Source organism: Diplotaxodon limnothrissa, linkage group LG22 (genome assembly GCF_057381915.1).
Source record: "Diplotaxodon limnothrissa isolate DT_005_m linkage group LG22, D_limnothrissa_male_GT1.1, whole genome shotgun sequence".
In the NCBI taxonomy this organism is placed as follows: Eukaryota; Metazoa; Chordata; class Actinopteri; order Cichliformes; family Cichlidae; genus Diplotaxodon; species Diplotaxodon limnothrissa.
The window spans coordinates 19574625-19646713 of NC_140616.1; the positions used below are offsets into that span (position 1 = coordinate 19574625).

The following is a 72089-nucleotide window of genomic DNA, read 5'->3' on the forward strand; positions in this document are numbered from 1 at the left end:
AGCCTCTCCACTGACCAAATTCTCTCTACGTGGCATAACCTCCCTCAGAGCTGCTTTCTGTGACTGCACCTCATCTGGGAGATTCATTGTGCTACTCAAAGACGAAGCGAGAGACAGGGAGAGAGAGAGAGAGAAGTCAACACGGAACAAAATGTTTCAGGGAAGCTGATTTATCCTCGTTTATTGGTCCAAGCGTCTAGAAAAAAAGAAATTTGCCACAGAAAGCAAGTGAGAAGAGTCAAGTATGACGAGAGAAAACTTGGATCTATGCTCTCAATAAGCAACTAAAACGCTCTCATGGCTGCATTATCTGTTACTCTTTGATGGAGCTGTAATTTCTCACAAACACATACAGTCCCCTGTGTACGAGCTATTCAGAAAGCCTAAGTCTCAAATCTAAATGGAAATCTTGCCTGCTTATTCCCTGTAGGTCTACTGTAATTGTCTCTGTCAGGGTCATTAGGAAGAGGGAATGTGTGTAGTTTAGAAGAAGAGAAGCAGCAGACTTCCTCAACTGCAGCTTAAAGAGTAATGCTTGTTTTAAGTAGCTACTGTTGGTCTGCATGCAAATCTGCTCCTAGAGAAGTCAATTTGAAGACTTCTTGATGGTAGCTGAGTACAGAGAGCAGGGATTCCTGTCCAGTGTGTACTAAAACTATTCAGTTTAAGTATCGTCAGACCGCTAGCAGGACAAGATCAAAAGAAAAATGTTGCTTGGCTATAAAGGTCACCCCATTACTGTGCTGTGTAATTTTTAATGGACAGCCTCTCTGTGAAGTTTCTAAAAAAACAAAACAAAACAAAAAAACATCAAGTCAAAGGCAACATGAGCTATAGAGTCAAAAACTATTATCTCACATGAAGGCCAGACAGTGTCGGAACAATCACATCCCTGAATCGCCCACCTGGAAACACTCATCCGGTTTCGGGAAGGAGTGACGCCCGGCGACAGCGCCCATGACACATGACAATAACTTTGTGAATTCCCTGAAATGATCCCTTTCTCACAGACTTTGTCACTATAGAGCTGGAATGTTTCTAGAGAACCTATTATGCTCATTTCCTGTTGCACATTTTTATGCATAGACACCACCAGATTTTCTTTGCATTGAAGTTTAAAAACATTCATTATTTACACCATACTTGGTGCAAACTCTCAGTTCATTCGCTGCCTGAAATGAGCCTTTTCCTCTCTCCTCCTTGCTTCGTTTAAGGCTTTTGATTTGATGTCTTTCAGGTAGTTTGAACAGTAGGTGGGTGGAGCTTCTGCACTCAGCTACAGCTGTGGTCTCCGACAGGGTCATATTAAAGACATCCCCTCTCACAGAAATCATCAAAAAACAAAACAAAAAAACCCAAACAACAACAACAACAACAACCCTGTCCACAGAGCAGGGGCAGAGGGAATCTCCCCTTTTTGTCAGTGTAAAGAAGTTGGACTACACATTTAATCCCTCAGATATCTTAATAGAAGAAAAGGGAAGTACAATTTCAAATGAAAGATCTGTCATCAAGGTCCTGAGTTTAATTCCACCATCAGGCCGGGGTCTTTCTGTGTGGAGTTTACATGTTCTCCCCGTGCTTGCGTGGGTTCCCTCCAGGTATTCCGGCTTCCTCCCACCGTTCAAAGACATGCAACTTGTGGGGATAGGTTAATTGGATAATCCAAATTGCCACTAGATGTGAATGTGAGTGTCTGTCCCTGTGTGTTGGCCCTGCGACAGACTGGCGACCTGTCCAGGGTGTACCCCGCCTCTCGCCCTATGACAGCTGGGATAGGCTCCAGCGCCCCCCCGCGACCCTGAAAAGGATAAGCGAAGGGCTGGATGGAGATCTGTCATCACGATTCTTTGGACTCGGAATTGTAAAAAATAAATGTCTAAGACTAGAGAAAAAGTTCTGATACTTCATTGTTTCATAATCAGTTTTTAATTCACAGAAAGTTTTCTGTTATGGTTTTATTCATCTTACTGTGGACTCATTGTAATATATAAATTTAAAAAAAAAAAGAAAAAAAAGGGAATTTCTATTGGAATTGGTGAAAAAATGGGAACTTTTCTGTCATTTAGTTGTTTATTTTTGACATAATTACTTTGGTGTTGTATGAATGCTCATGAGGAAGGATTTTAGCAGTAGGAAATGCAGTAAAATGTATTAAAATACAGTGAAATTTAAGCCCTCCTTTACATTTTCCAAAGCCATCCAGTGGGCCGGATGGGAGTTCTTGCCAGGCCGATTCTGGCCCATGGGCCTCACATTTGAAACCCGATCTAGAGCATTGCAAAGCCTGATGGTTATACTTAAAGATGCCTTGAAAACTTTAGTACTGCAGTGCATGTCTCTGTATACGGCTATACAGAGATCTCAAAAGATTCTTTCCACATTTCTGTGGCTTCCTCAGAGCACATAAGCATATTCCAACCTCAAATCTTTCCAAATGTTTATGTACAGTCACAAGCATTCAAACATTTTGGCTCGTGTGGAAAAACATTCTAACAGCACCCCAACGTTTACATTTTTTCCACCCATTTTCATTTAATGCACTCTACAAAGTTTTTAATAAGAATGCAATGCCAGAGAAAAATACAATCTCTGAATATGACCTTACCAGAATCGATGTAAGAACATTCTCTTAAACCAGAAGGCTCATTCCATACTCGCTGAAGAGTCACTGCCCATGCAGCAAATCCTTTTTGACAAACATATGTACCAAGGCACACATTCATACTTAAGCTGCTGTTCCATCGGACTCTGTGCTGTGTGAGCCGACAGAGAGGACGTAAAGGAGAGTTGTCGCCCTGGGGGGGAAAGAAATGTGAGGGAGAAGTCATCATGCTTGGTGCATAAACAGCTTTTAACCTGAGGGGGAAAAGCTTATGGGGGCGTCTTCAGGGTGCAGGTCTCGCTGTGCTGCATTTCAGTCTCTTTCCTTTTTTATGTGCAAAACACGTAATACTCAAGTTCGCGTATCAGCATGCCCTCAGTCTGAATCGGAGGAGTCATTAGTTTTGGACTTGTGCTTTCGCTTCCTCTTGCTCTTCTTTTTGTCTTTCTTCTTTTTGTCCTTCTTCTTTTTCCTCTTCTTTCTGGGATGGTGATCAGAGGAGGAGGATGAAGAAGAGGAGGAGCTGTCTGAGTCGGAGGCGGAAGAGGAAGTGGTGTCCTGGAGCAGTTGCTGCAGCTGCTGGATCCTACAGACAAGGAGGGAAGGCAGGAGAGAAGAGGATGTGGTATTTAAGTCAAGTGCAGGGAGGAAGGTACAGCCGAGGCATACTGATGCCCAGGTTGGCAAGCATCTCAAATGTCACTGAGCAGCACACTGTCTTTGTCCCAGTACCAGCATTTCCAGAAGGCAGAGTGAGCCACGTGCCCGCTTGTGGTTGCGTATTTCTAGTAATGTTAGCAACCCTGTCCAAGTAACAATTAAAACTTCAGGTCTTGGGCACATATTTAGTTTTCAATTAATCTTTTTTAAAAGGTGTCCATTATTGCTTAAATCCAAAATGGAGGAGACAATAATGACTTCATCGTCAATTTTGTTTTGGTCATGCACTTTCAGGCATTTTTAAATGGTTTCTTCTAAGTTTTTTGGGAAGTCTCACAGATATCTTTATCTTTACCAAACAAGTAAAACTCATTTTAATTTAAATGTTCACTTTTGTTGGAGTGCTCAGTTTTGTAAGAAAATATTCTGCACACACGTATGATTTGGGGTTTAGTTTAATAAGAACACAACAAATCTTAGACTACTATGGAAACATTCAAAAAGACTTACATATTATTATATCTTTAGCACCTGCATGCTTCGATGTATTCTCTTTTACATGAAACACACTGAGAAGACAAGTGCATCACAAATGAAGGCTCAGACTCACAGAACTGAGACTACTGGTGTCTCTAGCTGCTTTCTTAAACTGGGCTAGGCAGCCAATCAGACAACACAGACTGAAGGGCAGGACTCAAAGAAAAAAAAGTGTATTGGAGGGCCCTTCAGTGATGCAGGACTCCCTTAGAAAAAATACACAAGCTCTAAAGGACTCTAAAGCAGAGTGGATGAGAAGAATTAGAATAATCTTCAGAAAAATTACAATGTCTTTGTCTAAACAGTCTAAAATGATCAAAAAATAATCATCAGAAAGAAGCCAAAACAGCCATGTTTTAGTCTACATGTCTACATGACCTTTAAACTGAGGTGCTAAAACAGCTTTTTAGTTATAATTCCTTTACTTGATTGTGCTCACACTAAAACCTGCAGTACACAGAAAGCTAGGAAAAAACAAAAACAAAAAAAACAACAAAAACAAACAGGATTTAAACGAGACCATGCAGCTCTCCCCTCTCTCCTCTAAGCCAATCACACCGAACAAGGCCAAAGACTCCTGTCACAGAGTCGGTCTTCTAAAGCCTGAACCATCCAGGTGGTGATGGTGGTGCTGGTGCAGGAGGTAAGGTCCTTCTAAAACAAGCTCCACTGCAAGATTTTAAAAGGTGATTTTGGGCTACTTGTCCAGTAACACCAAAGACTTCCTGCACATCCTGGCTATAATTTGGAACAGAATTTGTACTTTACAGATTTAACAGTGTATCTTTAATATTTTGTGACTTTGGGTTACAAAACATTAGATGATGGGTACACTGTGGTCATAAAGAGATGGAAATGCCAACAATACTCAGGCAAACTGGATTTCAATGACGCTCATCTGGTACTCAGGGACCCAAAGAAAATATTCCCCCACACCATTACATCTCCACCAGCAGCCTGATACACAGCAGGATGGACAGGTGTACCTAATAAAGTGCAGCGGTTTGTCTTGTCCTCAAACAGACTCAATTTCTTGCTGCCTTGTACCAGATACAGAGTAGAGTTTGTGTGTACTGACGATGTTATTGGAGGAAGAAAGAGCTAGCAAACGTTGTCCACAGATTTCCACTGAGAAATTGCTTCAACTGGGCATCAACACTATGTCTGCAAAAGCCCATTTCTTAGAAAACAATTGCATCAGCTTGAGACACACTGCGAGAATAAGGCTGAAGGACACTGCTGTGCTACGATCAGTTGTGCGTACAGCAGCTGACAATTCAAGTGCAAAAAAAGACAAATGGCATGTGTGAATTATCACCAGAGTAAATTTAATAAATAACATGAAGCTAAGCAGGATATTTGTGCTAAAGAAGCTGCAGCACGATTAGATTTTGTTATCGAAGCACGTGTCAGAGTACGCTATTCAATGTCTGGCATAAATATTAGTGTTCATACTGCATTTCTGAGTCACGCTGTAACACGTGAGCAGCAAGGTGACAACAAAACTTACACGGCTCCAGTAGAATCCTTCTGCTGCAGCGTGGTACGGCACTTCTTTCCAGGGAAATTTGTCCTAAATGGACTGTAACTCTGAAAATACCACCCCTCTTTAGCTTAGTAAGACTGTTACTGCTTCACGTCAGGCTCAGCCAAACTCTGGAGTGAATTTCTGAACAGGATGGCGGCTTCAGATTTTGTCCCCTATTTCTTGAACTGAAGCGGTGCTCTGAGAGAAAAACGTCATCATATTCAACGCAAAAATGTGGCCCCCCCAAAAAACTATTTGGGCGACATATATGATAAAATTAAAAGTCATACACTCAAATAATAAGCCAAAAAGTAATTCTAACAAAAAAACAAAACTCTCATTTCCTAACTTCTTCATCGTTACCCAATTGTGACACAAGGCTACCGCATCAAGCACAATTTAATAGACAGCACCTTACATGAAATTAGAAAGCAGGCTGGCAGAGGTTGGACTGTTTCACTCCCCTTTCAAAGAAGATGCCAAAATGAATGTGGCACAGACACGCAAGTAAGACTTCAAAGCGCCACTGGCCTTTAAATAACCTTTTTGATATGCATGCAAAAATACACAAGCATGTGTGCGCGCACAATCGCGCACGCTCTTCTTCCTGAACTAGCCTCAAATTCAAACATCCCGGTGTCAAACAGTATTTGCTAGAAACTGGAACAAGCAGCCAGCAACCATGAGAGACTTTCCAGGTCATCTGAGATTGTCCCACTCCAGCGAGAGGACACAGTGGAAAACTGAGTTTTCAAGTATATGATCTGAGTATCACGAGTGGGTCCTTTAATAGCGGTGGAAAATTATGAGTCTTTCTCTGGGAAATTAACATGCACACAGCAGGAAAATGACTGTACATACCTGGTTTCCTTCTCATTCCTTTTGTTTTCCCGAATCAGGTCGTACATTGGGTCTTCGTGTGCCTAATAAAGTACACAATGTCACACAAAAGGAAGGTAAGGTGCTACAATTCACACTATATCCAGGAACTATACATTCCAAACTGTGTTGTGTCAGCACTTTTAGGAATATCGAGACAATAGAAGGAAGGAAAATATGACACAGTTGCATTTATGGTAATCATTGCAGGGGCTGAGCGTTCCTGCAGCGAGCACTGTTTCATTAAAAGTACACTGGAACGAGCTGTGTGCAGAGATCTGCTGCCCACATGTGTAAACTAAATCTGACCTTACTTAACTTTAGTCTCAGACACAAACTGTCTCTGTCATAGCTCCACGACATAAACGCGACTACTAACTTTTTTCTACTGCATTCACGCATTTTTCTACTGCAAGGAACCGTGGGTGGGCCAACCATTCTACAGCAGTAAACAAACTCACCACTCTGAAGTGCTCCAGTTTCTGGTTGCCTGTGATGAAGAAAGGACACTCCCGATCACCTGTCCTGTGGCCGTAGCGCTTGCACCTCCAGCCTTTACAAAAGGAAACAAAAATCATTGTTTGTCTAACGAATCAGACATTTCACGTACATGGCAGCAGAGTTGCTATTAAACAGACGTCCCACGTAAAACTGATTTTCCTCATCTCAAGAACTTTAGTTTGCCAAAATAACCCGAACTCATGGTGCTTTCAACAGTAGTTCGATAGAATATGCTCAGTGTCATGGTTATCGCGAGTTGCCATAAATGACTACGCAGATGCACCAACTGGTCACCAATCATGTGGCAGCCATCATGTGCATTCAGACATGCAGAAATGATCAAGACAAGCAGCTGAAGTTCTTAATGTGTTTGAACGTGGCATGATTGTTGGTGCCAGATGGGCTCGTCTGAGTATTTCAGAAATTGTTGATCTACTGGGTTTTTCCCCAGACAACCAGTGTTGGGTCTGAAAAAAAGGGAAATATCAAGGGATTAGCAGTTGTCCTTGGTAAAGTGCTTTGTTAATGTCAGAGGAGAATGGACAGACTGCTTGAAGCTGATAAGAAGCCAACACTAACTCAATAACCACTTGTTACAACCAAGGTAAAGTTTACAAACGCTGGTGAAAAATGAACAGAAGAAGATTGGAAAAATGTTTCCTGGTCTGAGGAGTCCTTCTGCTGCAACACTTGGTCGGGTTCAGAATTTAGTGCAAACAACACAAAAGCAGGAATCCACCCTGCACTGTTTCAACAGTTTAGGTTGTTGTTGGTGTAATGATGTGTTTTATGTCTTCTTATGCACACTCTGTGCCTCTTAGTACCAACTGAGCATCATTTAAACGCCACAGCCAAGCCGATTATTGTTGCTGACCATGTCCATCCCTTCATAATTACAGTGCCCATGACAATAATCTCAAACATGCCAATCAAGTCATTTACTCCATGTAAATTTCACAACATCCCAAAGGTAGACCTTTGGGATGTTGTGAAATTTACATGGAGGATGATCAGCCGCAACTGTGACATTACCACGTCAACATGGTTCTCTGAGGAATGTTTCCAGCGCCTTGTTGAATCTATGGCTACGTTCATGTATACTAACAAGGATTTTTCCGCATTCATTCTGAAAAAACATTTCGGTCCACATGAAAACACCAAAAACAACTTCAAGTGGTGTCAAGTGCTTTCCAAGCGAACATGTGGTGTTATAACCCCAACTGTACAGAAATACTGGCCAATCAAAAACCTTACAAACAATAACATGGCCACAGTCTGACGTCAAAAAGTCGCACACCTTTGATGTTGCAAGACAAAAATCCCCATTTTTGTTGTCCATATGTAACCGCAGAGTTACTGGAAAGCCTCACCCTGAAAGGAGCTTTTCAAAAGCTCAGTTTAGGCATCTAAAACTGACCGAACATCTAAAACTGACCAAAACTTACTGAAAAACCTACGTATGCAAAAATCCCTGTGTACATGTAGACAGGCCTACAGCATGATGAATCAAAACAGTTCTGAAGTCAAAAGGGGTTCCAAGCTGGTATTAGCAAAGCGTACCTAATAAATTGACTGGTGGATATGTATGTAAGCCCAGTCTAGACCACTCATCATCTAGCTAATAAAGCAAATCAAGGACAACTCAAACTGCATTAAAAGACACAAACTGTAAAAAAAAATCCTGAAAGAAATATTATTTTATTAAATTGGATTTTGTTGAACAGCAGTCGGCGAGGGACGCAACAACCCCACGCAACAGCAACTCAAGAGTCGCACACGAAAAAACACGCTGCTCATGATGAGGCGCCTGATTATCAGTGACAGATCATCTCAAATTCATTATCACTTTTTCTGCCCTGAAAACAAATCAGCAATTTCTATCCAAGTTTCACACCGATTAACTGCTCAAGTGGCAGCGTAGCATCTGTGAACGACTTGAGTGTTTTTAATGCGAGTCTGCAGGAATTCTGTTCACCACGTAAAAGAAGTAATTTCTCGCCGTTCCTTTAAGCAGGACGACAAATGTACAAGTTTTTCACAAAGGATTGAGGGGGAAAAAAAAAAAAAAAGACACAAACACCACTTTTTTGTTTGCGTGTGCATGTTTGTGTCTGAGCTCTTGCTGTTCGCAGCATGAAAATGTGTGGGACGAAAGAATGAATGGACACTGAACATAATGACATTCATTGTTTTGGGAAAAACAGACAGAAGATAATCTCTGCAACACCAATTATTAGTCTTCAGTCCATCACTCTTGTCATAAAAACAATAGACACAGTGATAAATGTCAAGATCTCGCAGTTAACATTTATCACCTATCATAACTGCTGCCTACTCACAGTGGAGATTTACTCCCACCTACAGTTCCAGACCTATAAGTGCTGCTGGTACCTCACTAATAAACCGTACTCAAAACATTTCCCAGCATCCATGTGAGCTTGTTTAACAGATTTTTAATTTTTCAAATAATTCATTTTAAGTAAAGAAGCATGAGAAATAAATACTATCAATAAGATTACAATTTCTGTTACAGATAAAAATATTAATAAGGAGTGGAATGGCTGTACTTGAAATCATTTAGGTTCTCAGCAAACCACATTTCAAACATTTATAGGACTTGCAGACACCCTGTAGTGTATGCACTGTAAATTAAAAACATAAACTAAAGGACTGAAACTTGCCAGGCCAAAAACACTGCACAGCTCTAGGAGATTAATAATGAAAATATGTTAGAGTCAGCACTGAAGACAAGCATAAAATTTTAAAATAAACACGCTGAAGTAAGCAGCTGAGTAATCACTACTGTCATGTGTCTTATGCCCCCTGTTCTAAAGGCAAGAGGCTGCCTCCTGGGATAGATTTCCTTCTGTTTGCCTAATTAGCAATGAGTGTCACCTCTGATATCAACACCTAACTCCTGTAGCTGTGAAAAGATTCCCGAGGGATGTGAAAAACTCAGTTAAAGACTGCATTTGCATGAGCAGAACTGTAAACAGCATGTTTATTCCCGTCAGTGCAAACTCGGGCACACAATACTCACACTGCATCACCTTCACCTCCCTCCCTAGAGGCATCCACAGCCCTTTCGTGGGAGCGTGGGCCAGGAAGCTTCTGGCTTCTTCATTTCCTGGTTCTGCAGGGATACAGTCCTCTGGTTTTTCTTCATGCTCCTGCAACACAAACCGATCACTGTCACCAATTCTCACGATTTGTCTTTACCTGAAAAAAGCCACATGTAATTTACTTCTTACTCTTAGCTGTCTATTACTGCGAACACGTTACCTTAATAAATCCCGGTGGAGGTTTCTCATAGCTGCATGAGAGAGAGATTAAAAATGGTTAGTATGCTGCCAAAAACATTAAAACAAAAAATAACAACATGAAGTTGCTGCCCCTCGCTTATTGCGGATAAGCTTGATCAACTTGAAAATGGGTGTCAATTAAGACGCATTTATAATTCATGCACAAGTTTGCGGGATTAAAGAGGAAAAGCCAGAGTGAAACTGGAGTTACTCACAATGTCTCGATGTGTTTCAGTTTCTGGACTTCTTGGCTGACTTTTTTCGTGTGCTTCTTCAGTTTCTCCAAATCATCTTTTGGTATCTTGTCCCTCTTGTGGTGTCGTCTGTCCTCCTTCTCTCTTGCTCGCTTTCTGTCCGACATCTTGCTTTGAACAAAATGATCACCCGACAAAAAATACCGTTGTTATTAAAAGTGCATGCGGAGCTTTTACGTTATTAATTCCATGAAGATGAATCGTGCTAACATGCAGCTAACTAGCAAACGCCGCTCCAGCGCTTCTGCACTTCCTGTGCAGTCAGATTCGATTGTTAAAGTCCGGCGCCACCTGCAGGACACCGGCGGTAACACAGGAAGTGCGCCTGGATTCTCTTTCTCTCTCTTTTTATTTTTAAACACAAACGACAGTTTCTCTCAGCCGTAAACACTGATAAAAATGTTTATTCTTCCCTTATTGAATCCGTTTCCCAACCCATTTTCTATGATTTTCTAGTTTGGCAGTTTTAATCTTAATAACAGGATACTGGAAACCAGAGGCGGAGCCAGACATTTGAAACACCCGGGGCTTAGCCCAAAGAGTAGTATGCATGTGGGATTTTTTTTTTTTTTGGGGGGGGGGTAGAAATGACTGAAAGATTAATAGGCTCTGTTCAAAAAAGAATGACTTCATATAGGGAAAAATATATATCACATGTGCAGGACACCTTAAACTAGTTTTTTAATTAAGCGGCAAGGCAGAACAAGGTCAGGGCTGCATCAAGACACGAGGACTAAACCCCAATTCAACCAGACCCAGAACTGATCCAGAATTAAAACAGGACTACAACAGTTCAAAATCAGGACTACTGAGGACTTAACCAAGACAGAACCAGAATCAGAACTAGATGATAGCACTAAAAATCATCATAGACCTGCACTACACTTATTTTTTTAATTCTACCAAAGTCCACTATTTAGATTGAGAAAAGTTTATATAATTATTTAGCCTTGTTGTGCAAACAAGCCTGCAGAACTTAATAAATACAGAATTTGAAAAATAACAAACCTAAAAAGAAACACTAGGTACGAGATACATGAGGACCTGTCTGTCCTCGTTCTCCTCTCTCTCCCTCTTTGTGCTGACAATCATCAAATATACAGTTGAAACCAGATATTTACTCTTCAGATAAAAACACTTTTTTAATTGTAACATCAAATCAGACTAAATGTTTATTTCTTTAGATTGATAAATATAAAAACATATTTGTTAACTTTAAGAGTAAAGAGAGAAACTATCTGTATTTCTTAATTGCAAATGGCACCAAATTGTATTCAAACTTGAGCCACACTTATGGAGCTCCACAGTTCTTTTCCTGGTGTTTTGGTTGATATCTCTTGATTTTCCCATGTCAAAGAAACAGGCTCTGTGTTTTGCCTTATATGCATCCACAGCTGTGCCACTAGTTTATTCACATGGACTCTACTAACCTATCAGAAGCTTCTTCAGCTCAGAATGGAATCGTCTGGAGTTTTCTTATTAATTAACAATAAATTTAGTGTACATGTACTCCTAAATTTAATGAAAGTGATAAAAATAGCTCTGTCTCTCTTTATTCTGAAATTTAACTAATTCAAAATATATTTCAATATTTATCTAAAACAAAAATTTACTCTAAATTGATGTTGTACAGTAAAAATGTTTTATGTTTTCTCCCTAAAGTGTATGTAAATATCTGGTTACAAATGTGAATATCCTGCTGTGTACTGAAATCCCTCTTGTTTTGCATAGAAATATACTGAACAACATACAAAGCATAATATATAAAATAACATTTACCTGAGTTTTTTCTTTGAAAGAACCCTCGAATGTCCATTCTTATGTTTCAGTACATAACTGAAACCGATTTAGTCGGGAGGGTAAGAACTGAAAATATGAAATAAACACACGTAAGCTAAGACTCTAAAAAAAATAGCATTTGTTCGGCTTTTCATTTTGCCATTTGTTGATTCACTTGAAGAGCAAGTAACGTAATATTGGTCAAGTGATCAGTTTCATATCAATCTTTCGTGATGCACCGTCATATTTACATTATTTGTACGGTACGAATGATTTGCTTTGGTACCTGGTCAAACTTAAGCTCTCCTTAGTATGGCTGGCTCCGTCTCTCCAACAGCGCACTCACGGGCAGCAGCTGCCCCGCCCCCTCGCTCAGTCGCTTAGTGCCTGAGCTTGGATCATACCAATATCAGGGGGGGATTCACGCACAGTCGTAAATTCCCACAGTGTGCACTATGTGCTTCGAATATTGTGTGTACTTTTTGTTTTATACAGTTGTCAGCCAGGCATCTAACTATGAAAAAATTACACTCCAAAATACCCCGGGCTTCTGACAAAACAACCCGGGCTTAAGCCCCGTAAGCCACCCCCCGCTCCGCCCCTGCTGGAAACAAAATGTCACTGTATGTTTTAGATCATCTGTGCCTCGTTTAAGTGACCTTTAACATCAACGGAACAAACCATCAGCGTGCGCCTTTAGCATCTTTTCATGCATGTTGCGTTTCAAATGCTTCCATTTGAAGGTAAAGGTTTGGCTTTCCTAAAAATTAGTAATAGATTCAGATGGCTCCAATCTGCTTATTGCGTTATTAAATAAATTTTGAATAATTTGAGTCATGGTAACATCGGAGTTCATTTGGATCTAAGTTTTAAATATATATATTACGTCGGACTAGTGTCTGCAAAGCCTTTTCCCCCATGAGGGCATTAAAGATCTCTATAAATACATTCTTTTAAAACTGCATTTAGGCATATAGACATGTTCAAGAGGACATGATGGCATATGTCAGAAGCTTCCGATCCACTCGTATTTTCCCACAGAAGAGTTTACTGACAATAACCTGAAAAGGAGAAAATATCCAAAGAGTATCCAACCTGGCACTAGCAAGGTGTACCTAATAAAGTGGCTGATGAGTGTATTTATTTCGTTTTTTTAAGCTAATTTTTCTAAAGTTATTGATCACACTTTTCTTGCAGCCACATCTTAGTGTCTTAAACATTGCTCAGTTTCTAGATTGTAGGCAAGAACTGATATTGCATACTGAATACCAAATATATAGTCATATAATATGTGCATTTATCAGCAGACAGCACATAAAAGCAGCAGTAAACAGAGCAACAAAGTAAAGAGCCTGCTTTCACAGACTGAAAATCACAGTTTTATTTCAGGTATTTCACAGTGAAATATAAATGTGAGGTATTTCAGGATTTAAACAAATGTGTGTTCACTGAACAGCTAATCTACAACCGTAAGTAATCAGACATTACAAAAAACACACAAGTCATATTTAATAGAGCAATGGTGCAAAAGCATGTAGCCAAAGAAAGTATCAAAAGAAAATGTAAAGTTTAGATGACACTAATTGTAAGTCTACAGATGTTTGGCAGATGTGCCTTTTCATTGTAAACAGTGACTGGTGAGTCCCATTCTGAATGATAATCAAATATTTTCATTGGTGATTGATTTGTATGCATTTACAAATATGTAACAATGAGATATTTACATTTATCACTTCTATATTTCAACTTTGTAATAAAAAAACAAACAAACAGAAAAATGTTCCCACTGGAGAGAACTGAAAGCTGAAATAAGTAAATAAATCAAATACAAAAGTTTGAACATCAAATAGCATGAATTGTAGTTAAAGGTATATATTTTCTATATAAATCTATTTTTGTAACATTAGAAAATGGAGAAAATATATATGTAAACCAGCTCGTCATGCCACAAATGCCACCACAGAGAAAAGCCGGATTTCCTGTGATGCTTCAGCAATTTGATAAATAAATACTTTATAATCCTTCAACATCCACAGTTCGGGAGTTTACAAACGGGGGATGTGTTAAATTAGATGAAAAGAAGTCCGCCCATCTTTCTGACTGTGCAGAAGATGCAGAAACTGACTGACAGCTGAAATAGCGACCTCGGTGCCCCCGGTTACAATTCAGGATTCTAGGAGCGCCGCTCCAATCCGCCCAGCAACTGTCGCGCTGTTGGACAAACTGTGTGCCTTTTCACTGGCTTGGAAACTCAACTAGTTTCTCAAGTTCTGATGCTCTGGATTACACAGATTACGACACGGGCCTCCTCCCATTTCTTTGTTTTTTAAGAGTATTCACAAAGATAAAGCGCATATAATCTTAAGATGCTCAAAGTGAGGAGAGAAAATCTTTCAAGCCCCCCTTCTTGGTGCCCTGGTTGTCCTCTCGCTGGAGAATCTTGCTTAGATGTCGGACAAACCAGTTTCTAATTTTAGGAGGCTTGGAGGAAGCTGAGCCTGAGCCTGATCCTGAAGTGGTAGTAGTGGAGGTGGAGGTGGAGGAGGAGGAGGAGAATCTAGAGAGAAGGAAGAGTTCAGTTAAGAGTTACAGTAACTTAAGATTTTGTTGGTTAGCAGGAAATGTTAAAAGCAAGCTATCACCAGCGACACGATCCGAAAAACGTGGAACCAACACGTGCCGCCCGCACATCTTGTTCCCTTAATGCTGACTTAATAGAAACTCAATCACTCAAATCCCAACATGCCTGACACATCACTGTCTCATATGTCTGCAGAACCAACTAAGTTTAATCAAGCAAGGCTGTAACTAAACTTTTGGCTCTGCGCATATTAGTAACAGCAAACCAAAATAAACTTACCTCGGTGTATGAGCAGGCGCCCTGTCCTTGCCAGGAGTCTTGTGGGCATTCATGCTGGATCTGCTGGTTGACTGTGGGGTTTTGTGCTTGCCAGCACTCCCTGGTGTGTTGTGGGTCTTAGCGAAGGTAGCTATAAAATCCCTGTTCACCCCCTTGTACCTGGATGTCTTATTGCAGGCATGGCAGGTGGCCATCTGGGATAAGGAGAAGGAAAGGAACATATCCATTAATAATGCATGCTCTGCGTCTACACTGTGCTCATACACAATGAGGTTTTGAGGTGAAGGCATACATGGCATCCCCAGAGGAGTACTTGGAAGGAAATCCGTTGAAACTTCTTGTGTATAATTTCAACAAATTATGTAAATCCTAGAGAGGAAGGTGAAGCTTTTTGTCATTCTAGCTATTATTTTTCATCAAAACTCACCATTTCCACAGTTTAATGGCTTTCTCTGGGACGCACAACAGTTTGGTGTGGACTTGGGCCTGACTAGCTGTAATAAAAATGGTGCACATGCCACAGGTGACGCAGGCCAACCCGCAAGCCTCACAGATGTCAGGGACACGTACTGACATCTCAAAGCTGAGGAAAAGTTTACAATGAGGTAGAGGAAGCTTACTAATGACAGGAGATTCACTTAACAGCTGAGGCTCTTCCCACTGGCTGTGCCAAAGATAATTTTACCAATGAACATTGCAGATATGAAAATAGTTGGACTGCTTGAAGCAGGATGGGAAAACAATGTGTTTAGCCTATGAGACGGCAAGGTGGGGCTGTTGCCATGCAATTTCGCCTATTCAGGGTACACTGCAATGTGGAAAGGTTACAACGGGTAACAGATCAAAGACTCGCAGAACTTTGTGCTCAAGAAAAACAAAACTGTACTAATCAATAAATTAGATGTACCATGCTCACATTCAGCTTCATATTCTTATTCTGTGATTTAAAGGTGTAGCTGTGCATGATTCGCAGATGCTATCAGAGCTGTTGGCTAGTTCTTTCTAGTTTAACTCTATAACATTTTTTCCCCTACAACTTCTCTGATGCTTGAGCTGAGCCTACTGTTTTATGTAATTCAAAATAAGACACACTGCATTCAAATAAAATATAAACTCCATGTAAGGCAAAACAAGTAGCAGGAAAGTTGCAAGGTAGAACTACAGGTCAGGAGATCCTTGCAATTTAAGACAACATGCATAATAACTCTTGGCCTATGACTGTGTGTCCAAGTGAAATGGTGCATGAAACAGCAGTACATGTCATGGTGTGCACACAGGCTGTTAATAAACCATCAATGATTAATCAAATAAGTTATGGAATCATAATGTGACTCGGACAAACAGATAAAAAACAAAACAACTGACTGCTATTGTAAGCCACAATTACTTTATATATACTCTTCAGTATTAGGCAGGACTTCTTATCAATTGCAGCCCATTATAAGACACCACAGAATGAACTGAGTGATGGTAACAATATAGAAAATCATCCCAGCATCATGACCCTGCTATAATTATAAGATATGCCATTTTTTTCTGCTGTTTTAACAAATGTCAAATAACTTCAGCTAACTCCAGCACAGGAAAAATAAAAATCTTGAACAGAAGAGCCATTTACACTTTTTTTCCTCTTAAGTAAAACTTTATTTAAAGTAGCAAATGCAGTGCACAGTGTTCAATAAAACCTCAATATCCCTCCAAAATCTAAGCATAAAAAAATCCCAGTAGTGACAGAAGCTATCCAGAGTTGCCACAACATTAGAACTGGTTTGAACAGACCACCGCTGCAGAGGTCAGCAAATCTGAGCCAAACTGTTGACAGTCCTGAATGCTGAGGAGATGGAAAACTCACCGACACAAATGTAGCCATTTCAGATTCTGACAGGTGTCTACTGCCGAGTGTTGGAGAGTTGGGTTTCAGTGAACCAGCACTTAGTTCTGGGTTCCTCTTCGTTTTTACCGCACCGTTAGAGAAGTGTTTACTAAAGGAGCCTGCCAGTCCCGCTTTATAGTGACAAAGCCAAGCAACTGACCCACCCATCTGTGCATAGGGGTGTGGCTCAATGAGGACTGACCAATGCTCTGTGAAGCAGATGGACTAAATAACCCCAGACTTTCTCTAGAGGATGGATCGCAGTGTTACTAGTGCATGCAAGATCTTTTGATTAAGTCTATTTGTTAACAAAAGATCCAAACTCAGAACACTTGCATTTAGTAAATACTGCTGAATAACTGATAATTTAAATGCTGTTTATTATTTACTTGTACTCTAGATGTAACGTGAAACAGATTCAAACCACAAAGAATTTTGTGTTCAAGCAAAAATAAAAAATAATATAAATAAAAAACCTGTACTGAACAGGAGTAGCTTTGCATAAACACACCTAACATGCAGCAATTAATAAAGCACAATAATAGTGCACTATAATCATTATTTCTGTTTAAATAAATGTGCTTGGTGTGGCCCATCACGTCATCTGATTGACATGACGGGCTGGATCTGATTGAAATAAGACATTTTAGGTAGTTTCCTCTGGCCTTTAAGCCACCTTTCTTCTGACTGGCTGCCTCTTGCAAACTGAAGGTTTAAATCTGACGTCAACTGTGCTTAGATATAACTCTGTACCCCGAGATGAGGCAAAGCACATGCGTTGTGCGTGTGCTCACTAATTGAAACATTAATCCATGTTTAGTATGAGCACTCACCATTGTAGCAGTACATGTAGGACACAAAAATAAGGAAAGGCATAACTGGCTGCCTTTTAAGAAGTTATCTTGGGTCAGTATTTTAGAAATGTGGAATTTCTAATCTATGCATTGTATGTGGTTTGAATATGAAGATTTTATTATTGATGGTTTTTGAGTAGCCCTGTGATGCACTGGTGACCTCTTCTGAGTGTACGCCACCTCCTGCTGTATGACAGCTCAGACAGGCTCCAGCCCCCGATGGATAGATGGATGGATATCTCCTAAACTGCAGTTATCTTATAAGGAGTCTAAAATAAATGTAGAAAGGCACATTCAGCTGAGAGAGGACATTCAACAGTGAAAAAAAAAACCTTTCCTCAAACAAAGTATTCCAAACTTGGAATAACTGGTGCTGTTCAGTAAAGTAGGCACACAAAGTCTGGAGTATCTATAAGCAAAGTAATGCACTAATATTAAAAAGGTGCAGGTGTATAAAGATGTTATACTGGAACTAGTTTCTGGTCACATAGAGACATTTTAGACAAATGGATAAAATAGTTATATTAGTTTTGCAGGAAGAATCCATCCTGCTTTTTCCCCTCAGGCCAAACAGATTAGATCTGATTAGTTATGAATTTCGTTTTCACAGTTAAAATATTTGCATGGCACAAACCACTGAAAACAATATTTGGTTGGAGTTGGAGTAACTGACTTTTTAAATAACATAGTTTTTTTGCAGCAATGTAAAATAGTTCATAAACACTCTTTGCATGCAGTTGCATCATTACTGTGATGCACTTGAATAGAGGGTTGTAAGTTTTGGCAGATTCCTGGCAGTGACCTCCAATCGTGTTTGAGTTACGGGATGTGAAACCGCCAAATTCAATGTGGATAGTTCCAGTTTTAACCTCCTCCTATCCACTTACATAAATGTTGTGATGCGTACCGTTTGCTTTATTGCACTTTCATATAATCTTTCCATCACCACTTCCTGTTTCTGCAATGATCAAACAATTTCTTCCCATACATCATTAAATTTTTATCTAACCAAATCATAACAGGGGGTATGGGGGTATATCATTAAACAGAAAACTAATTGCTGTTCTGTTATAGATGATATAGCTTCAATTGTAACACATGCTGTAAGTAATAAGAGCTGGAGACATTTAGGTGACAACGCAGATTTTCGTGTTTCAACTTTTGACGACTATGATTTCTTCAAATGATTACTCCAGGGGAGGGAGGGGTGCACATAGTTAATGGTGGGCTAGATCAAACACAGAGAGACAGCTGGTTGCAGATGGATGTTTACAACTAGGATGACCTCATGCTGTTTATCCTCTCCTGGCCTCGCTGTCATTAGCCAGCTTGAATGAAGCGCTGATATGACAGGATCTAAAAATCTTTCCCTAATAAAAAAGTGTGTGCATGTAAGTGCACAGCGGAGATGCTAATCAGCAACTACAAAGTGCCTAGGAAATGACGCTGTCCACTCTCAGACGACAGTGACGGTAAGGTTGCTGCATAGTGATAAGAAATCATGACAACCTAAAACGCAATCCTAGTCACGTGTACCTGTTTAATTTACGCTAATCCTTCGACATGCGGCGTATGCACTTGCAGAGCCACACGTGAATCGGTGGCAGAGAGAGATCTGATTTCCTCATCTTGGCATTCTGGCAGCAGACAAACCAGCGCATTGGCCAACCAAGCATAAGGCTAATGCGGATAAACAACCACCTATATACACCCCAAGGGATATTAAGCATTTTATTTATTTATTTTTTTGCAGAAAGTAAGGTTCCCGTTCAATTTCATGCCATGATTTTAATACTTGCCAGGAGTGTGTAATTGCCTCTAAACTGTGCAGTCTTGCAGCGGCTCTTTCTGCATATAAAAATAATAAAGCTCAAGTCATAGATTAATGCACGACTTCCTGAACGAAAGAACGCAGGTCTAAGTTACGAACGGTGTAATGGTTTGAACTTTAAATGAGCAAATAGACTGTTAGATAGTTCACAAAGGTGAAAACTTTCAATTTAAATAACCTGAGATCAATGAGATCCTGCAGCTGTAATTCTTGTAGTTCAATCTCTGGCAAGCTGACTGTTGTGTGTAACCCAATACTGTGACAAATGAGAACAGAGTTTAACATTCTCTGAGTCTAAAACAAAAAATCGAATCAAATAATCGGCCAGAACTTTTATTTTCTCTTCCAGAGCATACTGTTCTTCTCTCCCAGCATACGACAAACATTCCTGCACTTTGCAATTGCTCATTTTCATGATTATAAGTAGTCAACATTGTTTGCAGTCAACATTGTTTGCAGTCAACATTGTTTGCAACACACACACACACACACACACACACACACACACACACACACACACACACACACACATCAATTCTGCAGATGGACCTTTCCTGCTAATAATAGCCTCTGCTCCATAAATACCTCCCTTCCTAGCTTTCTCTCTGCTGTCAGAGGTCAGCTTTGGTTGATTAATCTGACCTCAGCAGTGCAATACTGCCCAAGAGGAGGAAGATGAGTAGAGTAGCAGAGTGAGTCACAGAATGAAGCGTCTGTTAGGACTCCTAAAGTAGAAATATAAGTCATATAATTGTTTATCAGTGCTAAATGTCTATCGTGTGATGAGATGGTTCTGTTTTTGTGAACATCAAAGTATGATTATCCACATACGCTGTGTGTGAAAGTCATTCGAGACCGCATCAATACAACGCAATAAAGCTGAAAGCAGAAGAGCAGTTGGGGATCAATACGAGGCAAGAAGTATAAACTTTCCTCTCGCCATGGCCTTGCTCTGTGATTGGGTGCATGCAGCCACTTAGTCACACTGTCTGGAGGCAGGCAGGCTGGTAAATACACAGACACCTGATCTGAATGCAGATCTCCTGCATGCTGCCATAAAAACATATCTGTTTCTCTCTTTCTTTCTCGCTCTCTTGTCAGTGATAAAGGTCACATTTTGTCCTGCGTCGCACAAGCCGGTCAGCCTCAAGAGCCAAAAACAGCAAACGCCGGGAAACAGCTTCAAAGACGTGAAATGATGGTTTACCCGCAGTCCTCAACAAACTTATTTCCAGTCAGCCAGATTAGATAAAGAAAAAAAAAAACATTCTAATTCTTCATAATAACTCCCATGTGAGTTTTTATCAACATCTGCTGCCTATGCTAATCTGATTTCTAATACTCCAGAGTGAAAAGTGTTTGCAGGTTCTTTTAGATATGGAGAGGAAAAAAAACTACAGTAATGTATAAAGTCTTGAGGCATGCCTGATTTATTTATATTTTGCTTCCAAGGTGCCAGACTTTCTTGTAACTTTTAAAGTGGTCTTAAACAATAGTTCTGCAGGCTTTCGAGCGTCTTTCAAAGCTTTTCTTTAGACATTTGTTGTTTTTCTAAGAGGACTGTTTTCTTATTCATGAAGCCACTTAACACTGACCTGTGAATCTTTAACACAAGCAGCTAACTCAAGGGACAGCCCAATGTTGCATCTACACATAACACACAGCAGAGAACCCAAATTGTAGTTTTAGGCACTATCATCCCGTCACAAAAACACATGGCAAAAATGAAAATCTGGGCACGGTGTGCAGTGTGTGCTGACAGAAAAAATCCAGCAAACGTGTCACAGGACCTGAGAGATCCATCTGGACATTCACTTAAATCTATCTACTACCTCAACCCGGATTGGAAATGGTCTCAGTGGAAGAGTGGCTGTCAAGAAGCCATTCTGGAGAAAGGGGAACAAGGAGAGAAGGCTGAGGTATGACAAATGACACAAGAACTGGACTGAAAATCAGTGGCAACAGATCTGATGGAGTGATGAATCCTAACTTGAAATTTTTGAATTGTAGTCAGTAAATGAATGGGATTATTTTGCAGCGATTATGTTTCTTTGGGAAATATCATACAAATGTTTATATTTCTCGTTTTTGCTTCTCTTCATTTCCCTTTTTCCTTCTTTTTTCCTTTTATTTCACAGCCTTAAAGGTACGGGCTAATTACCCTGAATGTACAGATCATCTGTAATCCTTTTCTTTTTGTTTATATGTATAAAAGAAAAGCTCTTGTAGGGAGGTGGTTATGAGCAGTGATGGGAATAACGGCGTTACAAGTAATGGCGTTACTAACGGCGTTACTTTTTTCAGTAATGAGTAATCTAACTAATTACTATACCTATCTTTACAAGGCCGCTACCGTTACTAACAAGACAATGCGGTGCGGTCGCGTTACTATTTTTCAACAAACAGACGGTTGAAGCTGACAAAGTAAATAGTTTTTAAAGGTGAAATGTAGAGGGAAAATCAAAAGTAGTCAAAAATGGCCAATTATACCCTCATTTTTCAAGTAAAGCAATAGTTACTTTTCAAGTAATTAATTACTTGTATCTTGTAACTCAGGTTTTTCTTTTGAAGAAGTAACTAGTAACTATAATTAATGACTTTTTCAAAGTAACTTGCCCAACACTGGTTATGAGAGACGTACAACAGTGAGTGTCTACAGCCATCTATAAACACATGGTGGAGGCTCTGTCATGGCTTGGGGCTGCGTTTGAGCCAGTGGTGTTGGACATCTTGTCAAAACAAGAATTATGAAAACAGAAAAGTACCGTCAGAGTTTGCTAGACCATGAAAAACCACCTGGAAAGGATCTAATTGGCAACGACTCCCATTTTCCAACAATACATGATCCCTTTAAATCCAGGTATCCCAAACATACTGCTAATGCAATAAAAGCATAGCTGGATATAAAAACACATAATGGAACACCATCAGTCATGGGCAGGCCTACCAACAGCCCAGAACACAATATTATTAAAGCAGCATGAGAGACAGAGAACAGAAGAAAAGGCAGCCAACATTCAAAAAGAGCTCTGAATAAATAATAATAATAAAAAAAAGTGACAGAAATACTTGTCAAAGTCCCTCAGACATTATCTGTTGAAGTTTATGCAAACCAGGCACTACATACTTTTAATATATTTATAAAATCATGCAGTTCTGAGTAGTTTGAGAATACAATAGCAACATTTGATGACCTAGAGCTGTCTGCATTTGTAAGTTTAAAACAAACAAACAAACAAACACAACCACAGAGTACAGTCTGCATTTAAATTTACAAAAATCTTTACCTTGGAGATATATCTCCACCCATCAGGCTGTTCAAAACACAGGTGAAGTTTTGAGGCTGAGGAATAAAGAAAAGAGCCCAGAGACAGATCTGGATTTAGAACTCTGCCCTGATTATTATAGAGATGACGAATGGCCCGTACTTGGCTTTACAGAAGACATGCAGCGAATGCCATTAATGCACACACGTGCTGACAGATTCAATTTCAGAAAGCGTATGATTCAAATGCTGGTGAGTGAGGATGCGAAAGCCGAACAGAGGGAACGCCAAGTTCCAAAGCAGACTTTTTAATAGTTGCATCAAGACGTTAATTGAGAGATGACATGCTGCAGTGGTACCACTTTAAGTTCTCTATATGGGGTTTATCCCGCATGTCTACTCAACTACAGACATGATGACAGTGGAGAGAAGAAAGTGTGGATGCTTAAAATAATTAAACTGTATGTTACATTATGCATATTTTGGTTTTCGTTTGCTCTTCAAGGATGTCAGTTCAGCTGGCATCAGTTTCCCGTGACTCCTGCCATTGCTACGTACAGTATGTAGATGTTAACATATTTCAAATGCTTTACTTAAATACCCACACACGTGGCACAAGAGTGAGTGTTTCCACCTCCCACTGTGACTCCTCTGTTTGTATCGAAAAAATGCTTTCATCTCTAATCATCTGTCTTTCCCAATATTTTTTCCCCTCTTGTAATCCTGCTCCCCCTCAGCGGAACCTTTTCTGCTCCCTGACAGCAAACAGGCAAAACACCAGCTAGACATCGCTGCCTCCTGTTTCCTGTCATGGCCTCAAGCGGCACATTTTCCACTAAAGATAAATGAAAGCGAAATGTGGTGAAGACATGGCCAAGAAAGGAAGGAGAAATGGAGAAAGCATAATGTGAGAGGTCAGATTGTGGTCGGGTAGATGAGCTGAGATAGAACTTAAGAGAGAAGTAACAAGAGAGACTGGAGTGTGTAAAGGTACTAGAATGAGAGCTGGTCAGTGAGGTCAAGAAGAAGTGGTGACTTAAAAAATAAATCACAGATTTGAGTCGCATCAGAAAGATGGCTCCGTGTGTAATGTGCCAAAAACAGAACGACCTATGGTCTGTCACTTTGCTCCTTCATATCTGGTTCATCTTGTATTCTGAAAACGAACTGAATGAGAATGAATAAAAGGACCAACAGAAATATTTTTCCTAATGCAGACATGCACTAATCACCTGAAAAAACATGAAAGCACAGAATACATTTTCCTTGTGACAAGCAACTCTGATAGAAAGTCTAAAACTAAACTCAAGGAGGAAGAAGAGAAGAATGCAGGAGGACAATAGGCTATTCTTCGCTCCATTTAGGGTCTCTGCCTCTTTTGTGGCGCTGCATCCAACCTATTCCCAGATCCACTGCTGGATAACCCGCTCAGCACGCATAAACAAAGTGATTTATCGCACCATAAGGGCAGCACACACACACACACACACACACACACACACACACACACACACACACACACACACACACACACACACACACACACACACACACACACACACACACACCAAACGGCAATAGCAATACAGTGTGAAATCAAGGGGATTTACACCCTGGAGTATAAACGCTGCAAATCGCTTGTGTGCATGACTATAAATTTGTATTTACTGGTCCAGTGGTCCCTTCTGATGTTTGCATGCTTACATTTTAGCTAGAAAAGCTGCTCTTTTAAATTTACTGCAAAAATACACTGTTTTAAGGCATGTGCATTGAAAATGGCACCTATTACAGCAGGGTGCAGCATCCATATAGGGTGAAGCATGCACATAGGGTGGAGCATGCACATAGGGTGGAGCATGCACATAGGGTGCAGCATGCATATAGGGTGCAGCATGCATATAGGGTGCAGCATGCATATAGGGTGCAGCATGCATATAGGGTGGAGCATGCATATAGCGTGCATGTTCAAGATTATTCACACTGCTTCAATGTTAAAGAGTTTAACTGATAATTCGTGCAAAGACTTTCTAAATGCAGGTAAGTGAGAGAAATGCAAATATGAAACTATAAAAGATCGATAAAAATATTGACATTATTGACAACAAATCTCATCCACAAAAAGGCCCCGTAACTGTTCTGATGCTTCTGAAAACAAATGAGCGCACAAGAGAAATGAGTCTTTGCATCTACAAATAGTCATACGTTGTTTAAAATAAACACCTGTCTCCTGCTCAAGATAAAAAAAACACACAAAGGTAAATTTACACAACAGACTTACGTGGCTGACCGTAAGAGGAGACTAATATACTGTGTACACAGCCATAACACTTGACTCTGGCCCACTGAAATGAAGCAATTAAAAAATGAAACAACAACAACAACAGGTGCCAAATTCAATGGTCACTGTGACACATTTCATTTCTCATTCTGTGGATTATTTTTCATGCATTTGGAAAATAATAAAATAATGATTCCCCTTTTATGCTCTAACTATGAAACCAAGTGGATGCCAATCTTTTTATCCAAGCTCGTGCTGAGCCCTTCTTCCTGTCAGAGCTGCTTTGCTCTTTTCATCAGCGTCGTGTCAAGGAGGAAAAGCAAAGGAAGCTTTTCACATTCCACCTCTTATCGTCACGACTCTATCAATGTGCATTTTAAGCATATCAGCTTGCTATCGCCCTTTTACTGAGCACAAGTCTATCATGACCCGCATGTGTGGCTTGACTTGCTGTCTTTTGAACATTGGGCAGGCTAGTGACCATGAAAACAGAGGTTAAAAATACCTTGGAGGACATTCTTGGCGCCATATTGGTTTACGAGGAAGTCATGTGATGGACAAACATCCACACTGTTCATCGTGATGATTGTTGACAAATGAGTCGGCGGAAACGTGAATAATCACGGCTCAATGTCTTTAAGAGTGGCCTTCAGTATAAAACACACAGCATAGTTCTGTTTAGCTACGAGTTTAATAACAGGGGAGCCACACACGCTTAAGGACAGGATGTCTGGGACTGATTGGACCACATGTGTGACAGCAGATCCATGATCCCACGACCCATGCGCTGGCTTTGGAGGCCATTAAAATACAGTGAACTAATTGTCATGTTAAAGAAACCAGTTTGAGCATGACTTGAGTTTGATTTGAGCTTTTTAACATGGCGTGATAGTTCTTTTCAAGCTCCTAAGACTACCACAGACACTACCGCAGAAACCTACACAGACATTGTGCCCAGCCCTTTATTTCTTTGTTGTTATTTTATCTAACAAGTATAGCAAGTATAGCTTGTTCACCTTACGATCATGTTGTGTATCCTTCCTTGATCCAGGATCTGATAAATCTCTTTATCAGACCCCCAATCTCACCTTCACAACAGCCCTTAAAAGTAGAAGTGCTGCATTAGAAATTATAACACAAGGTCCCAGCTCTTTTTGCAGTCCATGATTTGACTCCTTTCACCTCATCTACCTGCCTTTCTCCCTCTTGCCCCTTTTAATATTTCGAACTTCATTCTGCATTTATTCCTCTCACTATCTTTCTTTTTTTTAAATCCTGCTACCGCTCTCATTCTCTATCTACCTCTTAGCCCTCAGAGTCAACAGATACAAAGTGGAGAGTGGGTTCAAAGTGCTTTGTGTCGTGAATACCTGCATACTAAATGAACCAGACCAGATTTTAATGATGCAGCAGCATTTCCACTAAAGCTGCTCTTCATTAGGCTGATGTCAGATCGCTAGAGGGGCTCTTCAGTGCTATCACCGGTGCTGGGGAAAATGACCCTATAGCTGCATGCTCCATCACTAGCTTCCTCATCTAAATGGGTTTATCAGTAGAGTGGATGTGTGCTGGCCAAAATCTGTTTTTACATTTTATTCTTGCTTGGTGCCATCCATTAAGACGACAGACAAAGGGGACCACTATAACAATTTGGGAGAGGACTGTGGGGTGAACAGAGTGAATGTTGACAAAGCACTCTCTAGCAACATTAGCTCTTACAGTTAAGCCTAATGGGACAACTGTAAGGCTGGAGCAGTAAGTGGAGCGCCATAATGATACCAGACACTTTCTGTGGAATGAATACTAATGACTTCATCGATTTAAATGGCAAAAATGGCTCAAAAAATAGATTATGAGACAATGCAGGACTAGTTAAGTTATAATAAACTGATCATTCTTTTTCTTCTTTTTCTTTTGCATCCAGGCTTCTGCTTTTCTTGTGGAGTTTTCCTGTACTTCATGTGTCTGTGAGGTTTCTCTTCAGATACTCTGGCTTCCTCCCGCAATCTTAAGACATGCATGTTAGGAAACCCGGTGATGCTAAATTGGCTGTAGGTGTGAATGAGAGGATGAACGGTTGTCTGTCCCTCTGTGTTAGCCCTGTGACAGACGGATGACTTGTCCAGGGTGTACCCTGCCTCTCGCTCTACAAAAGCGAGAGGCAGGGCAGTGTAGATCTCCCCTGGCTCATTTATGCTCTGAGGTCAATAATAGCTACAGAATAAGCAGTCAAGTCCACACTAAAGTCCAAGTGATATTTAAGAGAATACAATCATTAGAATATGGCGGGTTATCAGAAGCAGCCGTATTACCAACAATTAAAAAAATACAGATTTCACAAATAAATCACATATCAGCAGCTATCCCACATATCACAAAATAACTACTGACCTTTAGTTTAACATCACTACAGCTGAGGAAACTGTTCAGCCTTAAAGCTGGGATTACTTGGTTAAACCGAGTAAAGACTCAACACGGAGAAGCATGCATCATATAACCAGAACAAACTCCCAGACATAACCAGAGGTGTGCTCTGCTCTTTTAAATCCATGTTTGCCATGCGTTGCTTCCTTTTTTGGAGAGATTTCTTTATATCTCGCACTGCACTGGACTCGTCCGTGATGTTTACTCTTGTGTTTGGTGCTATCTTATTTTTTATTCTTTGTAAATACATGTGTGCCTTTCTTTTATGTTCCTTTGGCCCTGCATGTTTTATGTAAAGCACCTTGTGTTGCCTTGGTTTTGAATTGTCACTTCCATTGTACTCCTGAACAATATGCTGCAGTGCAGTAAAACACATAATCAGGTGCTTAGATTTGTAGTTTGTTTGCCTTCTCACCAGTACCGACGAGGACTTCTGGAAGCGGCACAGCAGATTTTTCTGCACCAGGCTGAGCCGTTTGCCTCTGGCCTTCCTGAGCAGGACACTTTGCACCCGTGCTGATGGACGCTGCTTGGGCCTCAGCCGCACATGGTGATTGTCAGGGTGGAGCCACTGGCAACAGTACGGACACACCCCAGTGTTGTGCAGCATACTGGAGAACTTTTGTTTCAGAGGTCCTGAAAGCAAATGAAAGACAGACAATCTAAAACGTATCTTTTGAACAAAATAACAATCAAACAACCAAAAATTGCTGAAATGGACAGTACTGCACAAAAGTCTTTTGATCATTTGATTGTTGGGTTTTTCTCTGTATGTATTATTGTAGGGTCCACACTACAATATAAAGCGCCTTGAGGCGACTGTTGTTGTGATTTGGCGCTATATAAATATTGAATTGAATAAATTGAATTGAAAGTCTTGAGCCACCCTCCTTTTTGTCTTACATTATCTTCCAAGTAACTAGATTTTCTTGGAATTTTGAAAGTGCTCTTGAGCAATAGTTCTCCAGGCTTGCTTAAGGTCTTTCAAGGTTTTTCTTTGGCCAATAACTAGTTGTTTTTTTGGTTTTTATTCCTGAAGACTACTTAAAAAAAATGAAAGCTATCTCAGAGAGTTCAGGTTGTGTTAAAGAATAAAGGAGATCACACCAGATATTGACTTTCAGACTCGTTAGAATTGTACAAACATTTCCAAATATAAAAAAGCGAGGGGTAGCTCAAGGTTTTTGCACAATACTATATGCAAGCGTGAGACTGGCCCCTTACAATTTAAACAACGAGGAAATGAGATTTATAACAGAAAGGTGATAGTTTGATCTTGGAATTATCATTTAATAGTCGATATTTCTATTTCCATAGAAAAATGTGATCATTTTAATAGAACTCCAAACAAACACCACGTTACTTAGTTTGGGACGAGTCTTTGTGCTATTTAAGGAGAAAAGTCTGAGGAGTCTTACTAAATGGCACCACTCCCGTTTTATGTGGTTTCGGCTGGCATGGGTCTGAGAGTTTGTGTGTCTGTGAGTGTCTACGTGTGGGTGTTTGATTCCACTGGGCAGTCTGTTTGAGACAGCTGGCTGCCTCTGAGTATTTGGCGGAGGTTTTAGTGAGTTTTATCAACCTTGACAAGCCAGTGACAAGGTCCTACTTACTACTGCATTCTGTGCGTGCTTATTACACTCTGGGGCAGAACTGATGAAAACATGCAAAAGTGAAACAGGAAGAAGAAATTTTAATGAAACGGGAGTTCGTTCAAGGACTCACGTCTCCGTGAACTTACCGTTAGCCTTCAAAGACCCCTGCCTGGGAATGAGAAAGAGGAGACGAGTTTGAGACTTCAATTATAACCGAGTTTATGTCAAAACACAACAACACGATCATGAGGCATCATTTTAATAATGTACATCTTGTATATGTGCATTTTTAAAATACTTTATTTGTCATTTAACGTGCATGTATCCTGAAATGCTCCTCTCAATTTACATCACAACAACTCCTGTAACGCTGGACCAGTGAAAGAAACAAGGTAAGAGACAGTGTGATGGAAAATATTGAAATAAATATGTTTATTGCTTGCATGTTTGCAAACACACAAATTACAAGATGGAAACAATTTTTGGGGACGGGAAAAAAAAAAAAAAAAGACTATCTATTCCCATTATGTGGAGTGGAAAACATGCAACCGGAAAAACTGGTCTCTCCCAAACAATACGGGGCAGCTTTCCAAACCAATTCAGTGGCTTCACCGCCCATGCGGCTGCCCCCGCTTTGGGAACACTCGCAATGAGATATTTTAACTGAGTCACAACTAAGCCACACTAAAATTAGCTCAGGGCTTAAATCGATAAAGGGACATTTATTGTCCGGCTGCATGTGTGTCAGGGACAGACAGAAATAGGGCTGTCTGCTTATGGAAAGGGAGGAGGGCGCGCGGGGTCGGCTTTAATCTGGAGTTAACCTACGGGCCTTTGCCGCGGCGTCTGGTGGCAGACGTTTGTTTATACGCTCCGCCGGCATTCTCAACCGCGCCATATGTGAAACGGTGCATCGTACTGATGGATGATTTCAGATACAGCTGAGCACGCTGTGGGCTTTGCAACATATCTGTCATCAGTCACTGCACAGTCTGAATCACTGTCTCTAGATACTACCCCCAATTTAATAATCAGTGACTGGATTAAGCTGTCAGATTATATAGACGACCTGTCAGCAGATAATACAGGAAATGAAGAGAAACTGTATGAGGCCGATGTGGTGGATTGTCACTCTGTTGTGAAGTGATAATGACTCATGGACCTTGAACAATTCCAGAAATGCAGTTAGTTGTTCGGAAAGCTATTTAATCATTCTCTGCTGACATTTAAAAAAAAAAAAAAAATCCTTTTCAGGAAGTTAGTTGATTTACATTTCCCATGGTAGTTCACATCACCACTATACAGTATACATATTGATAACAAAAGCAAGAGCTTTTTGTTGGCATGAGATGAAAGACAATCCTCCAACAACCAGCCTGCTAAAAACAACTGAATGACTCAAGTTCGGAGACGAGGAATGTTTTTAGGGGATCTTTTTCTCCCTTACCACAGCTTCCTGAATGAGCCAGCTCTCCGAAAGGCTGCACCGCAAAGACTGCTTCCAGTGTGCAAATCTTATTAACATACTTGTCATGCATCTCCTTTTAAGTGCATGCTCGGTTGTGGCGATAAACGCTGAAGATACGCGTCCTACGGATGAACTGCTGACAGCTGGGAGATCAACGAAGCGCTAGAGGATGCAGTAGGGCAGTGAGGGGAAATTATGTGTCGGCTACAAGGTAATAATGTGATTATAGACAGAAGTGCTGTCTGCAGCATGAAATGAAAAGCATTATGAATATTTTATTGCTACCATCAGGGAAAACAACAGGGCCGCTGGCATGTCTTGAAAAACCTTCACCGGAGATTGTAACTCATTCAGATATTTAGACACAAAGGCCTAGCACAGGTAGCAGCTTCACAATCAGTCCTTGAAATAGTCTAGAAAGTGTGCCCCTCTACAGCACCGATTCACATGGTTTCATTCATCACCTGGACCTTACAGCGAAAGAGGCCAGCAGGTCCTTCTCAGTCTGAGGATCATTTGCTCCTGCTGAGAGAAGATGTAACAGGAGTGATACAGTACGAGAGGAAATGAGGGCAAGTGTTGGATAAAGGGAACGGAAGAGGGAAAAAGGCCTTTAAAAGGTGGTGACAAACAGCAGGAAAAAAATGCAGTGACAAATTTAACAAGACAGCGATGCCATGCTTAGTGATGCTGCCCTACAGGAGGAAGACTGGGTTCAAATCTCCTGGAAGGTTGAATTTGAACTTCATGCCGCAATCCAAAGACATGCATGTTAGGATAACTGGTGATTCTAGAATCGGTTCTGGATGTGAGCTTCATAAAGTGTTTTGAATAAATGTAGCTTTTTGACTTAAGCACTCGAGTGGTCAGTGAGGACAGTCAGCAATAGCTCGGCTTGGCTTGACGCAACTCTGTTTTTATGGTTTCCCATTAGGTGGTAATACCTAGGACCAAATATTTTTTTTGTAGCCACTTGCCCGGAGTTCCATGGGCGTCCATCAGCATTGGCTAGTCAGTGGAGTTACTCGAGGACTCATAAGAGTGACAAAAATCAAAACTGGTACTGTTGAAACGCAGCGATGAGGGAAATGGCTACATAAAAAACAACACCGTGGTAACCGAGTCTGGAAAAAAAGCAATAAATATAGCCTGTGTCGTATACAAATGATGTCAGAGGACTTTCGACCTCCTTGCTGTAATGGCCCTACGCATATTGGAGTCAAGTTGAGTAGGTACTAATGAAAAAGAGGCTTAAGAGAATGCAATCCAAGCATATCTGGATTAACCTTTAATTCTTTGCCCTTTGGATAATTCTTTTTTTTAATGAGAGGTTTGTCATATTTCAGGCCTGCTTCTAGAACGAAATGACTGGGTGGGCATCAAAGATCGGTGAGGATGATCTCTGCCTACACAGCTTACTGGGGCTGAGGCTCTGAAGAGGCTGAAGAGGTCCACACTGAAGACGTTTTCTCCCGCTAAAAACAGTGTCCAGATGACCAGAATCGACTTACCTTTCCTTACCTTGATGATAGAGCATACATCAAGAAATGGCAGATATGAGTTGAAATAAAAATAACAAAAATGCTTTGTTGGCAGGTCAACTGGTGAACAAAAAACAAAAAAAGGCAACAAAATCATTGCTTCAAGCTAGCAAACAAGAGGGTTAGATTTCTCTGTTTACTTTGCAAATGTGGCATATAAGTTGATCCCAGGGTGAGCTGACAACACGTGGCTGATATCCTTCTACAAATCTACGTGTAAATCTGATATAGGGCATTCTATCAAAAGATACCTCAGCCTACACTCAGTTGCCTTATGCACTCCACATATTCACATGGAGAGGCAGGGAGGTCCCAAAACAGAGCCACGCCACCAAATATAAACTACTGCAGATGGAAATATTAACCTTCTTTTGACTACATTGGTCCTGAATTAGGTTTGTTAGGCCGACTAAGTAGGTGATTTCTTTTGGGAATGTGGTATGTCACAGCCAAAATGAAGAAAACAATCAGAAGTTATTAAGGAACAATCATGCCTTGAAGCCCTCTTGCTTTTGCTATATATTTCTCCCACACTAATTACTCAAGAGTTCCAATAATATTAACCAACACACAGCAATTGCAGCTGTACTTCTAGACTGAAAACCATGTGAGGCCTGTGTGAGGACAATAAAAGACAAAACAAGAAACCAAAACAAGTTTCCAAATTGTTTGTCCAGCAGACGACATGCATATTTGTTTTGGTAATCAGAACAGCCAGTCAAGGTCTAGTTACCAGACACGCAACTATGATTACGAACTTACTGGAAAAAGCTTCACTGATTCAACAACGTGAGCCACAATAAGCACACCAAGTACTTGTACATCGAATTCGACAATAGGTGTAATGCCCCATGCAAACATACATACTAACTCATTCAGTCATTGGCCTGGCAGAAGGTGAAGACTGTGCCAGAAGGCAGTAACACCATCTCCTACAAATATGCGGAGTATGAGCGTATGAGTAATTGCGCACCCACAGAACAAACACTCCAGTGACGCATTGGCCTGCAGAAAGTGGAGACAGTGGAAACCCCCAAAGGAACACATGGACATGGTCGTAATTCCTCAGGATTCAGAACATCAATGCACTCTGATCACGTACACCAATGTATGCCGACTCAAATATTTTCAGTTCCTCTCCTGTCGCGGGTGCACGGTTTGATCAGTTGTGCATTCAAAGCATGCGTCTGAGGCTTTCATTCGTAGCATGAGTTCCTTCCTGTATGCTGCCTCTCATATTATCACTCGGATCACTTAATTAGCTCATGGCGCTAAGTGTACATTTTGGCAGTGGCTGTTCATTGTGTCTTCTCTGCCAGGCACTTTGGCATAAAACCAGTGAGGTCTCTGAGTTACAAAGCCAAACATTTAGATTTGTGTCCTGCCTGCTGGACAGCTGGTCAGAGTTAAACGTGTTCAAAATGTTCTCAAATACCACAGCTAATCATAGCCGGGGAATCTGGGGAACAGATCAATGTTATTAAAGCAGCAGTGGGTTCACACACATCCGGAAAACGACCCGGACTGGGGTTTTCACCATTAAAACCTCTGTTTTTCTTTCCATTCATGGTTCTGCCCACAAATTTCCTGGCTCAGGTAAGAGAGAAGACAAGCCAAAGGACACAGGGACATGGCTGAAACCCAACTAATGCACGAATCGCAGGAGTCCACACATATATGCACAGTCTAAGGATTGTGGAAAGAGCCTACACAGACATATGCACATTTTAAAACATTTTAGATGCATTAATGCTCAATTTAAACCCTAATAAAGAAGAAAAGTCTGTATACCAGCAAGTGGGCACAGCCTGAGCGCATGCATGAGCGCGCGCGCACACACACACACACACACACACACACACACATACATACACACACACACACACACACATACATACAGACAAAGGCTTAAGAGGATTTCTCTTGAAATTACTTCCAGCTTTCACCACAACACGGCAATCACCAATGTCTGGAACGGCTATCAGACACCAAAATTTTGAAGTTCAAGAAGTGAACTGTAAATGATGAATAAAATCATAAAGTGGCTATAATAACTAATGTGTTTAATTCTGAGTAAAAATTCAAAGACTTAATTACAGGAATCTAAAAAGAATAAGACACCTTGGGAATGCTGGATCAGGGCTCTGTTTGGGTTTGTTTACCAACCATACAAGGATGAGGCTGAGGCTTACATACTGCCTGGCTCTCTTACCCGATGATTAGAGGGACTGTCTGCACCACCACCACCACTTTGTTTACTTCCTTGTGCTTTGATTTCAGAGCTTGTTAGGAAGGTGTCTCGTTCTCACCAATTGAAACCATTTCACCAAACTGTAATTCATTTAAATTGAAACTATCACTGAGGCATTGCAAACTTGCCCACAAACACGAGCAGCCACGGCTGGGACTCTCACATGGGCTCATGTCCAGCTACAGTAAGTCACTGTTGTAGAAGAACTACAGCAGGCTAAACTTCAGTGGAAAAGTACAACAATTCATGCTCCAAAACTTCAACACTATTGACACCTGAGGCACCACTAAAGACCAACGTAAGCAGCAGCCACATCTTATTTTTAGACTTCACTGTATTATGTGTTTCTGCAGTTTCACTGTAGCCACCAGTGATCCGATTATCCTCGAGGTGACTGTAACACAAAAAGTTATAAAAAAGCAATGAAAGCACGAGCACATAACCCATTCTTATTTAAATTAACGTGTGAAAAAAGAATGAGAATTAAACAGTGGCTTAATATGTTAGACGTCAGAGCTCAACCAATCCCAAAATGATTGACAGGACATCAGTTACAAAGCTATAGTTCCTTATAACTGCGAAACTATAGCCTGAGTAATAAGGAACTATAATGGGGGCTACAATCATAATTTTCCCTGACATCATCGTCGAGCTAGAAACTTTCCCGGTCACACTGGGCGAACACCTCCACCTAGCGTCCACTTGCTAGCATCACAACAATAAAGGACTGCAAGTAAAATATACTTTTAAGTGGTATTCGTGTTTGGTTATAGTGAAGTATCTTACATGTAGAAGCGAGATAACTCCGGGCAGCTATCCTTATACAGCAGAGAAGCGTCCAGCAGAAAGCTGTTTGATTTTATCTCAGGAGAAATCTCCATTTTTCTGATGATGCACGTGAGAAAACGGAAACTCTCCTGCGAATGCAAATAAAAACTTCCTCCGTAAATGATTAGCCGGCTTAACAAGTACAAAGTGGAGACTAGACAGGCGTCCTTTCCACTACTGGAGAAGCTGCAGCGGAACGACTGTAGAAAATTCTAATTCTCATCAAGTCTGCATTGAGCTAACTAGCGTTCCAGTTAGCCACCTCCGGTCGCGAGATTCTGACGTTACTTGCATTGGATTATGGGAAACGGAGTAGTTAGGGAACACATGGCGGAGCGTATTGATTTCAACACCATTCTCTCATTTGATATTGCAAAAAAAAAAAAGAAGAAGAAGACTAAAACTAAAAAACTACAATAAAAAAATAATCGCATATCACTTGACACTGGGAATTAATTGAATGTTAAAATTCGAAGTTTAAACGATAAAGGCTATTTAGTCTAAGGTATCATCAATGACTGTAATGGCCCTGTTTGGAGTCAACAATTACTGAGTTAAATGTCATTAACTAAGGTAAAAAACAAAACAAAAACCCAAAACGTAATTGCGCAAGTGCAGTCATCCCAGTACTGAACAGATACCCTTTGATGTCATCATTCCTTGAAGCTTATTGGATATCATGACTTACCAACGTTAAATGGCCATGAGATATGTTAATATCCCCTTTTTCTGTGTTCAGAGCTTACCAAAGCAATAGAAAACCTTGCAAAACCATGAAAGAAACCACACATATATGCGACATGGATTCGGGTTCTTAACTCTGATAAAACTCCGGGTGGATCCAGTGAAATTATTGCACCTGCTCCAGAAGGGAATTATGCGGGCAGAAAAAAAGAGTCAGTGTGTGAAATTGGATATTTTGAAGCGGCAGAGGGGAGGAAGAATCTCCCCAGTGCGCGCCTCTGGGTACCCTCCTACCACCGACATCAAAAGAAGCGAGCCGGTCAGTCAGATATAACGCTTGATGAACAGAACACAGACCGAAGATGACAAGAGAGAAGTTTACAAGGAGGTTTTACACGACATAAGAGATTTTATTCACCACCAGCGACAACACAGTCTCCCTCTCGTCCCAGCGTGTCCAAGCACTGACTGTCGGACCGATGCGTTTTACGCATATCCTTTTCAGGTATGTCGATTCGGTCTCTCGGTAGGTTTCCAAGCCTTCGTGTTGTACAAATACTGACATTCAAGTCAAAGGAATACTGTTTAGCCTTCTCTAAATTATCACGGTCCCACGTGAACCTGAAAGGCACAATAACCTCTGACGACATCCCCTCAGCTGATAAGTTCAACATCATTTCCCTTGAAGAAGTTTAATTTTAATATTACAGTATAATGTAGAGTTTGGGGCATCATCTTACAGTGTCTATTTTTTTTTTATTTGACTTTGAATTTATATCAGCCACCGATTACTATCTCGGCCATTGCGGATGTTTTAGATATTCAGTTTTATTTTTCAATTTTCTTTCTGTTGTGAATTTGACGGCCCATTAACACAGAAGTTATTTATCTTCACAGGTTGTGGTCACGCGTGCGTGTGCGCGCTTGCATTCGTTCGTTTAGGGAGGCAAGTGGGGGGCCACCAGACGCTGAAACGACATTAAATCACTGGGCCATAGAGCTTTCAGAAACTGACCGAGTAAGCTGGAGTGTGAGGGATAGCTCCTCACTTGGTGCGCGAGTAAATCTCCACTTTATCAGGGTCCGGCAGGCAGGCGCCTCCACGCAAGAATGAAATGTTCAAGTCGGTGCCTTCCGCGTAAAGTGTAGTCCACGGATAAAGGGATTCTCCTCTCACTGCAGGACTAAATTGACTCGCGAGTCCGAGGGAGAGTCAGACTGGGCGACACAAAGACAGTCAGAGAGGTTGATATGGTGCTATAAAGTACGACTACATCCTCATCCCCTCTTTACAGGCGTGCAGCAGAAATAAAATTGGACCTGGACGGGGATGGGAAGGTAGGCATTTTGCTTTCATTTTCACTAACACTGAAATGTAGCAGTAAATTGGCAGAGATGAATGTTGCTGCTGTGATGAGCCAAATAAATTCAGCTTGAACGATCAAAGACTTGTGGAATACTTCTCCCCTGACCTGAACAGTAACAATTTTCCTGCAGGGCACAGGAAACCTGAAGCCTATAGAGAGTGATCACATAACTGCCAGGCAGTATTGTGGTGTTAGCAAGTCTCTGAAGGCGGTGTGAAAGTGAGGACATTTATATTTGCAGGAGAACATTAGAAAACATATTGCCGGCAGCTTTTCAGCATACATTTTTGCAGACTGTTAGAATTAGTTTCACCAGAAGGTAGTTGAAATTGTCTGTGCTCTGCTGACTCACAGAGGATGGAACCTGCAGCCCTGATGCACTACTCGTTGAGCCATGTAGAACCACACCTGTCTCCGTAATGCAGTGGTGAGGCAGGTCTGGTGCCAGAGGGACTTTTCTTCCACGTATGGACCTCGCAGTGGGGAGCAGAGACACCCCCCAAAGTGTTCTGTCAGCATCTGCAGGGAAACGCCAATCCGAGCAGCAGCAGCAGCATCGGCATGAGCTATCGAGCCAGCTATCGCTTCTGAAATGCAACACCAACTCCAATAGTGCTGAGATAGCTCAAGAGAAAAGGCACAATGCGCTGTGCTACTGTAAATGCACGTGTGCTTAAAATGCATGCACATGTCAGCTACAGAGTGGTCACAACTCAAGAGTCTACTTTAAGCAGTTTCCCCCTACACAGTGATGCATATTACTGATATTAATTGGTCTGCAGTTGTTATATGAGGGCATTCCCCTGCAGACATTTGACTAAACATGTCTCAAGCTGGAATTCTGCTGACTTGAACAGCCCATTCAGTAACAAGGCTAATTATATACTTGAATTAAAAATTAATAGTGTTAAGGTCACTCAGAGAGTCAGTTTGTATGCTGCATCCTTATAACTGGCTGCGTTTGTTTAAATGTTCTGTGTGCAGTCATCTTGTCAGTGCAGTCTTGTTAAAACTGAGCTTATTTGCTACTTTTTAATCAGCAAGTGCTTCTGGTTTTCTCTTTTTGTATCAGTGCAAACACGGATGCATGTGCAGGCAGACCCTGTCTTCGAGTTATGGAAGCATTTCCTTTGTAAATGCATCGTTCAGAGTGTGAGCTCTTCAAACACACCCAGCTTGTGATGCATTTAATCGCAATCCACAGTGTAGATGAATAGTCTGCAGAAAAACAGAGCGAGAGAAAAAGAAGATCAAGGTCACAGCCTCACTTGCTCAAGAATTTGGTTTGAACGCAAGCTGGATGTTGTTGGTGCTTTTCTGGGAATTATCACACACTCGCACACACATTACTTCAAGGATGGCAGCTCATTCGGCTTCATTTACAATCAATAGTCTGGTGGCTTTGAAATGCTATTTCATAAAGCTGCTTTGAAATGAAAAAATTAAGTTTTTTTTGAAGTGATTATTTCCTCCGCTGAGATTATTTGTGAAGAAGGCTGAGTCACTTAACTGTTACTGGAAGCTGCACTTGTACAGGCCAACAGACTTTCTTCTTGTGCTATTTTCAACCAACCTTCTCATCGCTTATACTACGCTTGTAGACGGGAAAACCTAAAAGGAGGTGATCTGGTTATCTGACCTTGTTACATATTCCTCTTATATCAACTTTTTTTTAAACATTGCCTTACAGCATAATCATTTATTGATGTCCATTTTTAGACAATGAGAGCATGTGTGCTTTCTGTGTACAAGCCAGAGGCAGAACATCATTGTAAGTGTGTGCATGCATGTGTATATTTGTATGTGTTTGTGTATATAAGCGCTGTGGCTGGTGTGTGTGTGTGTGTTTGTTTGTGACCCAAAGCTGCTGGTACAGAATACTGCACCATGCAAATCTGGTTGAGGAGAACAAAGATGTTCTACAAACACTGTTTGTTTGAATCAGGACGATCCCAGCATCCAGAACCCGAGAGAACAGTGGCTCATTCACACAACATCAAGAGAAGGGACCCAGAGCAGGGACCAGCTAAGGTCTTTTTATAAAGGTTGTGTATCCCTAGAGAATAACAAGGAGAGGAAAAGTGAGGAATAGAAAAGCCTTCGTCCATTATGTGCTGTTCATAATAAAAGGGATTTGTAGCCAGTTTCTCTTCAAAGACATGCCTGGAAAAACACTAGAATCCTTCTTATAGGTAAACAAAACTTCCCTGGTAAAATGATAATCATTTAAACCTCTTTACATATTACCAAACATGTTGCCTTTTAATATGTTTAATTTTAATTTTAATATGTTAATATGTTTGCAAATACACAATAGTCCCAAAAGTATTCACTCATTTGCAGATGTACTTGAGTGACATCCCATTCTTAGTCCATTGGGTTTAATATATTGGGCCAAGTTTTGCAGTTATAATAGCTTCGACTCTTCTGGAAAGACTTTCCACAAGGTTGTGGAGTGTGCTCATAGGAATTTGTTATCATTCACTCAGACTGACATTTGCGAGGTCAGACACTGATGTTGGATGAGAAGGCCTGGCTTGCAGTCTCCTCCCTAATTCATCTCAAAGGTGGTCTGTTGGGTTGAGGTCAGGACTCTGTGCAGGCCAGGCAAGTTCTTCTACACCAAATTAACTCCTTCTTGTCTTTATCTCGATTTGTGCACTGGCACACAGTCATGTTGGAACAGGAAGGGGCCATCCCAGAACTGTTCCCACAAACTTGGGAGCATGAAATTGTCGCTGGAGGATTAAGAGTTCCTTTCACTGGAAGTTAAGGGGCTGAGCCCAACCTCTTAAAAAGAAACCCACACCATAATGCCCCCTCCACCAAACTTTACACTTGGCACAATGGAATTAGACAAGCACCGTTTTCATGGCAACCGCCAAACCCAGACTCATCCATCAGATTGCCAGACGGAGAAGCGTAATTCGTCACTCCAGAGAAAACTTCCCCACTGTTCCGAGTCCAGTGGCAGCGTGCCATGGGAACCCATTCCATGAAGTTCTATACGCACTGTTCTTCAGCTAACCTGAAGGAGGTCTGCCACCAGTTGGTGACCTCACACACACTATGCGCCTCAGCATCTGCTGACCCTGCTCTGTGATTTTTACATACCCTACTGCTTCATGACTGAATTGCTGTTTTGACCAATAACTTCTACTTTGTTTAAATAACACTAACTGTGGAATATTTAGTGGCTTTATATTATTTAGAATATTTCGATATTTCAGGAATGGATTTGATGCACATGTGGCATCCTACAAGAGTTAACAGAGTACCACACTGGAATTAACTGAGCTCCTGAGAGCAACTCATCCTTTCAAAAATGTTTGTAGAATCAGTCTGCAACGCTTGGTGCCTGATTTTATGCACCATGGAAGTCACTGGATGGGTGAGTGAACACTTTTGGCAATATAGTGTTTTATTTCAGCTCAGAAACTAAAGTAGCTTTGCTTGATTGAGAGTTCAGAATAAGCCTTACTGATGTTATACTGAGCTTTACTGCAGCCCCTATGTTCATCTGCCTGAAACAAGCTGTTTTAGCTCCTCTCTGTTTGGGAAAATTGTCTTTGGCTAGATGCCCCTTGTAAACAGAAGGTGGATGGAGCTGCTGTGGTCACAGAAGGAATATCCCTTTTTGAACCAGCCCTCATTTCTTTGCCTTTTCCTTCATTTTTCAAGAAGCTCCACTTTCTGGTAGTTTTTTTAAAAAGTGGTCTTCAGCAACAGTTTTCACCAGGCTTTCTGACGGTCTTTCACATTGGTTGTTTTGTGAAAGACCTTCAGTTATTTTTTGTTGGTCTGTTAAGCCATTTAACACTGATCTATTAATCATCCAATCATATATAATGCTCCTAACTCAAGGGATGAACAAGTGTTGTATGAACACATCAACATTCAGCAAAGAATCAACTTCATATTTGATCTTAAGGCACTTTGTTACACATCATTTGTTGACAGTCTCTTTACGTGAAAAATGTCTAAGTTAAAACAGTTTTGATGGGCACAAAGTTGTGTTTTTGTCCAAGCAAAGTAAGAAAAAAAATCCAGCAAAAACCAGACACAGGACTTGAGAGTTACACCTAGACCTTCAATTGATCCATGTGAGGGACCAAGCAGCCAAGGCATAGAGGACACAGAAAAACTTTTCTTCAAAATGGGTTTTCTATATTTTAACCCTCGAAAACAGTTCAAAAAGACAAAATTCTAAAATATAATTAGTGGGCCCATAAAAGAGGTCAACTAAATATAACTCTGCAAAAAGTAATTTCCAGAAACTTAAACAAACAAAGTGGGCAACTTAGCTCACAAACTGACCTAATTACAAAGACACAAGAGGGTAGCTTTTATAGTGGTTCGGCCAAACCCTATTACACACAATAGGGGGGAAACAAAAATAAATACTAATACTAACTAAGCACAGAATAACAGAAGTAAACCTAAAACACCCCTGTTTCTGATAAGCACATGGTTGGTCCTGCTGAGCAGGCATTTTGTTCTTAAAGTCCTCAGCCACACCTTTTGCCCAGACAGGAAACAGCCACCATCCCAAACCAGGTAACTCAAAGAAAGAGAAACATAATTAATATAACAGAAAACATTTTTAGAAAAACCACACAATGCTACTATCCGTGCGCTTCATAATATCAGTGTTAGGTTCAAGTAAAATGGTGAATTATATTAGTGAAGCAACTGCAAACCAAACTAATAAAGTGAACGAATGGACTCGTTTTACCTATGTGTGGCTGATGTCATCACAATCCATCTACTGTTCAGTAAAGCCTCATTAGAAATAGTCGCAGTGGAAGGGTGGCTTCCAACAAGCCGTTCTTAATGAAGGGAAATAGGAAGAAAAGGCTGAGGTATGTCAAACAATACAAGAACTGGGCTGTAAATCAGTGGGAACAGGTCTGATGGAGTAATGAATCCAAATGTAAGATTTCTGATTTGTCAGCTGTCTGTAAACATCGTGGATGCTCTGTCAGGGTTTGGGGCTGTATGCCAGCCAGTGGTGTTGGAGATCTTGTCAAAACCAGTGGCATTATGAAGAGAGAACAGTGCCATCAGATTTTAATCCACCATGTAATACCATCTGGAAAGCAACTGATTGGCAACAGTTTCATTTTTCAGCATGACAATGATCCCAAATGTACTGCTAGTGCAGTAAAAGCATATCTGGATAGAAAAACACAGAATGGAACACTATCAGTCATGGATGTTTGCATGTTTGAATAAATTGCTGCGCGTTCTCCTCATTTTTCCTAGCAAGATAAAAAGAAATGAGGGTTGGTTCTATACTTTTTTTTTTTTTTTTTTTACATATGAAAGGAAAAGCAGAATAGTACCACTTTGTATGTACATGGTGTGATATCTTATGAAAACATCACACGTCTCATATTTCTTTTTTCTTTTACCTTTGGCTGTGCTGTGTCATATTCGGAGTGGTTTTCAGTGTGTTTTTTTTTTTTTCTCTTTTAAGTCAAAGCCTAGATAAGCAAAGGGTGGTTGAAGAGCCAGTCTACATTCTCAAGGTCCTCACGCATACAGACACAGTTGTACATGTACACAGGCATGTTACACATGCACATAAGGGAATCTGTGCTACACTGTGGACTCAGTGATGATGACCTTTGCTGATGTGATATTAAACAGACTGGGTAATTGACATTTTTAATCTGATATCTGTATCAGAATTTTTTCAGCTATGCCCTGACTTTTTTTTCTTGTCATAAGCAAGTTTATACAGCAATTTTGTTAATGAGCATAAACCGTCTATTGAGCAGGGGCAAGAAAGGGGCACTAGCATTATGTAAATTAGGATATCGAGTATGCAGATTTTCCTCGTACCATTTCCTCATGATCTTCCGGCAAGGATTCTGTCTCCCTATCAGAGAGTGATCAGAATAGCCAGACCATTGTTAGCGCTGGCACAATACAGCATTGTAGAGCCTCCTTTTGTGTGAATCGTTCAATAGTGTAGGATCTTTTCCAATGGCGAGGTTTTGGTGAAGGGATAGACGACGCTCTGCGCGATCATTGTTCTGTTTATGGAGAATAAATGGCACTTATTACCTATAATCAATATTTCACCTACAATTCCAAATAACTGCACTCTGTGTCTGCAGGATTTTTGTCTGGCAAAGTCATTTCAGTAGTGCCAGAACCCATTGTTGCTGCCGTAATGAAAGGCAATTCACGTAAATGATTAAATGTAGAATCAGGGTGGCTTCTTTCTCACCAAAGCCAAGTTGCCTTGGGCAGTTTCCAGTAGTATGTCAACCATTAGTAGTCACCGTTTTTGTCATATGTCTTATTAATGCCCTGCAGTCTTGATTAGAAAAGGAGCTGGTGCCCAGTAATGCCATACATACTTGTAGGCAGTCAGATATTCATGAAAACACACTTAAAAAGGATTGTTCTCAAGTGTTAATGGAAGCCATTTCTGTCTTCCTAAAAAAATATCTGTGCAATTATATTTGACATTGTTACCTCTAAAACTTTCAAACTTCAAAACCTCTACCTCCCTCAAAATATTCAGAGTCCCAGTTGCATGGTATTCTACTTTTCTTCTTACGTGCTTTTTTATTCAGAATAGAAAAAAAGGTTAAATGAATTGAATTCTGCCCCTGGCTTTCTATTACTTTCTTTGCTTGCTTCGTCCTTCAGCTCCTTTCATGTGTCCTCTGAGTTCATCTCCCTGAAGTTTTGAATCTAGGTTGGACCCATTTTCATACGCGGAACTAGGCGAGGGAAAGATAATCGTGTAATTGCCAAACCATAGTGCATCACCAAAGCAGGAGCCTGGTGTAACCGGTGAGGCTGATGTAAGCATCTTTGAAAGGGTTAGGAGACCGGAGATTTAACCTGACAGGAAACACAGCACATCAGAAATTTAGAAGAAATGTCATTGAAAAAAGGCTTCCCTTGATTATTTTTTGTTGTTTTGCCTGCTGACGCAGATATGAGGACATATCTGTGAAACCGTGACATTTTCAGACCTTTGTGTTACACGCCGCTTAGAGTTTGCTCAGGTTTGACCTTTTAATGCCTGTTACATGGCAGACTCCCAGAGAGAGAAGAGCAGAAAATGATCGAGAATATCTGGAGCTTGGGGGTAGTTTGGGAATTGATTGCATGCTTTCTGCCTTTCTGATGACAAACCACTTACCCATGAGACCAATACATGGAATAAATATTTGGTTTGCTGGCATGCATGTGTAATTCTTCCCCCTCAGTCACACCCAACAGATTAAATTTCTTTTCACTGTGCAATGCACAGCTAAAGTAGTGATTACGTTTATTCCGAATGACGTGCGCCAATTCTACCACGGGGCGTCTATATAAGGACACCTTGCACAGATCTTTCTCTGTGGGCCCATGGCACTAGCAGTCATTAACCTTCTAGTCAGGCAATTTGGGGCAGAGGAGTGTTTCTCTTCCAGCAAGCTGGATGTGACTTGTAGACAGGAAGGCCAACATCTTCTTTACAAGGTGAAAAGGGACATTTTTATTGGCCGTTTGATAAATTTGGTGTCCGCGGTGTGGCACATCGTCCTTGTGCCTCTGTTTCTTGCTCTCATTTGCACTCCATTAGTATTTTCCTTCATTCTATTGCTCCCATTCATTTTCCCCTCAGGTCACCGCTTTATTCTCTGGTCCCACCGCTCTCTATCGCCCTCCTCCTCTCATTTTCTCCCATCTGCTCCTTATGTCGCTCACACAGAATGGATTGTAACTGACTTTATCCCCACCCCCTACCCCACCCCACCCCGCCCCTTCCCTCAAATTTTCTTCCCCTGTGTCTCCTAGTCTTCATCTCCACAGTGGATCAGCTGTTGCTGGCCAGAGCTGAAGGTGACTTGCTGGCTGGGCCAACGGCTGCAACACAGGACATGGGTCCTGCCTCTCCTCCCCGCTCGTGTCTTGTGTTGCAGCCAGTGGAGCTGCCTGTCTGCCCACTGATGACGCGTGAGCTCCAGGAGTGGACGGATCTTATCAGCCGTGGACCTGCCGACACAGCTCCCCATCTTACCGCTAGCTTGAGCCTAATCACTGTCATTCTGTGTAGTTATCCCATATCTAAATATGTTCTCTCCCACAGTTTAAAGCAAATAAACTACTTCAGCAGAAATGTTCCTCATTGTGTTTGTCATGATAACAGTGGAGTGTTTTTTGCATCATAATGGGATGTCTCACCAAGCGTACAGCTGCAGTCCATTGAGAACAGCTCCCTGTTAACATTTGCACTGTGACATCGGAAGCAGAGCTAGAGCCATCAAGATTATTATACTTTTCAAACTATAAACACGAGGCAAGCCAAATAGCTTTTTATTAATCTGTGTCTCGCATCAAATGAAGCAGCACTTCTGGCATTTCCAGGGAAGAAATGTTATTATGAAGCAGTAGCTCTTGACAAGGTCAACAGTGGTGCTCCTCTATGTGAGACGGGCAGATGCTGTGGAGGCACGCACAGGGTGTCTGAGCCCCTTTAAATGCATCCTCTGTTCCCCACATGTAAATGAACAGTATAGCTGAAAATTAGATAGAGCAGAGACGACTCCAGAAGTGAGAGATAAAGAAGCAAAGGCAGCAGGAAAAGGACAGACATGCTGTACAGTGCCTCCTGCTACCAGATATATCCACTCACCTTGTGCTGTCACTCAGACTTGGTCAGCGTGTGTGTGTGTTTGTGGGAGACAGAAAAATAGAGAGATAGTGGGGTGAAAGGAAGTGTTTGTGCACATCGGGTGTTCTGGGTTTCTGTGTGTGCAACTTTTTAATAATGGAAAGTGTGCGAGAGTGCGTGTGCTTCAGAGTAGACAGGGGGTGTCACCTGATTAGAATGTAAATCTGGACGCGGGCTCTTGCTGTTTTTCAATCTCCCCCCACACGGATTGTTTACCAGAGGGATTGAAAGGAGGCTGTGTGCTGAATGCTGCGCGAGCTGATATTGGCTGACTGTGTTTACCCTGCGTTCATACACGTCTCAGAAGTATACAGATTAAAAAATATATTTAACATACCTTCAATGACCTGATCATAAAGTAGCCTTAAAGGGAAATGACTCCTTATTTTCACTGCCCTGGGAACTTTTTTTTCTGCTTGGATTCACTGTTTATAGCTGACTAATTGAATGCAAATGAGCTCAGCACTCTCTTTCTGAAGACTAAATGAAAGAAAAGTTTAACATCCTGGAAAATATGCTCTGTAAAATATGAAAGCGCTGTTACAGCAGCTTCTAGCAGCAGCATGTCGGCTTCACTGAGCAACGGGGGAAAACGGCAAATCTGACTTTAATTGTGAGAAGATTCACCTACCAGCAGCACTAAAAATGTGCAGTTTATATGTCTGTAAGTTTTGTTACATTGCTGAACTATTTCAAGTTTGGGAGTGACGTTTTCCTGCATGATCTGTTTGTTACCTGCCTTGGGTAAAAAAATTGTTTGTATAGATTATATGAAGAAGATACGATATACTAATTTGTGAGCCTAAAGTTGTACTGGAATGTTTTTTTCCTCATCTTTGACTGAAAACACACAGTCTAAAGCACTAAAACACAACTGTAACCGAAAGCTAACGCTGAAGCCAGATAACTAAATGAAAAAAAGGAAAAACCTGCACACAAAGAAGAAGTAAGAGAGGCAGAAGAGGAGATCTGTTCTAACAGATTGCCAGGTCTTAAGGTTGGATTTGCTGTGCTACAGATTTTTCTACATCAGTATACTTTGTGTCTGCAATCAGCAGTTACAGCTTGAACGAGAGAGCTATTCCCCTCCCACTGTGGTCTAAACTCCCCATCCAACAGCCGACTTGGTATGGTAATGCCACGGCAACAATATCGAGTCAAGAAATGCATTCAGTTCGCAGCAGGAGAGATGGAGACGGGGTCTGAAAGCAGGATCAGGAGTTGAAAGGTCTTGTCACAGGTGTCTTATCACTTTGTGTTATATTAGATATTTGTGCAGTGGTAGGCACCCCTGGCTGAATGTCACGGCACCGGGTTAAGACACTGACATTTGATTGATGATGACATGAGGTGAAATAAAGCCAGGGTTGCGCTCAAAGTAAAAGAAAACAGAATTTAAGTGGGAGTGATAAAGTAAGAAAAAATGAGTTTCATCACATCTGCTGCGGCACAGCTCAGGTCATGCTAACGGTTGCTGTGTTGTTCATATTGTGATAAATATCAGCAAATTTAGCACGTGTTGACTGATATTTTGATGACAAAACTGTTTGGCAATCGCGATCTTTCACACTTGTGGTCGTGGCATCTATTATTTCAAAATGTCTAAGAATAATTCAGAGTGAATAAGAGATTTCCACCCATTTTAGGGCGGAGCCTTTGGTTATCAAACCTGAGGCAAAGGCTCAGCCATTAAAGAAGTTAAAGAACTATTTGTGGCAAAGCAGATAAGATGACAAATATGCACAAAATTATTTCTGTCTCTTAATCACATAGAGTACTGAGCAGTACAGGAAACTGCTCAGTTATGTGAACTCATCATCAACGAATGTGGGTAAAACAGAAACTACAGTTTTATCTTTTTTGGTGATGTTGACCACATGTCCACTCTCAAGCTTTGTGCCATCACCCAAAAGTTAAATGTTACAGTCAATAAAAGATATATCAGTTTATAGCAATATCCAACCTGATTACAGACTACAGCTGGACATAGACAGGTAACATCATTTTGACTTACAGTCACCTGGATCTGGAGTTGTACTGTGAACAAACTCCCGAAGCCCAATTCGACCAGAATAGGACTAGAAATTTTGACCAACATTTTCTTGGCTGGAAACCCACGATATCCCAGCAGACTGGTGGTTGAAAAGTTAATATTTAGTGATTTAAGCTACATTAGCAAACGTTATTGATGCTATTTAGAGAACAAATAAACTTTAGACTTTAGAAGTCACAGCGATGTCCCCACATTATCAGAACAGTTTGAACTTTTGCTGTGTTTTGGTTAAATTGTGTTTTAAATCTGCACTACTGATTTGTGTTATGAAATTACCTCTTCGTCTTCTTTTGGCCGCAGCAACATTAGTCTTATTAGTCTATTAATGGCAAGTCAGGCTGCTGAAGCGCCAACACCACTGTGTGAGTGCAGTGCAGCATCATGACATCAACAACATTGGACATTAAACCTCTTTTCATTCTATCCTGTACTGTTGTCAGTAGACACGTTAGGAAAATATAACATTTAAAGACAATTTTGAAAAATATTTACAACATAAAAAACTTAAATTAATACTTGTGAATATTTTGTATTCAAAAGAAGCCTAAAAAGCTATTGGGGACTTTCAGCATCATCATGCAGTCCACATGTGTATTAAGCTCCTGTGCAGGGCCAAAAATCGCAAGGTAATATTCTAAGAGGTAAAATATTGAGCCGTACATGTACCAGTTTTGTGGGTTTTATCACAAAATAAACAGTAAGTTATCTATGCCTCCCTCTTATTTACTTCAGGTGAATTTCTGGTAATAAAAATGGCTATGTGCAGGAACACTGAATTGTAGGTATACTCCAAGTGATATAGTGATAATAATCATATAATCAATTATAGTGTGTTAAATATTGCCAAAGACAAAAGAGTGGACAACGAGGACTCATAAAGTCAAGCTTGCTCACTGTGATAAAGCATTGCCAATACAGCTCAGGCTCATTTACGAGATGGAGTATGTGGCCACGAAATCAATTCCTCAGTCTATTCCAGGAGCTGAAGATCCACACACACACACACACACACACACACACACACACACACACACACACACACACACACAAGCCAAAGGAGGAGAGGTGGGGAATAAAAAGCAATAAAAGGAGAGAAAACATACTGAAGAAAGGGCAGAGTGTGCAGCAGAGAGCTAGTCCTCTATTAATTATATGCTTCTGTTGTTACTTTACAAAATGTGAGACAGCCACATCTTGGGCTCCTTCAACCCTGGCGATACAGCTGAGCTACTTTTTTAGCTATAAGACATACACGTTTTACTTGTGACTGACAGCAGCCTGAATTAAAGGGAAGTTTTACATGATGGTATTGAGACCTGCCATCCAGTGGCGTGTCTAGAAAATTTTTGTTGGGGGGGCCAGGTAGGGGCACAGATTTGGAGAAGGGTGGCAGATTTAATTGGCAGATAATGTTTAAAAAAAAAATTCTACCAACCCTTAACCATAATTCAATAATCCTATAAACCTAATAACCAAATGCACTTTTAACTCTTATTAGAATGAGATTTTAACCACTACGGTGCAAAGTTTTTAGATACTGCGTTGATAAAGTACAAGAGATACAATCAGTGCTTTGTCAGTGTTTACTCAGCATTCAAGGACAGCAATATTTGCATAGTATTTTTACTGACATATAGTGCACATATGTTTTGGGCAAAAACATTTTTGAATATTAAAATACGAACATTTGTAGCAAACAATTGACAAATTAGCCAGTTCCAATGTAAAACTTTCTCTGCCTGTTAAAAAAAGAAGATAATCTTCTCACAAACTGGTGTTTGATTTTGAAACAGGAAAAAAGTGGAGAAACAACTGAAAAGACTAATATTTGAATAAAACCTGAAAGCAAGTAAATACTTTCTATGCTGCCTTATGGTAAACTTTGGTAATATTGATAAAGAACAACACTGGCTGATGATGAAATACATTCAGCTGGCATGGTGACACTGCCAGTATAACCTGCAGGGCTGGACTGGGACAGAAAATCGGGCATTTTGACTACAGACCGACCCACCAGGTATTAAAGCCATAAAGACTTTGAATGAAAACAAACCCTGTTGTGACAGTGATGTACAGTCTTTTTGGTATATGTATGATTTCTATACATTTTACGTCAGATAAAAACTTTGGTTGTAAGATTTAGATAATTATTTAATAAAAGCTAGATATTTTAAATGAGAATAAGAAAGAAAAGTATTTCTTTGTGCCCCCTTTCCCTGTTAATGCCCTACCTGGCCCCCTGGCAAAACTTTGCTAGACCCGCCCCTGCACAGTTACCAGCTGTCAGCTACATAAAAAAGGATCCTGGTGGGTGGTCTTCACGTTTCCCTCTCACCAGATATCCAAACCAACATCATGACCAGCAGCTTTACAGCTGTGGCTCCAGCAAACATCAGCTGATACTAGAAATTAATATTAAATAAATTCTAACAACAGCCGATCAAGCTTAAACGTGCTGCTGTTGTTTAGCGCAACATCTGCTGGTTTCGTCTTTCTGGCGCAAAGTGGGCGATAAACAAACAAGAGAGAAAAGCCGATCAGCTGATCATCGATCAGTTTCATGATTGAAGTAGCAACAGGAGAGGCAGGATGAGAGAAGAGGCAGCTGTGCAGCGTAAACACACAGAATAAATCCAGCTTTGTGTCTTTTTCCATTCTAGCTGAAGTTCGGGACAAACTGCGTCTCTTCTCAGCTCAATACGAAACGTGTAATATTTTCTCTGATTGAGGGACCATTCCATTTTTTTAAGGAGCCGTTGGCAACTCTACTAACTAACCTTATGAATAAAATAAAGTTCACTATCAGTAACATCATAGCAACCGAACAGCTGTATAAAAACTCCAAGCTGGCTAGAACGCAGTATGAGTTATTGCAACTGACAGTAAAAAGTCAGCACAACGAAAATAAACTCCACCTAAACTTAGTTTATATCTGACCCAGAGAGACTGCAGGTCATAACTTCTTACCTGAAGTTCAGTTCACCTGACACTCGGACTGGCGGCTGCCTCGGGTCTCTCCTCCTGCCTCCCCTTCCCTCATCCACCTGCTGCCTCTGTGGAAGCCCCGCCATAGCCACCACCAAACAACGGAGTTATTTCTACACATCGACCTGCATCTGGCCAATCCACCACCTCTCATTGTTCATGCCGTTACAAAAAAAATAAAAAATAAGTCAAATAAGCCCGATGGCCAGTCCAGCTATGTTAACCTGCAACCAAATCTGCAGCTCCATACAGCAATGTTACGACTTAGATTACATCTTATAACTCATAACTCTTATGTTAGCTGCCCTCAGTAGCATACTGTCTGAAATATTCCACGGCTGCAATAATTCTTTAAGTGTTATTTTTTCCTTGGGATTCTAATTTCGCCGAAGTTTACTAAACTCAACAAACTTAATATTACTTACCGGGACATTTATTCTGTCCTCATTTTCTTTCACCGAAAAATTGTTTCCTGCAGTGACGTCTTTCGTGCTTGGCTCTCCTACCTTTGCTAACGTGATGCACATAGCGCAGAAGCCGATGCTGCATTCACCTACACTCGGATATCTGAGCGTCACCGTGAAAACATAATCGGACATTTGATATTTGATTGAATTTTATTGTTTTGCCTTTGGGGTGGCACCTGGGGTGGCCAGTCTGGTTGGGGGGGTGGCCTGTGCCCCCCCAGGCCACCCCGCTGGACACGCCATTGCTGCCATCATGTATGGTTTTGAGACAGTTGCACTGACAAAGAGAGAGGTGATCAAGATGGCGCCGAGTATGGCAGCCTCGTCGCGAGCTCCCCCAAGCAACGGCTTTCTTCTGTGTTTAATTTTACTTTTCCTTTATTTTTTCACGAGCAGCACTTGTCTCCTTGTGTACGACCGACAAACCTTACTGGACATAAAAGACGGTCTTTCTTATAACTTTCCGGAGTTCAAGTTTTGCAACACGGACGCTCCGTTTGCAGACCCCCCATTCATCTCACCTGAGACGCCTTTGTTCTCTGGCCCTGGAGGCCGCAAACGCCGACGCAGAGGGAGAAGATCTGGCGTTCTGGTTCGACTGAGACGGCGCACTTACAGACCACCGTTACCCAGTTTATTACTGGCTAATATGCAGTCTCTGGAGAACAAGCTGTGCGAGCTTCGGGCACGGATCTCATTCCAGCGAGAGATGCGGGACTGCTGCGTGATCTGCCTCACAGAAACCTGGCTATCGGACAAAGTACCGGACTCCGCAATACAACTGCCGGGGTTCTCTGTGCACCGCGCGGACAGGTCACAGGATCTTACTGGGAAAAGCAGAGGCGGTGGTGTGTGTTTCATGATCAACAACAGCTGGTGTGATTATGCGAACGTGCACCCGGTCAAATCCTTCTGCTCACCGGACCTGGAGTACCTGATGATTAAGTGCCGGCCATTCTGGCTACCGAGGGAATTTACAGCAGTGATTATTACGGCTGTTTACATTCCCCCACAAGCCGACACTGACCGTGCACTCAGGGAACTGTACAGCGCGATCAGCAGCGAGGAAACCGCACACCCAGAGGCAGCGTTTATCACAGCCGGAGACTTTAATAAGGGAAACCTGAAGAAAGTCTCACCAAAACTCCATCAACACATCCTTTTCAACACACGTGGAAACCGGCTACTCGACCACTGTTACACCTCTTTCCGGGATGCGTACAAAGCCCTCCCCCGCGCCCCATTCGGCCAATCAGATCACTGCTCCATCCTGCTCCTGCCCGCCTACAGGCAGAAGCTGAAACAGGAAGCTCCAACCCGGAGGGCGGTGCACTGTTGGACGGACCAATCGGAGTCTGCGCTGCGGGACTGTTTTGATCACGCGGACTGGGAAATGTTTCACGTGGCCGCCAGAGACATTGATGAATACACAGACTCAGTCTGTGGATTTATCAGGAAATGCGTGGAAGATGTCGTCCCATCCAGAACAGTCAAATCCTTCCCAAATCAAAAACCCTGGATTAACGGAGATGTTCGCGCGGCACTGGCGGCACGGAACACCGCCTTTGCCTCCGCGAACACATCGGACTACAAACACGCACATTACCAACTCCGGAAGACGATCAAAGCAGCCAAACGTGAGTACAGGGACAGGGTGGAACAACAGTTTGACAACCCTCGGAGTATGTGGCAGGGACTAAACACGATCACAGACTTTAGAGGGAAAACCAGCACACCGCAGACCACGGCCTCTCTGTGTGAGGATCTAAACGTATTCTACGCTAGATTCGACACAGCGAACACCATGAGACCGGACAGTGTGCGCACCGCGGATGACGTCAGTGCGCACACTGTGTCTGAGGAGGATGTGCGGAAGTGCTTCAGGAAGGTGAACGCACGCAAAGCTACTGGTCCGGACGGGATTCCCGGCCGCGTCCTCAGGTCATGCGCGGCTCAGCTGGCTGGAGTGTTCACGCACATCTTCAACCTTTCCCTCTCTCTGTCTGTAGTCCCAGCCTGCTTCAAAATGGCCACCATCGTCCCTGTACCCAAATCCTCCACCATCTCCTCATTGAACGACTGGCGACCTGTAGCCCTGACCCCCATCGTAAGCAAATGCTTCGAGAAGCTGGTCAGGGACTTCATCTGCTCTGCACTACCCGACTCACTGGACCCTCTACAGTTTGCATACCGCCACAACAGGTCCACTGATGATGCCATAGCCCTGACACTACACACTGCCCTGTCACACCTGGAGAAGAGAGACACGTATGTGAGGATGCTGTTTGTAGATTACAGCTCAGCATTCAATACCATCGTTCCCTCGAAGCTGGACAGGAAACTGCAGGATCTAGGACTGAGCAGCTCCCTCTGCAGCTGGATCCTTAGCTTCCTGTCTGACAGACGCCAGGTGGTCAGACTGGGCAGCATCACCTCATCCCCCATCACACTGAACACTGGTGCTACAGGGGTGTGTACTGAGCCCTCTCCTGTACTCACTCTACACCTACGACTGCACAGCCACTAACAGCTCCAACATCATTGTGAAGTTTGCGGACGACACTACAGTGGTGGGTCTTATCACCAACGGTGATGAGACGGCTTACAGGGAGGAGGTCAGCGCCCTGACCCACTGGTGTCAAGACAACCATCTCACCCTCAACGTCGCAAAGACAAAGGAGTTGATAGTGGACTTCCGGAGGTGCAGAGAAGTACACACCCCCATCACCATCAACGGCGCTGCTGTGGAGAGAGTGAGCAGCTTCCGGTTCCTTGGCGTACACCTGGCTGAGGATCTTACGTGGTCAGTACACACAAACAAAACAGTGAAGAAGGCGCAGCAGCGCCTCTTCTTTCTCAGGAGACTGAAAAGATTCGGCATGAGCCCCCGCATCCTCAGGACCTTCTATCGCTGTGCCATTGAGAGCATCCTCACTGGATGCATCACCACCTGGTATGGCAACAGCACCGCCTACAACTGCAAAGCTCTCCAGCGAGTAGTGCGGTGCTCTGAACGGATAATTGGAGGTGAGCTTCCCTCCCTCCAAGACATCTACAGGAAGCGGTGCCTGAGGAAAGCGGGGAGGATCATCAAGGACTCCAGTCACCCCAGCCATAAACTGTTCAGACTGCTTCCATCAGGAAGGAGGTTCTGCAGCATCCGGTCCCGTACCAGCAGACTGAGAGACAGCTTTTTCCATCAGGCCATCAGACTGCTGAACACGTCATAGACACCTCAGCTTCACTACTGGAACTTCAACATTATGCACTCCACACTGTATATAAATGCCACTTGTTTTGCACATATTCAACTCTGTATATTTTATATATTTTATTATTATTATTATTATTTTATTTTATTTTTTTACTATTTAATTTGTAAAAATGTGTATACACACACACACACACACACACACACACACACACACACACACACACACACACACACACACACACACACACACACACGTAGGAAAATATTTAGTATACACATCCAGAAATGCATACACTATTATATATTGTACATATATTTATTAGTTTCAGGTTGGCCATTCTTGTATTTTGCTCGTTTGTATTGTTGTGTTTGCACATCTCTGTTGCTTGTGGGGCTCGCACACAAGAATTTCACTTGCATGTGCTGTGCCAGTGTGCCTGCACATGTGATGTGACAATAAAAAGTGATTTGATTTGAGGTGGTGGAGCTGGAGTACAAGCAGGAGGAAAAGAGGAAGACCTCGGAGCAAGTTTGGACATGGAAAAGGCTGGTGTGACAGAGGAAGATGCAAGGGATAGGGTGAGATGGACACAAATGATCTGCTGTGGTGACCCCTAAAGGCAGAAGCTACTGCATTTACACCCAACATCCAAATTACTCTGGTGTTTTAGGACCTCTAAAATCGAGACTTCTGGAAATTTATGATGCAGACCCCCCAATTTCTTTTCTGACTGGTTCTTATGAGTCACCAGCACCAACATCAAGCAACATTAATGGCTAGACCTTAAATTTTAGATGATTGATTCTGTCTTCGTAGTTATTTTTTTCTCCATTCTCCATTTCTGGTGAAGCATAATCTTTCTGGTACGACTCTAAGATCCTTTTCATCATCTGAGTCAGGCAGTTTTCCAGTTGCCATGTTTTCCATAGCTATGACTGCCTTGTACTTGTACACCCTTATCAGAGAAAATTCCTACATGCAACCGATCTGCTACCTGTTTACATGGGCAACAAGGTGGTTACCGTGCTGTACTTAGAGGCCTGTTAACATAGGCTTGGGATTATTTCTGGAATGGTAAACGGTTTGTCTGGGCAAAGATCAGTTTCATCTTAAAGCACCATTTTTGTTGTCGAAAACAACAACAAATTAGTGCGGACGCTTCTCGAGCTTTTAGAACAATGTGCCAACACTCGCTGGGGAGATGACACAGGAGGGAGTCTTTCAGAGAAACTTAGCATTGATAAGAGGTTCTAAAGAGACACTGTAAAGTAGAGAGAGAGTGCGGGAAGAGGAAACTAACTATTAAAGCAGAGACATTAGAGTGAGAGATGGTAGGAAAGGGACAAAAAGATTGGCAGCTGAGAGAGATAAAGACAGACAAGCAGAAAGGGGAAAGTAAATGAAGGGAAAGAGAGTGGCAAAACAGAGATAGTGAGTGGCAAGGAAGGAAAGGCAGCAGGCCTAGATAAGCAGTGAAAGGGACGAAGTTAGAGAGGCAGACTCTCCGGTCTCAGAGAGAAAGTGGAGAATAGAGTAGCTGGGGATGATTTATTAAAACTGAGTGAGGCAGCCCTTCAGAGACTGTCGCTACTTTTCAATGAGTTTCAGACAGGGTGACTGAGAGTGACACATCAGTCAATAGAAACAAAAACTGTGCCCAAGTCTTCAATGAAAGAAACTTCTGAACAATGTACAATTATCTGGCAGTGGAGGTCTTTGAGGCTGTACACAACCAGAAAACACAAAGACACAAAATTATTCTTTATATATCCCAGTGGTGTTGTAGTAGTCGGTATACAAAGAAGAGTGAGGGCTCGACCGCCAGCACACACCTTTTCCAATTTTGTGTTCCCTGTGTTTTCAATGAGCGTGTTTACCCACTGCTGAGAAAACAGGCAAAAATCTCAATGCAAGCAAAGAGACTCTCCCAGTCATTCTGAAGTGCAATAAGCAGCTCGAGAGGAGGAATAGCCAGGAAACATTTTGAACCAGCGCAGCATCGGCAGGGCACAAAACAACCATTGCCACCATAAGCCTTCTGAAATTGCGTGGTATTTATCTTTCCCACAAAATAAAAACACAGTGGATAATAGATTTTGTAGCATCTTACTGAGAATTATAAACAGCACCACATAGGCTGGTTATAAGATGTTAAAGCAGTAAAATGTGCTTTCCAAGTTTTAGCTCAAGACATCTCACAGGTCCCTCACCTTTAGCCCTGCTCCAAATGGGCTGTTTCAGTGTCTTAACTTTAAATTGAACTGCAGCTGCTGACATCTAGGAAGAGGTGAGTGATGGAGAATAGAAGCCAGTGACAGCAGCATAGCACATTCAATTGGCCGGGGCAGCAGGGACCCACTCCGAACTGGTGGAATATCTTCAATGTTAGAATACATAATAAAACACCAAGAACTGTGTAAAAGGAGCTTGAATAACAAATAACTCAAGACAACAAGCTGAATGGCTCAGTCAGTGTAGAGTAAAAATCAGATGCCAAGCTACTTGTGACAAGTAAAACTTGAATTCTATTTCTACTTTTAGTGATTGATTTCCAGCAACCATTCACCAAGAGTTTGAGCGTACATCACGCTCAACCAATTTCAATCCGGTTGTTCAGTGATGACACGACGAATCCTACTTCCGGGCCTAAAGTAGTCTGCGTTTAATATGGCTTTTGTGTTGTTAACATGTTTAATGTTTTGTATTTTCTTCTATTTGATCTCATAAAGCTCCTAAAACAGTCAGTGATCACTGTTGACCTCCCTCGGCTTTTATTACCGCTAATCATTTATTTAAGCTCAGTTTTTAAAACCTTAGGATGTAACTACAGCCCATGCTGCAGTATATGAATGACTAACCTTGTATTGTGGATGGATTATCTCAGTTGTTCTCCTGGCTGAAGTTTGGTCCTTTTACAGCATCCTGCCATGCGATTACATTTGTTCCTGACCACCGACAACACTCACGTTAACTTTTATCGAGTGGAAAAAAAGTTAGCTTGTTTATATTATGCTAACATAGCTGTGTCACTAGCGGTCACGTAGCACATCATTAAATACCAGCTAGCCCAACTTCAGTAACCCTACAAACGTCACTGCTTTTTAGTTTTCTGTCTTCATTTATGCTGGAAGTGATAGCAGAGCTGTATGTTTTAATTTGTTTCCAAAACCCCGCAGTCAGGACATGTTATGTTGTATTTAGATAGAAGCTAGCGAGCTAACTTCCTGCTAACTTCTAACTCCGTTAAATGTCATAAATTCCGTTTTCATGGATGCCTGGATGTTAAACTCAATTGTTACACCTGGTAGAGCAGAACGCTGATCATTTTATTAAAGATGAAAGACTTTAGACAGTTTTTCAACTCTCAGTAATGCCATAGTGATCGTTTGATATATGGACCTGCAGCGGAGTTTAGGTCCAGACACGGCTAGTGACGTCAGACTGAACAACCGGATTGAAAGGTGACTGCACGGTCGTATGGTCAGAGGCAACCTGTCCAAACAATTTCAGTCTGAATCACAGTGACTGCAATCACTCTCAGACGGTTTGGCTAAGCTTTCCAAATAATCAGCATCTAATTTATGAATGCACAGATTCCTAACATAGTGCAAGTAATCTGAGTTAGTCTACGTCTATGAGTACAACTCATCTGCGAGTCACTTTGCATTAGGGGTGCTGACTCAGCTGGTTTTATTCTGATTATATTCTTATGTAAAAAATAACCTATATCATTTTGCAGTTACGTCATTGTCCTGCAGCTATGTCTCTGTTTCGAGAAGAGTTTCTGAATACCTGTTTCAACTCTACGAGGTTCTGGCTGAATGTAAGTAGTTGACAAGAATTTTTGTTTAATATGAATTTCTGTGTATGTAGACACAACAGATTTCTGAAGATTTATCAGGTAATTGTTGTATTGACACAGACTGCAAACTGGTAAAAGACTGACTCAGTCTTATTGGTGTTTTAACGCATCAAAGTTGCTTCGAAGACAGCAGGGGAGTGGTCACAGATTGGTGCTGAAGCAAGCATTTCAAAGAAAACATGACTGCAAGTTGACTGCACACAGTCTGACCTTTGTTTTCCAGAGTGTGAGTATAGCATAACTCAGAAGAAGAAGAAGAATATCAGGTAAAGTCGTGGTTATAATTACAGATTTTTACACTACAGTTCATGTAAGGAACTGGTGGTTAACATGCTACTCACTATGTCTGTGAAGGTTCTCAGTCATCCAGGTCATCGTAGTCAAAGGAGCTTGCAAAGAAAGGCTTCTGGACTTCTTTAAATTACTTGAAGACGTTTCACCTCTCATCCGAGAAGCTTCTTCAGTTCTAAGGTCAAATGGTGGAGAGTCCCAGATATAAACCTAGTGGGAGTAACCCCCCACAGAGGGACAAAAGGACCCTCTAATGATCCTCGATCTAATCGCCTGAGCCAAGGTGTGAAACTGAGTGTGGGTCCCAATCAGCCAGAGTTTCGGGTGAGTTCATTGTGAAACCTGGCCCCACCTTATCATGCGAATTCCTGAGATCAGATGGCCCAGGATGTGAGTGGGCGTTAAGGCGTCTGGGAAGGGATCTCAAAACTGGATTATAGATGGCAGAGAGTTGGTGTCGTAAACCCCCGCCTCTGTTCAAAGATGGTCGCTCACAGTGGACATAGATGGCTTCTTGTGAGCGACCATCTTTGAACAGAGGCGGTCTTCAAGTAATTTAAAGAAGTCCAGACGCCTTTCTTTGCAAGCTCCTTTGACAATGCTACTCACTACTTTTTCACTATTTTATATTAACAGTTACATATGAAATATGTAAATGGAAATAATACTCTCATTGGAAATTTCGCTGGAAAAAAAAAATACAGTACTATGTTGGAACACAAAGAAGTACAGGTTGATTAAAAGTCGGCTGAACATAAAATCTAAAATGAAAACACAGAAAGCCACGGCCAGTCTTTGTTGCCTGGTTTCAAACTGATCTCATAAGTTTAATAGAAAGTGAGTTGCCCGAGAGTTGCCACTCTCGAGTTATTTATTTTTAAGGGAGTAGTGTATACTTCTTTTTAAGCATCCTTAAGTCTGTAGCTCAGTTTTAATAAAACATTTTGGGGTTGACTTGAGAGAAAGGTGGTGAAATGTAAAAGTGAGGTTAAATGTCACATGATATTTGGATGCAAACTATAATCACCATATACCAGTATCATTTTGAAAATGTTGCCAACAGAAACTAAGGTGGTAGAATTTCAAGTATAGTTTTAAAAGATAAAGGACATTTTTATGATAGTTTGACCTTATTTGACTTTGAAGAGAGGTCAGAGGTCGAAAGTGAGGTGATATTTAGAATCTCCAATATATCGAGTCTATATGTTGTCAATACAAACAAAAGCAGTAAGGAACATAGTTTTAAACATTGCTATTTAACATTATTACAAATTGACTTTCAAATCAATCTATTAACCTTGAAGGAGAGGTCAGAGGTTAAATTTGACAAAATATTTAAAATTGTTATACAGTACTTTCTATATATGGACAATACACACCATACCTAAGAATAATAGTTTCTAAGTAATAAGGCTTTTTGTCAGTTTTTAACCAATAAATCACAGAGCTGACCTTGATGGCCTTAGATGATGTAAGCCAAAATGTATTGCTAACACAACCCCACTCTACACCCCTACAAAGGTTTATTGGAATTAATTCAAAACTTTTCTAGCTATCCACTCCAGATCCTCAGATAATGGGAGTGGATGGGCTGCTCTTGCATTCAACATCAAAATATTTGGTGGGGTTTGCTCAGAGTCAAGGTATTTTAGAGTTAGCAGGAGAGAAGAAACAACAGCGATTTGAGGATTTCATAACTCAGGGATTCTTCCACCTGTCTACGTGCACTCACACTCGGGGTTGCCCTTGAAAGGTTCATTGAGTCGATGAAGCGATTTGGATCACAAATTCCTCTGTAAACTCACTGGACTGTGTCGTAGGAACAGGCAGTCAGACATTTTGCAGTGTCCCTGGATTCTGCTAGAATGTGACTTTGATAATGCAAATATCAACATACGCTAAGCCTCGCTGGGCTGATGGCTTGTAGTTTGGGAAAATTTGCTTGTGATTTTAATGAAACCCCATATTTCATCGCTGTGTTGACACCTCAGGTGAAATCAATTCGATGCTCCCTTTGGTTATGGGGGACAGATTAAAAATCCGCACGACATTTCAGGGGATGTCTCTTTGCACTGAAAGTAAATAGACCTGAACTTCATTTCCCAGACCCAAGCTATTTATCCAGAGTAAATAACAGTTTTTCATTTGGATGCCATATTCACAGCAGTCTGCTGTCAACCGACAGGAATAAACTACATCAGAGAAAAATGTCCTTTCTCATCTTCTGTCATGGATTAGATGACCACTGTTTCTCTCCATGTCACCTCCTATAAGTGCAAGTGCTCCAGCTCAAGGGTGTGTGTGGTAGGGAGGAGTCTGTGTGCTGTGTGTATGCAGTCAGACAGGCAGGGAAAAGCAAGGCTCTCAGTTAGGTGAAGTGGAAAGAAATGGGTAAAATACAGTTAAAAAAAGCAGAAGCACTGAAAGCTGCCAGTCACAGGAAGGCAAGTAGAGCCAGTGAGAAAAGAAGGAGCAGTATAAATGGAAAAAGCAATGCGTGCATTTGAGAAAAACAAAATCCAGAGAAACATAAAAGAAAACTGACATGTTGAAGAAAAGCTAGACTGCAAAAAAAGCCCAAAAGTTCATTAGGGTGGGGGTGGGGGGGTAGAAAGACACAAGACAGAGGAGGAGAAACAGAGGACAGAGAGTGATTCAAGCTTCAGAAGATGAGAAATGAATCTGCAGTTGACAGCAGATAGGGGTCAGCTGTGATAAGTGTCCCCCTCTCTATCCTCAGTGGGAGTATAGTCCAGTGCTGAGTTATCAACTGCCAGTCCCCCGATCAGGTCCTACAGACACAAGGTGACCTTTTCTGATCTGTCTGTTGGTGGCGGGAAGCTGCAGACTGCTGACAGTGACAGGTGTTCACTTTCAGCTCGCAGCTCCCACTGGCATGCTGTCATTATGGTTTATTCATCCGTTCTGAAATCACACAAAACTTTAAAGGGTAAAAAAGGTCCCCTGCAGGGCAAACTCAAATTAAGCTTTACTTGCACAAAGACAACGTATGATAATCCTTGCTGGGCTGTAAAAATTGCTGTGTACATTCACTGAGGGAAATCTCACCAGTTGAGTCGAGGGAACGTGCAAATATTGACACCCTGTCAGATTCACTCAGAAATGATGCGAGGCCAATAATGAGGGTGTTCCTTAAAGGCACAGGGTTTTAAAAACGGCTAAGACGAGGGCGAAAGTGATGGATTGCTGCATTTTCCCATCTGTCTGGGATAATGTGTTTTCAGCAGAGCCTGCTTTTCTATTGAAAGACATAATGATTGTCATATATCAGTTAAATGCAATTTTAATGTGTTCAGGTCGGCAAAAAAAAAAAAGATTTGGAGGGGTAAAGTAAGACTCATTATAATTTACTGTTAAGGCACAATTCTCTTCACCATTATCAATACATTCAGTTTATCACCTCGCAGTACATCCAAACCACTCCAAAAAGACTAAAATCGAAAGTAATCCCGGTGGAAATAATGCATGTGCCAGACAAAGGAGCCAGATATTTTCTGGAACTTCTAAAAGCTAAACCTGATAAGAAGCTGCCGTGTGATGGCTGCTCCAACTGGAGCGGAAAGGAAGATATTAAAAATCCTCAGTCATGCACCAGCAGTTGCCAGTCTCTCATTTGGGAGCAGAACTTTGGTGCCACAGCCGCTGATGACACACATATTATGTGTCGACTGTGAGGGCGAGGATGTTTTTATGAGGCCAGCGGCCGTGAAAGCACCGCTGCGTGGACCGGCTCTGAACAATCGTATTGTCCTGGGGCTTTTGATTAATGTGAAGGGTTGCTGGGGAACAATTCCAGCAGTGTTATCAGGAGCAAACAGAGGCAAACAAGGGGCCCTCAAGCTCAGCAGGGGCCCCATCAGCAGGTCCATATGCTGCCTGGCTGCCATTCCCACTACTGGACCGATAGTGTCTGGTGTGGGTTATGTCTCTGTTTACCTACATGTGCTTGTTGTTCCTGTGCTCACAGCTGGGTTGGAGAGAATTGTGTTTCTGTGTTTACCTCGTGATTGAAAATCTCTCTCCCTCTGCACTTAACTGCTGATTGGTTTGACCTTGGTGTCAAAATCCATTTGTTTTACCAACCACATCTCAAAAAAAAAATAAAAAATTAAGGAAACTTGCTCATGTTCGCATCATTCTAAATTTTTTGAAGTGATATAACGAGATAAGTGCAGTGGCTTATTTGCCTGATCTGCGGAGCTCCTTTGAAGACTGTGCAACCGCAAACACTATCGTTATTTAAAGTCAAGACATGTGCTTTTATCTTTTGCAGCTGTGCGATAATTCCCTATGATGATAATCTCACTTGCTCCTAATTGCAAATATTACGCCATTTCCCTACAAATTAGGCTGATGCATGAACAGCCTTCTCTTCAACTCTACCAGTCTGGGTGTTTGCTACCCATGTGATGTCCCAAAAGAAAGAGAGCCCCCCCCCGAACCTCCTTTTCGTCAGAATAAACCACCGACAGCCGTCACGCTTATTCAAGAAGGAGCTAATTAAAGAAATCTGACAGTCGTACTCATTTCTCAACAGATCGTGTTTCAAAGGAGCAGACGTGGCATTCTGCCTGGCACACAAAACTCTGCGCCCGTTTCTGGCATAGCAGCTTCGTCTGCATACACCTCTCCTCTGTTTTCCTGCTCACCCTTTTCCACCCCTCTCGATCCCTGTCTGTCTCCCTTTCTTAGCACACAATCCCCTCAAACTGTGGATGAGAAGTGAAACAAACAAGTTAGATGGCTCACTGGACTGAATGTGATGAGTTGCCTTGGTGACGGAGGGACAGGCCTAAGGAGTCTGGTGCTGGATGAGAGATGGAGAAAAGTGAAGAGGTGGTTGTGTTTGTATGTGTCTTTAAGACACTCCCACTGGGCCCCCCTGGCTGCCGAGGACTGACTGCTGAGTGGGCTGATTGGCACATAGACAACACCCTCCAATCTTCCTCTCTCCTCATCTCCCCTCTATTCTTCCTCCTCTCTCACGCCGTAATGCTGATGATACGTTCTGCTCCGGGTCTACTTCAGCTGCATAAACAAGTGGATGGCGCTTTGTCCTGCAACCTTGGTATCATCCAGCATGCACGCTTCAACGAAAAAAAGCGATGCACAGAAACACAGTCAGTCTTTGGGGGCAACCACTTATGAGAATGGCACACTTGACCTCAGTTTTGTTCCATGCACAATCAGAATGCAGTTCATCACACAATTCCTGCTCCAGCTTCAGCTCAGCGTTGCGTGACAGTAAAAACAACATGTCAAATTTGAACAGTGGCCTTTCCCTCCACTGCCTTCAGATCCATACATGCTTATTTACCACACCACATCTTTTCACAGTGCCTTTACTTGTTATATCAGGAAGAGCTCAGGTGGTACTGGGGTGGGACAAAATAACTACATCCCCTCCAAAAATCCACTTCCTTTTGTTATTACTGATAGATTGACACTTAATGCCGATATTTTATTCAAACTTGCCCCAAATCAATTCCCTCCATTAAGTTTACTTAGCCAAGTCACTGCTTTGCCAAGTAGCCCTCATTGTGCTGCTTATCAAATGAGAAATGAATGGAAGTTAAACCTGTGATGAAAAAGAAAATCACTGGGGCAAATGTCAGACAGCAGTTTAAAGCCAATCATAGAGCTAAATGAGACATTATTAAAACAAAATAATGATACAACATCATTATTATTACATTATTACTGCTGTTTCTTTTTAGGGACATCTATTCTCCTCTAGATATTAGGTATGGTGTGTCACAGCTATAGAGTATAACCTCTACATTGTGATATGATCATAATCATGATTATATCATGTAATAGTATTGCATTGTGGGCTTTTGTACTAGTGAAATTGACAATATAATGCCAACCTGCAGTACCTTTGCACCCCACCAGTGAGCCCTGGTGCACACTTTGGGAGTCACTGATCTATGCTATGCTCTCATTTTGTCTCTTCTCTTCTACTCATCCCCTGAGCAAGTCACATAGACGACTGCTCCACCATGAACCGCACTCTGACCACTCACAGCATAAAAGATGGATGTAGCCACCATCGTGTGACTCACTGGTTTTGGGCTCCACACAGTCATAAACTGTGTGAGTGTAAAGTACAGATGCACACATCGAAGTAATGGACTAACAAACAAGGCTCTCACTCACCAAGAACTGAAGGACAAACTCCTAAGATGGTCTGTACCACACAGGAAGCCATACTATTACTCAGAAAATCCAAGAGCACACACATAGGCACAGCAAAGAGGTCTGGTTTGACTCAAAGTAGTTGAGCTGAGGCCTAGCGGACGATACTCAGCTCCTGCTGTGTGTGTTGGGTCACCTGTTAATCAATGCAGCCACGGTTGTAACTCTACTATCCAGGTGGATACTGCTATCAGGCTTCTATATTGCTTTATACGAGAATGCTAATTGCTTTCTGCTATAACACAATTAAAGCTTGGAATATCCTTCCAAATAATTAGAAAACCTGTGCAGATTTCCATATCTTCTCTCATGCTTAACCTTGTTTTATATAATTCTATACCTGCGATTAACATTTTGATATGCATGTTGTTTTCAATTAGTTATTATCTGTGCTTGCGTGTGTGTGTGTATTTGCACACATGCAGGTATGTGAGTGTGTGATGGAAATTAGCTAGTAGCTAAATCTGGCACAAAGCATTTTTCTGTTTTTGTGTGATTAATGAATTTTGTACATTCTCCCTGAAAGAAATGAACAGCAAACAAACAAACAAACAAACAAACAAGCAAAAAATAAATCACCCTACTTAGAGTTCTTATGAAGGGAGAATCTATCCATTGAGGCCAATTTTTTTTTTTTACTGTGCTCTAAATATTTTCTTTAATGCTATAATGTTGGGTTGGTTATAATATATATAAGCCTATGGGATTCACTTCATATTGGAGCTAGCCTCAAGTGGATGCAATTTTTGTCTTCATCAGCTCCAGAGATTGTCATATGGTCCTGGCGGTGGTCTCTTTTCTCTTAAAAGGGAGTTCTTCCTTCCTACTGTTGCTAAATGCTTTGTCATACAGGGTTTCTCTCTCTACAGTGCTTTCAGACAACTGTCACAGTGAATTAAGGCTATATTAATAAAACTGAATTGAACAACAGACCGCTAATGCAAAATGAAAATCAGCAAATTGAAAATTGTTTCAGTGCTTTTTCTTCAGTGTCAAAAGGTCACAAAAAAGGGTCCATTGAGATTTCAATTTGTAACATTTGACAGCCGCAAAAAGATCTGTAATACACTTTCATGTGACACAAGATGCCAAGCCAGCTGTACCTCAAAAAGACCAAACTGTCTGCAACAGCAAACAAAAACTGTGATCACAAAATAAAACTAATCAAACTGTTAGTGTTACTAACTCAAAAGTCTCTTTTTGGAACATTTAATACATCACCCCAAATCGGTCATGACAGATGGCTGCCCAACCCTGAGTCTGGTTCTGCTGAAGGTGTCTTCCCATTGCTGCCAACTTTATTGTCCGAGCTTTCCTGAGTGTTTCAAAGTGAACAAAGCTCATATAGAAGTGGGTGCATATATTTCTTCCTAATTAGACTTTTGCTATATTTTCATCGGTATCTGATCACAGCCTTATTCATGTGCAAAGCCTTGATGTTGTATTAGAATTTTGAAGTGCTACATTCCTAATTAATAAAATTCAAGGATGTCTCTTTTTTGTGTCTTAGTGTAAAGCATTGATGTATATGCCTACTACCTAAATAGACTGCAGATCTGCCAAGTTCTCTGAGGAATAAAATGTTAGTTTTTAACCAGTGCCATCGCCATTATGTTACATATCTAATGGATTCTCTTTCACACACAAATCAATGTGTAAGATCTTTCTACTTCATGCAATAATAGCCTATTCCCTCATATCCAAGGTCATAAAAGAGGCCTAACGTTCACCATCAGTCACTAATTGATAACCATATTCTGTCCTTATGGATGAAGGTCACTGTGTCTTCTTCTCTATGGGGAGCTAATAATCTAAGGAAGAGTATGAGCTGGAATCCATCTCCATTAAATTAAAGGAGCCTGGTCCCACAATGTGACCTCTATTCACTATGATTTATTGTATGAACAAAGTAAATGAACATTAAGCACAAAGGACATGCGGCTAATGAAATCATCAGCCCAACCGTTAAGCCAGTTAAGAGGAGAATGGAGCAGTAGTTGAATACAGCTGTAGATATGTAAAGGCCCAGACACACATTCCTTTGAATCACCTTTGTGAAGGTCTAGCAGTTTATAAGTCTACAGTTACCGCAGCCATTTAACTCAGCATGTATGACATCTCTGTTCTTCTAATTTTAGAGGTTAAATGAGTTGCTCAAATTAAACGGCACTCATTAGTTGGGAAACAGAATCTGACAAAGTAACGCATCAGTGCCACATGACTATTTCAGCTCCAAAAGATTAGAAGCGCCCAGAGGTATCTATGTCTATTAAAAAACAGGGGAGGATAGTTGTCCTTATTTAATATTCTACAAGAGTAGCAACACAAAGGGTGATGGGACCAAGTTAGTTTCCATCTGAATGGGCTCTACGGTTTGAAACACAAAGCTGTTTAAGGGCACCAACCTTTTGTATTCAGTTTGTTAATTGCATTAAGGTGGTATGGCATTAGTCCAATGTCAAGTGTAATTATAACAGATGTATTCTTTGCAGTCACTAGATGGCGCTCTTGACTTGAACTGTTTTCATTTGATCCTGCAGCCTATGGCACCAGGTCAAATCCTGTTGCCAGTATTTCTACCCCCTAGACTTGTGTTCTCCAAGTCTGTCAAATGAGAACGATCTCAATCATAAGCTCTGCAGCTACTGAACTGAGTCCAAATGCAGATTATCTTAAAGGACGGCGATAGGCTTAGTCAGCCTATGACCAATAAATCAAGAGGCCCTACAGAGCCAAAAACACAGGGATTGCTCCGGATTTTAATAAAATCTCTTAAGAAATGGGTCTCCTTTCTTTAATTTCAGTGTAGTGCACCTATGACAAATAACACAATTAGGTTAAGCTATAAGCTTAAAGGAAATTTAAATGTAGGTTGATGAAAATCTGAAGCTCCCTCACATTGAAAAAACCATAACAAGACTAGATTCCACACTGATTAAATCACTTTTGCCACTAACTTGAGAATGAAGAGGAAATGGGGCACGTTGCATATGTGTCAGGGGTAGACATTTGTTCAAACACAAGTAAGAGAAATGAGACAACTGCAGACCGACTCAGAGTGTAATTAGAAAACGTGCGCACGGGTGAATGTCTCTGAGAAGACACACACACCGAGCACAGGCTCGCTTGCTTTATTTATAAGGCAAAAATGGGTTACATAGTACTTCCTCTTTTAACTGTCAGGGAAGAGGTTAAACATTAAATCAGCTTATCTGATCTTTCACACACTGGGATAAGAATACAGAAGTATATCATGCTTTATCTGACATCACAGACACTAAAGGAAAAGAATGCATCATTATATCATGCTGTCAAACATCTCAGACACTGAGGTAAGGAATGCATCAGTTTTCCTTTAACAATAGACTTGGTTAGGTGATTCTTCAACAATAGGCTTGGTTATGTGAAAATATATGAACACACAAAATATAAGGCATACTTGGTTAGAATATAAGGCTTACTTGATTATATTGTATTATAGAGATTTGGTTATAATGTATAATGTAGAAAATCTCTAACAATATGTGAACTAAATGACAGCTTGAATAGAGGAAAGACCTGTACAACAGCCCTCCTTGTAGCTGTGAAAGCCTGAGATCCCTATCAGGGAAATGGGACCCTTTTCAGTTCCGGATGAGGGCACATCACCCTCACAGAGAGAGGTGTCAATTGGTTTCAAATGGGGAGACGGAAAGGAAAAGTAAAGAGCAAGAGGAATAAAGGATATTGGCAAGTTACCAAGCCGTGCAGGTGTCTGCCTAAAAAACAGGCTGCACTAGCGCTTTGCACACTCTAGGCAAGTGTGGTCCAGCCTGAGCAGGAACCAGGAACTATGAGAAAACAAACCAAGCTCATAATAGCGAGAGCACAGAGGGAAGGGCTGTTGGTGCATGTGTCTGTGTGGATTACACAGTCCCTTTGTACAGTGGGGCGCATAGATCCTTTCGGCATTCCTGTGAACATCACAGTGGTTTCTCATTTGCTCTTTTGGGGGGTCAGACACTACATGGCATCACGATCAAACCAAAAAGCAATACCTACAGTCTTTTTGCCTCATGTATCCTGACATCAATCCACTGAACAGACTTTATTGCATGCTTTGGAGTTTTTGATCTCCATGCAATTCTCGTTGCATCAAAATTACAAACCTGTAAGCCTGCTATTAAATTCAATTAACTCTTTAAAGAAGATTAAAAGTTGCAGTTGCTGCTGTGGTAAAACACCAGCTCATGTTATTTTTTTCTCTTGCATTATGTCTGCTATGTCTTCATGATATGCAAACAGTGACACTCTTTACATCTGGATAGAAGGTTCATTCATTCAGATGATGTTATCAGCTCATAAACGTACTACAAACGTGGCAGGAGTTTCTAAGTGGGTGTAGCGTTTTGTAAAATGACTGTTTTTAGAAAGCAGCGACACATGAGCCAAACATTTTGGGCTCTTATAAAGTCATGGTAAAATGACGAAGTGCTTCAGATCATTGTTTTCAAGTGCAGGTCGAGTGTTTATCTCGAAAGGTATCGGAGTTTTTGCACAAATTAAAGTTTAGACAAACTCACGTCAGATTGTTTTCACATTGTACAGAGTCAGGATATAACGTTTATAGTCATCACTCCAAAGTTACATACAAAGACAGTCACATACAAAGTTTAAAGTTATTAAAAACCTGTGGGGGTTTCAGTTGTAGACAGAGCCAAATGAATAGCTAACAGGCTAGCATGAAGTACTTCGTCAATTTAACTGGAGACGTTGCTAACAACACCGGAAGTACCAACTACAACCCCACCCCACCCCCCGCGATTTTGTATGAGGAAGTTAATATGACGAAATGTCAAGACGTAAAAATCTATTGTAGACAACACACATAAGTACAAACCATGGGGTACCGTATAGCTTAAACGAACAATTACGTGTGTTATTCATTGAATAATTTAGGTTATTGAAAAAAATTCACATTGACGTTTATGTAACGTACATTAATGGTTAATGATACCATATATAAACATATACTTCTGTACATATAAAGATGTTTTTTAATGTTTTATTCCTATGTATACTTATTGTTAAACTCCTGTCATTGTTGGACTTTTATTTTGAAAGGTTACGACGGAACCGCTGTAGTTTTTCAGTTTGTCTTGACAGAGGTCAGAAACCCAGTGTGGAGGAAAGGATGTGGGTATGCTGACATCTGCAAGCCAGAGGTTTGAGTGTGAGAAGACCGCAGCCAGGCTGACAGACAACGGCCTCAACTCTCGAAGTAACTCCGAGACATGTAACTTGTTGCGAAGGTAAACTCAACACAAGCTAACCTCGTCTTTCTTCACAGAAATGCTCTCCCAGCTACAATGTGTCGTCAAGTTCAAAGTACAGTTTGTCTGTTGACGATGTCGATAAAATCTATTTGCGCTCCTCACTCGTTTAGCAGTAATTAAACTTAAAAAACTTTGGCACCACAACTAATGTGGACTTTCTTTGAAAGTAGGAAGAGGTTGTCATTTAGCCTCTAGTAGCTGCTAATTCAAGTGGAGGCTTTGTAGAAAGTTGAGGTTATTCTTCCCACACAAACATTCACATACACACGCGCGCGCGCTGCTGCTGCTGTGCTATGCGTGTGTTTAATGCGACCTTCATCCAGGGGGGTCAGCGGAGGCTTTTGCTCTCTCTGCTGACTGTACGACTAGTTAGGAGCCAAACACTGATTTAGTTTGACAGATCCGGAGACCTGTTGCTGAACTTGCGTGTTACGACTGCAGCTTTCGAGACAGGCGCTCTCTCCACTGCTATTTCTCTTTTCCTCAAAGCTCCCCTTTCTTCATAAATACAAATTAAGATAAAAGTTTGATCATCAGCTAGGCCGTGGGGAGAGAGATGGCAGTGTTAGGGGTTTACTCGAGATTTACTTTTGCTTTCATTTGGAGCACCTATCAGCTTTAATAAAGCGAGGAGGGGAAGCGTTGTTTTAAAGTGTGTTTCAAGTGTGTTTGGGTTTGTTTGTGTGTCAGAGACAACAGTTAAATTAAGCCTGCCATCATCACTCATCCCACCCAGGCTCCTTTCTGTCAGTACCATATACACAGAGTGCAGCTGAGAGCTGCTTGTGTTGCTCCGATGAGTCAGTGATCCCTGTCTTCTTAAAATGAAATAGAGCCAGTCGGTTGGTGGGGAAGAGTTGCTTTGCTTTGTCAAGCATTGTTTGTGTAACCTGTTCAGCTAGTGCCTCTTGGATATTACACCATTTACAGCTATTTGTCGTTTCTGGACTGGTTGACAAGGAAATGAAGCGTGCAATGTATGCAGTACATAGTGTTCATTCCAGGCTGACCGTGGAGAGAAGTCGGGGCTTCATGACATCAGAATTTTAAGTGACTCTAACATAGAGTCTTATTTTATCAGCTATTGACCCATCCTTTCACTGCTCTCTGGGTGGGACATGCAGCAGAAAATGCACCCCAGGAAACCAATGTTATCCCTCGTCTCCCTTCTTTTTGTGTGTTTTTGTTTCATGACCAAAAAGCAGGTCAGGATTAACGTTGCATCTTAGCCCTCTGCCCCCATCCTGCTTGATCCAAGCAGCTGCCCTGGGTAAGGCTATCAGATTCAGAGAGAGTGGAAGGTGTGATGGACTGCTAATAAAAGGGGGTTTTGTTTGCAGGCGTCTCCATTTTGAAACCTCAGGAGTCCAGAGTTCTCTGGCCACAGCCCAGACTGGAGTGAAAAGGCTGCGCTGCTGCCTTGAAGGACTCCCATTGGCAATTGAGTTTCTTTTTTACTCTGCACTGCGGATGCGTGCACTCTTTGATTTTTCTATTTGCTTTTAAAGCGTTTCCTCAAAGGCCATTTTAAGCCAAGCTTTTCTCATAATTTGCATTTTTCTTCTGGTAAAAGTTGGAAATAACCATCATTAGCCTGTTCTGTGAGGAGGGAGAAGCCCTGCTGTGGTGTGTGGGACTGTGTATGTATGTGTGTGTGTGAATCATTATTGCCACTAAGCCTGTCTGACATTAGCTGGCACTACGGCAAATGCCACCCTGCTCTAATATTAATGCAACACAATTATGTGATTACATCCAGATCAGTGTCAACATAGCTAAGTGGTCTGTTTTTACCACAGGCTTCTTCTAGCTTTTGGCAGGCTAAGCCAATG

General features: G+C 41.4%; 3 protein-coding genes across 3 annotated transcripts in view; 1 reads left to right on the forward strand and 2 right to left on the reverse strand.

Annotated features, from left to right (window-relative positions):
* Positions 1–2091: 2091 nt before the first annotated feature.
* On the reverse strand, positions 2092–10509 carry rp9 (RP9 pre-mRNA splicing factor). The gene is made up of 6 exons (XM_085346418.1): positions 10228–10509; positions 9993–10023; positions 9751–9880; positions 6671–6762; positions 6192–6253; positions 2092–3191 (listed from the first exon to the last, which is right to left on the reverse strand). The coding sequence occupies exons 1-6, from the start codon at positions 10371–10373 to the stop codon at positions 2981–2983; spliced, it is 672 nt and encodes a 223-aa protein (XP_085202544.1). The 5' UTR covers positions 10374–10509; the 3' UTR covers positions 2092–2980.
* A 3465-nt stretch (positions 10510–13974) lies between these two features.
* On the reverse strand, positions 13975–35366 carry rmp24 (ribonuclease MRP subunit p24). Its single transcript, XM_085346584.1, has 5 exons — positions 35072–35366; positions 29172–29194; positions 27846–28066; positions 14906–15099; positions 13975–14602 (listed from the first exon to the last, which is right to left on the reverse strand). Exons 1-5 carry the CDS (start codon positions 35164–35166, stop codon positions 14416–14418), a joined length of 720 nt encoding a protein of 239 aa, XP_085202710.1. The 5' UTR covers positions 35167–35366; the 3' UTR covers positions 13975–14415.
* Positions 35367–70112: 34746 nt separating this feature from the next.
* Positions 70113–72089, forward strand: part of galnt4 (polypeptide N-acetylgalactosaminyltransferase 4) — a 16578-nt gene continuing 14601 nt past the window's right edge. Inside the window, exon 1 of the mRNA XM_085345822.1 lies at positions 70113–70233. The gene's annotated coding sequence lies outside the window, so the exon portion shown is untranslated. The remainder of the gene's footprint in view (positions 70234–72089) is intronic.

Excerpts from the sequence above, each read along its gene's own strand:
- rp9 (XM_085346418.1), bottom strand. The coding sequence starts at position 10,373 with ATGTCGGACAGAAAGCGAGCAAGAGAGAAGGAGGACAGACGACACCAC. Across the intron at positions 10,024-10,227 it reads CTGAAACACATCGAGACATT|CTATGAGAAACCTCCACCGG; the intron begins GTGAGTAACTCC and ends TCTCTCATGCAG. Across the intron at positions 6,254-6,670 it reads AACTGGAGCACTTCAGAGTG|GCACACGAAGACCCAATGTA; the intron begins GTGAGTTTGTTT and ends GTACTTTATTAG.
- rmp24 (XM_085346584.1), bottom strand. The coding sequence starts at position 35,166 with ATGGAGATTTCTCCTGAGATAAAATCAAACAGCTTTCTGCTGGACGCT. Across the intron at positions 29,195-35,071 it reads GAGTTATCTCGCTTCTACAT|GCAGGGGTCTTTGAAGGCTA; the intron begins GTAAGATACTTC and ends TCTCATTCCCAG. Across the intron at positions 14,603-14,905 it reads GCGCCTGCTCATACACCGAG|ATTCTCCTCCTCCTCCTCCA; the intron begins GTAAGTTTATTT and ends CCTTCTCTCTAG.